The sequence below is a fragment of the Bombina bombina genome, chromosome 3, assembly GCF_027579735.1.
Source record: "Bombina bombina isolate aBomBom1 chromosome 3, aBomBom1.pri, whole genome shotgun sequence".
Lineage (NCBI taxonomy): Eukaryota > Metazoa > Chordata > Amphibia > Anura > Bombinatoridae > Bombina > Bombina bombina.
In genome coordinates, this window is record NC_069501.1 from 354,053,369 (window position 1) to 354,125,457 (window position 72,089).

The window sequence follows — 72,089 nt, forward strand, 5'->3', positions numbered from 1 at the left end:
AGAGTTTTATTAGCATGGTATTGATTCATTAAAGCTCCATTAATTCCTATTGGAGAGGCTGTATACAGTTAACGGGGCACACATTTACATATGTATAGGAAATATGCACATATGTAGATGTGATGACTATGTGAAATCATGTATAGCTATGGGGATATGCAGGAAAAGTCACTAAAAGGGACACTCAAGTCAGTTATGATTCAGATAGAGCACCAGTTTTAAGACACATTCCAATTTACTTCTAATTTAGGATGTACGTATACTAGTCTGGGATTGGCTGATGTCTGTCACATGATGTATGGGCCAGAAAATGGGCAAAAAAATTAATTTGTCAGAAAAAAAATCTAATGCTTATTTGAAATTCAGAGTAGGTGTTAAATCATTGTCTTTTTATTATGCACTTGTTAATTATGTAATTCTACTGCATTGGGTGTTCCTTTAAGGACCCCAACATCTACAGATTTAATAGTAATAGTAATCTATTTCCATCCGCACCACTGCTAACCCATCTAAATGCATCTTTTGTGTTGTCAGGATGGGCAGACTGTGCTCTCTTTTTCTATCACTATATGGTCACTTTGCTGCAACCTCACAAGTATTGTTTTAAACAATATTTATTTATATTGTTTTCAGAGGTCCATTTTCACAATGAATTGAAAACAAAATGGTGGCTATGATTTCTATGCAAATCTGTTACTCACAATCATGACAGTGTGAATGTGATTAAATGAACATAAGGCAGCGCTAAATGAAAGCATGGATTAACGGTCAGAAACAGTATTGAATGTATATACAATAGGCTTTAATATTAATATTAGAAATAGTGTTAGCAAATACTCTTAAAATAAAAACAAAGTACAAGTACCTAGGACGTCTCCCAAGTTCCTATATAAAATGGTACCAAATTGAAGCAAAACACAAATCTAAAAAATATAAAAATTAAAAGTCCAGGAACAGTCTATGGACTTCAGGACTTGTGCACTGTAATAGGTCAGATGCAAACCTAAATGTGGTACTGCTTATAAGAAATGCCAATGAATTGTACCTTCAGCTGTATATCCTCAGACTTAGACGATAACTTTGTAGTGTTTAAATTATCCCCTTTGCGGTCCAGGCCGCGTCCAGAGGGATGCTGACACCTATAAAATAGAGGTTTTACCTTAATGTTCTTAGGTGGATATGGTTTGTAGACCTATGTACTCTCAAGTGATAGACACACGCATTAGTGATGTCCAGTTCATGAACGAATTGTTCATTTGAACTGGTTCTTTTCAGTGAACTGTGTGAATCAGTTCACCAGACTGAACTGATTTGTTTCAAACAGTTCACTTCCTGAAGGCTGTGACACACTGCAAGCGATGCGGCGCGAGGCGATGCAGCTGCTTCGCACCGCGTCGCATCGCTTCTGAAGTTCAATTATTTCATCTCTGAGTGCTCAGCTACGCGACCTGATGCAGCAGAGTGCTCAGAGATGAAAAGGCAGGACACACTGAGCGCGCACAGCTGCATCTACACGCTGCGCACCGCTCCGCTTGCAGTGTGTCACAGCCTTTAGTCTGCAGCAGCACTGGTAATACGATCCTAGAGTGAGTTCTGCTTCTGCTAACTCCTCCTTTGCAATGAATCACACGGCAGAATCAGACAGCATCACTCTAGGATCATATTACCAGTACTGTTACTGATTCAAGAAGTTAACTGTTTGCAAACGAATCAGTGTACTGTTAACTAACTCCTTTGCAATGAATCATTCAGTTAACAGTACACTGATTCAAAGATACCCCTAACTGCACCTAAATTAACCCTTACAAAAGTAGCAGGTCTCAACCTTATATTTATAAACCATACAGAGTTTGGGTCTGATTAAATATTAATACTATTATCTCATTAACTTTAGTAAAAGTGACAATAGAATATGACCTTAGTTTCCTCCATAAAATTGTATTTTAAAAGTATTAATGTTTAAACAGCCCCAAACTCTGTATGGCTTATAAATAAATATAAGGTTGATACCTGCTGCTTCTGTAAGGGTTAAAGGGCCACTAAACCCAAAGTCTTTCTTTCGTGATTCAGATAGAGAATAGAAATTTAAACAACATTACAATTTACTTCTATTATTTATTTTGCTTCATTTTTTAGATATCCTTAGTTGAAGAAAAAGCCATGCACATGGGTGAGCCAATCACACAAGGATTCAATGTTCAGCAACCAATCAGCAGCTACTGAGCATATCTAGATATGCTTTTCTGCAAAGAATATCAAGAGAATAAAACAAATTAGATAATATAAGTAAATTAGAAAGCTGTTTAAAATTGCATTCTCTTTCTAAATCATGAAAGAAAAAATGTGCGTTTCATGTCCCTTTAATTTAAGGTGCAGTTAGAGGTATATTTGAAGCAGTGTACTGTTAACTGAATGATTCATTGCAAAGGAGTCAGTTAACAGTACACTGATTCAAATATACCCCAAACTGCACCTTAAATTAACCCTTAGAGAAGCAGCAGGTCTCACCCTTATATTTATTTATAAGCCATACAGAGTAGATATGCATATCTTAGGAAAATACATACAACACAGTACATAGAACAGAGTATACAGCATGCTCTGTTCTATGTACTGTGTTGTATGTATCTGTGAAGGAGCCAACGCTGCCTGTGAGGACTCAGGAGGAGCTGAACTGTCAGACACTGAATCATGAGTCATGATTCAAACATCGGATCAGCGGGCAGAGAGTCTGCAGTAAGAGAATCTGCAGCTCTGCATCACATGCTCAAGTGAACTGATGAATCGGTTCATGAATCGGTTCAGTTAATCGAACTGTCCGAAATGAACCGATTCATCTAAATGAACCGAACTTCCCATCACTAACACGCATCCAGCGTTTGTGTTCTGTGAGTGTCGGAACTGTGGCAGAGGAGGACACGTGACTCTCTTCCGCATCACCAAAGATCAGAGGTTAGATCCGCGGTATTGTTGACAGCTCCTATAGCGCTGTATTGATGTCCGCTGGCAATAATCTGATTTAGATGCTCCTATCACAGAGCCAGAGTGGCTGTGTAAATTTGATGCACTGTGTATCGGATACCTTCCTCCGTTAATACATGCTTTAATTTAACGCTGCCTCATCTGTTCATTTAGTCTGTATCTAGTTTCACCTGAGGGGTTTAGCTGAGTAGCAGCAGGATTGGTCTTTTCCCTAGGTGCTCCTATCTCTCTTTTCCACTCATGCGAATGTGATTTACAATCAAATATTAAGAATGAAATATAAAAACATTTCATTTGTAGATGTTGTTGTCCTGAAGTAAACTATAGAAGTTTGTCCATCATGGCAAGATACGCATGGCATTCATATGGATACTGAGAATGTATTGTTATGACAGCAGGTTAATGTCACACATGCAAATGATTATTTTACTTGCAAAGTGAACAAATGGGTTACATGAATAGAGTATTTGTTAGTGAGCATGTGCGCTATTTACATGAGCTCTAGTGTGCTGTTTTGGCACGGATGTGCTGTTTGCTGTATACTGGTGCACTATTAAGACATATGCAGGTACACTATTGAATTTCAGAGTGGGCACGCTGTGAGTCTAAGTGCGAGCACACTATTGAAATGCAGGCATGCGGTTTCCCAGCCGTGATATTTTGCGCAGGAGTGTTATTGTTTGTTGTAGCCCACAAGAGTTACTAGTGCAGGTGCTCTCTCAGTACTTCAGTTTAGGCACACTATTATTTGATTGCAGATGCGTTATATTATAAGGCAATATTATTTATTTTACCTAGGCACGCCATATTCAACTTAACCCAGGTGTGCTATTGTTTTTTTGTGCGAGCCATGCCTTGCATTTGTTTGGCACCTTATATCCATTATAAGGCCTTCCTGCTTCTGTTTTAATGCCCATGTATAGGTATTTGCATTCTGCTACCTTGGTTCACTTTACTGGGATTTACTTGGATTACTGGTTGCTGACCTTTGACTTTTCTCTTCACCTGTTCTTGGATTTCCCGCTGGTATCTTTGCTTTCTGATATTGTTGCTGACCTGGCTAGAATTTTGACCTTGATTTTCGTATCCCCTGGTACTGAGATTTATTGCTTTCCTGTTGCTAACCCTGTCTTTGAATCTGACTATGAGTTTGGCTAATACCGATCCTCTGTATCACCTGCCTGTCTGTCATAGACCTTGGCTTTATATAGAATGTTTGTTATCTTTCAATCTCTCTATCTGTGTCCTTGCTCTATTCCTGGATGTGGGATTTCGTACCTATCATTTAACCTAACGCCAGGATAAGATAATGCCAGGCATTTATAGTGATAGGTGGGATCTCAATGCAGGCCTGATAGTATTTCTGTAACCTTAAGAGGTATGAATGAGATACTGTTTGTGTCAGTTTTCAGGAGACCTCACAGTTTCTATTTCGAAAAGAGGTACTTCACACATGAAAAATCCTTTCCGGTAATTTTTTGGTTGAAAACATGTTTGCGGTGATAGGTTTTTAACAAACAAAACAATATAGTATTGTAATCACTAGAGAAACTCTGCTCCCAATTTGGTCAGAAAGCAAAAAATGTTTTCAGCAGCTAATCCCCAATAGATTGTAATTGAGGACTATATTAGTTGTTTAAATATTGAAATTATAAGTGTAAAGGTTTTGTTTCTATAAAGTAATGGGCACTTCCATCTTTGAACTTGTTTTTTTATTTATATCAGTTTGTAAGTTGATACAATAAATAATGAAAGTTTATTGCAAGGCTATTTTTAATATCATACTAATATACCTTTGTCCATTAAGCTACAAGAGATGTTATAGAATATAAAATATTTGAAGAAATAGATGTAAATGTTTTGTAAGATGCATTTGTGATATTTACAATGCATGTATTTTGTGACATGAGATGCTCATAAACTATATGTTGCATGTATTATATAGGTTATGCTGTGATGGTTAATGTAATTGTAAAATATTCACATGTATGTTTTGTTATGGGAAAGGTGTTTTTGAATTGTTGTTCTGTAAAGTTTTAAAGACGTTTTCCTGTTGCCTGTACACTTCACAGTGCAGCTTGATGTATGCTCCAAGAGGTGAACAGTGGGAAGATAGATGTTCCTTCCTTCATTATAATGGTGAGTCAGTAGCAACTCATGGACAGAACTTCCTATTTGAAAGTCACAGTCACTAATTCTGAGCTCTGTCCTGCTGTCCCTCTGAAACAGCCATATGTCCTGAATTTCCCTTAGCCTGGGTCCAGTGACCACACAGACATGCCCATGAACCACCAGAAATACCCAACAATTTCCCAGACACACTCATGAACCACCAGACAAACTCCCGGAATGTCAAGACATTCACATGACCCTGTCCACATCCACCCATGACTCCACCCCACCAGGCACAGCCCCACCCACAAAACATAGATGTTCACCCTTAAACTCCTGAGTCCCTAATACCTAGCCACACATGCTGGTAGGTATGCATGCAGGGGCAGAAATACCATTGGTGCAGCCAGTGCAGTGGCACCAGGGCGCAAGTGCTGAGGGGGCCATAGGAGCCAATCTATACATAGGTGTGTGCCTATGTGGCCATTATCCATCTATTTATCTATCTATCGTGTATAAGTTCTCAAGTACAGCATGCTCATTATCAGTGTGTATATGTGTGTGTATATGTATATATATATATATATATATATATATATATATATGTGTGTGTGTGTGTATATATATAAATGTTGTGACAAGGTTTTTCTGCATGATATTAGTAATGCATAAAAGTTTTATTGAATTTGGGCCAATTTAGGGCCAGATTACGAGTGGAGCGTTATGTAGTGCTTTTGCTCTTGCCCTGTCTCCGCTAGAAGTTTAATTTTTGAGCGCATCGGGTAGTTACAAGTTGAAAATAAAAAAATTATGGCTAGTGCGCTAAACCAATGCGTGCAAAAACCCAACAAGTATATGTACATTTACAGTGGTATGCAAAAGTTGAGGCACCCCTGACAATTTCAATGATTTTCATTTATAAATAATTGGGTGTTTGGATCAGCAATTTAATTTTGATCTATCAAATAACTGAAGGACACAGTAATATTTCAGTAGTGAAATTAGGCTTATTGGATTAACAGAAAATGTACAATATGCATCCAAACCAAATTAGTCAGGTGCATAAATTTAGGCACCCTTGTCATTTTGTTGATATGAATACCTGTAACTACCTAGCACTGATAAATTTGGAACACACACTTGCTTTGGTGAGCCCATTAAGCCTTGAACTTTATAGCTAGGTGCATCCAATCATGAGAAAAAGTATTTAAAGATACACTAAACCCAAAAAAAATATTTCCTGATTCAGGTAGAGAATACAATTTTAAACAACATTCCAATTTACTTGTGTTATCTAATTTGTTTGATTCTTTAGACATCCTTTACTGAAGAAATATCAATGCACATGGGTGAGCTAATCACACGAGGCATCTATGTGCAGTCACCAATCAGCAGCTACTAAGCCTATCTAGATATGCTTTTCAGCAAATGATATCAAAAGAATGAAGCAACATAGATAGCAGAAGTAAATTAGAAAGTTGTTTAAAAGTGCATGCTCTTTCTAAATCATGAAATAAAAAAAATGTGGGTTTCATGTCCCTTTAAGGTGGCCAATTGCAAGTTGTTGTTCTCCTTGACTCTCCTCTGAAGAGTGGCAACATGGGGGCCTCAAAACAACTCTCAAATAAACTGAAAACAAAGATTGTTCAACATTATGGTTTACGGGAAGGGTACAAAAATCTACCACAGAGATTTAAGTTGTCAGTGTCCACTGTGAGAAACATAGTGAGGAAATGGAAGACCACAGGCACAGTTCTTGTTGAGACCAGAAGTGGCAGGACAAGTAAAATATTGGAGAGGCAAAGGTCAAAGGATAGTGAGAATGGTCAAAAACAGCCCACAGACCACCTCCAAAGACTTACAACATTATCTTGCTGCAGATGGTGTCACTGTGCATCATTCAACAATTCAGCGCACTTAGCACAAGGAGAAGCTTTATGGGAGAGTGATGCGGAAGAAGCCTTTTCTGCACACACGCCACAAACAGAGTCGCTTGAGGTATGTAAACTCACATTTGGACAAGCCAGCTTCATTTTAAAAGAAGGTGCTGTGGACTGATGAAACAAAGATTGAGTTATTTGGTCATAACAAGGGGCGTTATTCATGGTGGCAAAAGAACACAGCGTTTCAAGACAAACTCTTGCTACCCACAGTAAAATTTGGTGGATGTTCCATCATGCTGTGGGGCTGTGTGGCCAGTGCCGGTACTGGGAATCTTTTTAAAGTTTAGGGTCGAATGGATTCCACGCAATATCAGCAGATACTTGAGAATAGGCCAATCAGCCAATCAGATCCAATCAGCCAATCAGATTGAGCTCGCATTCTATTGGCTGTTCCGATCAGCCAATAGAATGTGAGCTCTATCTGATTGGCTGATTGGATCAGACAATCGGATTGAACTTGATTCTGATTGGCTGATTCCATCAGCCAATCAGAATATTCCTACCTTAATTCCGATTGGCTGATAGAATCCTATCAGGCAATCGGAATTCGAGGGACGCCATCTTGGATGATGTCCCTTAAAGGAACCGTCATTCGTCGGGAGTCGCCGGAAGAAGAGGATGGATCCGCGTCGGCTGCTTCAAGATGGACCCGCTCCGCACCGGATGGAAGAAGATAGAAGATGCCGCTTGGATGAAGATGTTTGCCGGTCCGGATGTCCTCTTCTTGCCGGATAGGAGGAAGACTTTGGAGCCTCTTCTGGACCTCTTCAGCACCGGATGATGGATCGCCAGCCCCCGCTTGGGTTGGATGAAGATTTTGGAGCCAGGACGGATCGGTGATACCTGGTGAGGTGAAGACAAGGTAGGAAGATCTTCAGGGGCTTAGTGTTAGGTTTATTTAAGGGGGGTTTGGGTTAGATTAGGGGTATGTGGGTGGTGGGTTGTAATGTTGGGGGGGGGGTATTGTATGTTTTTTTTTACAGGCAAAAGAGCTGAATTTCTTGGGGCATGCCCCGCAAAGGGCCCTGTTCAGGGCTGGTAAGGTAAAAGAGCTTTTAACTTTTTTTATTTAGAATAGGGTAGGGCATTTTTTATTTTGGGGGTCTTTGTTATTTTATTAGGGGGCTTAGAGTAGGTGTAATTAGTTTAAAATTGTTGTAATATTTTTCTTATGTTTGTAAATATTTTTTTATTTTTTGTAACTTAGTTCTTTTTTATTTTTTGTACTTTAGTTAGTTTATTTCATTGTAGTTATTTGTAGGAATTGTATTTAATGTATTTATTGATAGTGTAGTGTTAGGTTTTATTGTAGGTAATTGTAGGTATTTTATTTAATTAATTTAATGATAGTGTAGTGTTAGGTTTAATTGTAACTTAGGTTAGGATTTATTTTGCAGGTAATTTTGTTATTATTTGAACTAGGTAACTATTAAATAGTTCTTAACTATTTAATAGCTATTGTACCTGGTTAAAATAATTACAAAGTTGCCTGTAAAATAAATATTAATCCTAAAATAGCTACAATGTAATTGTTATTTATATTGTAGCTATATTAGGATTTATTTTACAGGTAAGTATTTATCTTTAAATAGGAATAATTTATTTAATAAGAGTTAATTAATTTCGTTAGATTTAAATTATATTTAAGTTAGGGGGGTGTTAGGGTTAGACTTAGCTTTAGGGGTTAATACATTTATTATAGTAGCGGTGATCTCCGGTCGGCAGATTAGGGGTTAATGTTTGAAGTTAGGTGTCGGCGATGTTAGGGAGGGCAGATTAGGGTTTAATACTATTTGTGATAGGGTTAGTGAGGCGGATTAGGGGTTAATAACTTTATTATAGTAGCGGTGCGGTCCGCTCGGCAGATTAGGGGTTAATAAGTGTAGGCAGGTGGAGGCGACGTTGAGGGGGGCAGATTAGGGGTTAATAAATATAATATAGGGGTTGGCGGTGTTAGGGGCAGCAGATTAGGGGTACATAGCTATAATGTAGGTGGCGGCGCTTTGCGGTCGGCAGATTAGGGGTTAATTATTGTAAGTAGCTGGCGGCGACGTTGTGGGGGGCAGGTTAGGGGTTAATAAATATAATACAGGGGTCGGCGGGGTTAGGGGCAGCAGATTAGGGGTACATAAGTATAACGTAGGTGGCGGTCGGCAGATTAGGGGTTAAAAAAAAAATTCGAGTGGCGGCGATGTGGGGGGACCTCAGTTTAGGGGTACATAGGTAGTTTATGGGTGTTAGTGTACTTTAGGGTACAGTAGTTAAGAGCTTTATGAACCGGCGTTAGCCCAGAAAGCTCTTAACTCCTGCTTTTTTTCTGCGGCTGGAGTTTTGTCGTTAGAGCTCTAACGCTCACTTCAGAAACGACTCTAAATACCGGCGTTAGGAAGATCCCATTGAAAAGATAGGATACGCAATTGACGTAAGGGGATCTGCGGTATGGAAAAGTCGCGGCTGAAAAGTGAGCGTTAGACCCTATTTTCAGTGACTCCAAATACCGGCAGTAGCCTAAAACCAGTGTTAGGAGCCTCTAACGCTGGTTTTCACGGCTACCGCCAAACTCCAAATCTAGCCGATAGTTTGCACGCCTAATCCTTTTCTTCAGTGATTTATTTTAGAGTGCTCTGTTTATCTTTCATTTGATGTTCTGCTGAGCCAGGAAGCAGCTCTAGGCATGAGCTTCATAATTAATGCAGTGCAGTTTACATATTTTGTATGTGTGTGTCTGAGTTTTTGTGTGTCTCAGTGTTTTTGTGTGTGTGTCTCAGTGTTTTTGTGTGTGTGTGTCTCAGTGTTTGTGTGTGTGTGTGTTTTTGTGTGTGTGTCTGAGTGTGTTTCCGAGTGTTTGTGTGTGCATCTGAGTATGTTTTTAAGTGTGTCTGAGTGTTTGTATGTGTGTTTGCCTGTGTTTTTGTGTGTGTCTGCTTTCTGGGGGGGGGGGTGACACCATGACTTGCCGCACCAGGTGACACCAACCCTAGTGACGCCACTGCTGCTGATTGGTCCTTTGACACCACGTGGTCAATAGAGTGGCACTTATCCAGCGCGTCTTTTGAAGGTACCTTCTTCCTCTCAACTCCCTCCCTTGCTCCCTTCTTTCACTCCTTTCTTTCCCTGCCTTCTTTCCCTCCCCCTTTTCTCCTGTCCCTCCCCACTTTTCTTTTCTCTTTCTCCCTCCCTTCCTTCCTTTCCCTCCCTTTTTTCCCCTCCCTTGTCTCAGGAAGAAAATGGTATGAGATGCATGCAATTCAACCCACCTATATGCAAGTGTTTTGCTAGCCCATTTTCTTTTGAATTGTTATTACAAAAAAAAAAAAAAAACATTTTACACACTAACCCAAAAAAATATTAAGGGGATAGCACAAAACCTAAATACGTCACTGTACACACTGTAACTTACTTTTTAAACGTGACTGTTCTCATTTTCCATAAAAGATGTAAAGTCTTCTAAATCAGGAGTGCTCAAACTTTTTTTTTTTTTTTAATATATGGAAGGCTTTCACTAATGGCGGGAAAGCTTGGGAACCACATACTAAAGTTCATTCCTTAAATTAAAATTAGACTATAATTTATTTATTTTTATTAAACTTGAGTACACAATCAGCTGATAACAATGAATTTTATTTAAAGGGACACTGTACCCAATTTTTTTCTTTTGTTATTCAGATAGAGCATGCAATTTTAAGCAACTTTCTAATTTACTCCTATTATCAATTTTTCTTCATTCTCTTAGTATGTTTATTTGAAAAGCAAGAATGTAAGTTTAGATGCCGGCCCATTTTTGGTGAACAACCTGGTTTGTCCTTGCTGATTGGACAGCACCAATAAACCAGTGCTGTCCATGGTTCTGAAACCAAACATTTGCTTGCTCCTTAGCTTAGATGCCTTCTTTTTCAAATAAAGATAGCAAGAGAAGGAAGAATAATTGATAATAGAAGTAAATTAGAAAGTTGCTTAAAAGTGCATGCTCTATCTGAATCATGAAAGAAACAATTTGGGTTCAGTGTCCCTTTAATTGTTAATACCTCTATTACTCAATATTACAAAATTTGATTGAATTTTTTTTTTTTTTTTTAAATTGTGCACCTATCTGAACCATGAAAGAAAATTGTTTGGTTTTATGTCTCATAATTTAAAGTGTTAAAGGGATATGAAACCCTAAAATTTATTTTGTGATTCAGACAAAGCATACAATTTTTAAAAAGTTTCAATTTACGTCTATTATCAAGTTTGCTTTGTTTTCATGGTATTCTTTGCGATAGCTAGGTAGGTGTCTGCAGCAATACATGGTAGGAAATAGTGCTCACATTTAGTGCTCTTGCAAATGGATACGTTTCTTGCAAAACTGTTGTCATATAGTGCTCTACCCATGTGCATGCTCCTGAGTGTACTGCTTTTCAACAAAGGATACCAACAGAACAAAGAAATTTTGAAAAATAAGTAAACTGGAAACTTGTTTAAGTTGCATGCTCTATATGAATCATGAAAGAAAAACGTTGTGTTTCATGTTTCTAAACAACCACAATGTACCCTGTATGTCACTGGTCCTTAAGGGTTTTTTGGCCTGTAATAGCGCGGGTCTCGCTACCAACAGCAAGGCTGCATTACGATCTCACTCCCTCCTGCAGGCCTCCTGTTATATCAATCCACAAGCCCCATTAAAGATCAGCATAGTCCAGTGTAAGTAGCTGGTCGTTAAGGTGTTAAAGAATTTCTTTTTTATATAAATTACTGATGTCTGTGTTTTCTTAGTGCTCTTGCGGCCACACAAAATCTCTTGCAGGGCCATTTGTGGCTTTTTTGGCCTTTTCTGAATGAACGATCCTTTGTTTTTCTAAAGTGAATATGTTGTCATGACATCTTCAGAAGTTCCTACAACTGGCAAATGGTTTTGAGTTTAAATGCACAAATGTTAAAACTTTGTGATGAGAAGAATTCTTCCTAGAGTGTTCTACTCTCAATCTATAATTTGGGAAGCCAAAGACTGATAAATGCTCTTAAAGAGATATAGTACAATTTTTTTCTATCATGTATATGAAGGACCAGCAGTTAAACATGTCCCAAGTATTTTTTCATGAAAAAAAAAAACTAGTTAAAAATGCTTAATTATAAAGGGAAACTACCAGGATGTGTGTGATTGTGTACAACTGAGTCCTTAGACTCTTTTGTTCAATGGCTGAAAGAGACATCTCGCAATAACACTGTAATACAGATCTAAAATTCTTGTTTAGATGGAACATAAAAACATTTTGAGTATTATGTTGTTTCACTTGTCAAATCAATAATATTTGGCTTCTAATTAAATTACTTATAATTACCAAAATCAGTTTAGCAATCACTGGAGGGGGTAAGTATGTCAGGGTGAGTGTCTCTGTCTCATTCTGAACCTGCAATACTGTGATTACGGATTTCAGATGACAAATAACCAACCACATCATCTCATAAAGGACTAGATTACAAGTGGAGCGCTAATTTATCGAACGCCAGGAAGTTTACGATAAATAACCAGCCATTACAAGTGACTGGTTATTGCTACCGCAAGCTCACGGTAGCAATTAGCGCTCGGAAATTACCCAAAGATCAGATCTCTGGTTAATTTTCTAAATGTTCCCCAATTGCCACCAAATAAAATAAAAAATGTAGCATTTTTCTTTAAATGACTGCACAAAGCAGTTTTTAGGGCTTAAAGTTGGTGTTCATATACATACTGTATAATTTTCAATATATATTCAATTTGCTGCCCATCGATGTGCGACTTACCCCCTTCGCTGCGCTAGGTTCTCATGCAGTGTCTCACGGCATGAGGACGGGGCTCCCATTGGAGCCTATGAAAGCGTGAACTATTAAGTGCAAACCTTCCATGCAATGCAAACACAAGCTCACGTTCACATTGGGCTTAACCTCAAATACCAGCACACATTTGTGCTTGCTGGTATTACAAGTGGAGCACAAATATCACGCTTGCGTTAGCACAATTTTGCGTTCCACTCGTAATCTAGTCCAAAATGTCATTTTCTCTTTGTTAACATGTTTTGTGCTCAGAAATTCCATGTTTTATGTATTACTATGTTTATATATGCAAGGGAAGAATAAATGGTGTTAACATCTAAATTTTCTTAAACAGAAACAAATAATACTAAAATGCTTGTGACATGGGGCGGAGCCAGCCGTCGAGGTGAATGGCTGCACTTTGAGTGAGCTCCTGAGGTTGCCCCAGATTAAGCGCTTAAAACAGCATGAAAAACACAAGCAACACACCCTTACCATGGATGCATATACCTGAAGGCTAGTCCTCACCCTTCAAGCTGCTTTAATTTGCTCAAAAAAGCCGCGACCTCACTTCCGGTTCACAACCGGCCCCGGACATCTACTACAGCCCCCGGCTTCATTTTGGGCCTAACACAAACTTGCTGAAAATTGGAAGAAAAGGGCTGGCATCGGCTTCCCCATGTAACCCAAGGTCACTACGGCTCCTCAAGATGCCTGAGACTGCTTTTCCCTGACCGGATTGTCAGTTTTATTTCCAATCAATTTCATCTAGGCCTATACCGGCCCATCCCGGCATCCATAGGATCAGCTCCTACTATGAGGCATCATTAGAGGAAGTAATCACTTCTGCCAAACAGTGCTATGCTAACATTGAACATGTATTAATCCACATAATCTTGGGAAGCCAACCAGCATGACACCCGCATTTTAAAGCGCTACACCTTCCATCCAGCTGAGGCCTACATAAGATTACCACATCCATGAGGATTAATTGGAGCTGTCTACTACCATGATTAAGGTACTGTTATATATATACTATAACCACAGAACCCATAACATGCTGCTCATTAATATACCTCTCATCTGAGAGCAATACATAGAGACTACTTTCATACTTTCATATGTGGTAATTCAATCCCTCCTGGGCCTACATATCACATCAATCCTAGTTACTAACCACTTAATCTGGTAGTTCTCTAACATTATTTGCAGGATTGATCAAATTTCGAACACTGCTTCATCTGCAACTTTCCTTGCCTAAAATTACCTTACCACACACTGACGCAAGAGAACTTCAGTTACACAGACAAATCAACTTTCTATAGCATAGACATCTCTCCAAGGAGACAGGCAAAGCAAGATAAAGTGACTAAGAGTCATCATAGTATAACAGCTTCTATGAATAAATTCTTCAAACCACTTGAAAACTCTGATTCGCCACCAGAAGCCATGGATTCTGCAATGAAGTACCACAGCTCCAGGCTGCAATGGCCACCTGAAACCCCAAGTCCATGCAAATCACACAGACCTTCCTTGAGATCCTTCCATCTAAACAAGACTTTACTAATCTAATCTCAAAGGTGAAATCCTGTATTAAGGAAGAAATCTCAGAATTACGCAAGGAGATGCATGAGATTGGAGACAGGGTAGAATTTCTCGAAGAGGAATTTGAGTCACAACAATCAAACATTGCAGGCCTTAGTCAGAATGTACAGGCTCAGAATACTGTAATTGCTCAACTCCAGGATAAACTGGAAGATATCGAAAACAGGAGCAGATGCCAAAACATTAGAATCAGAGGCATTCCAGAGACCATCACTGCAGAGAATCTTCACACTTACCTACAAGACCTGTTCAAGGAACTTAAAGGTTCATCTCTCTCAACTCCATTCACTCTGGACAGATACCACAGAGCATTGAGACCTAGGCCTAAGGAGGGTTTACCACCTAGAGACGTAATCACAAAATTTCAAGATTACCAGCAAAAGGAAGACATCATGAAGTAGGCCAGGATTTCTTCACCATTGCGCTTCCAAGGATCCGCACTCTCGATATACACTGACCTTTCTATAAGAACACTGCAAAGGAGAAGGGAATTTGCCCCGCTAACCACTGTGTTAAGAACTCACAACATCTCATACAGATGGGGCTTCCCTTGCCATATACAACTGTCGTGGGAAGGCCAGAGGAAAACTTGCATGAATCCAGGAGACATCAAAGACTTCTGCAAAGAACTAAATCTTGCACCTCCAGCCTGCAACCAGACACCTGCATCCACTACCAAACAGCTGAATAATCTTCCTCCCACAACTTCCAAACCTCAAAGAGTTCCTTGGCAAACATCTGCCTCCAAGAGACAGAAAAAGACCGCAGCATCCACAACAGAAAATGGGTGAGATCAATCCAATGTTCTTGTGATCCTTAGCTTTTACCTAACTTTCAGGGGATTCCAATCCCAATTTAATAATGATATAAGTTCTATGTTTTATAATGTTGTTGCACTATGCCTTTTATTTTCTTAGATAAATTACCGATGTGCCTTCACGGGCTCATTACCTACCAAAATCTGGGGTGCCACTAGCCCCTTGTAGGAACTTTACGCTAAAAGTATGAGCCGTAACACTAGGTTACAAATTTTTTTATCTAATAACCACCCTTGCTATTACAAGCAGGGGCTACCTGTTAGTTTAGCATTTGTTTAAAAATGTTTTGTTGTTATTATGTTTATTGTTATACTGTTCTACCATGCATTGTTATTCCATGTAATATTTCTTCACAAAGCATACAAATTGTGCCACATCTTCTATCATGACTTCTCACTGGGCATCTTATACACTTATCCTATAATACATTGACACAATGACTCAAAAGACTTCCGACCAGTTATTTACCTTACTTACAATTAATGTCAAGGGCTTAAATTCTCCCTTTAAAAAGGTCCAAAATGTTCCACGACCTACATCATAAGAATGGCAGACTACTGTTTCTGCAGGAAACCCATTTTAAACAGGGCAATGAACCTAAATACTTTTCATCATATTACCCAACTCACTTTCATAGCAGTAACACTAAAAAAAAAGTTAATGGAGTTAGTATACTTATACACAAATCGGTTCCATTTGAACTCCTACACAAAGACCAAGATGAGGAAGGGAGATACTTGGGATTATACGGTCTCCTATACGGGAAACCAATTACGCTTGTAAACATTTATGTTCCAAACATGAACCAAGCCCCCTTCTTCCAACGCACTACTAATTCCATACTTATATACTTGCAGGGTCCACTTTTACTAGCAGGTGACTTTAACCTCCCGCTAGATCCAAAACTGGACAGTTCCAACCAAACCTTAAAACTCTCGGGCACTACACTACACTCTGTTTGGAACAACTTATCGCTACTCACCCTACATGACACGTGGTGGCACTTACATCCACAGAAACGTGATTACACATTTTTTTCTAAACCAAACAAATCCTATTCCAGACTCGATTATATTATGGCTGACAACTTGTCCCTACTGAATCTACGCAACTCTCATAGTATCCCCACTAGTTGGACAGACCACTCAGCCATTAGTAGCTCCTTTATCTGGCTCTCAATCCCAAAATGCCCTTTCCAAAGCTCTCCAGGAATACTTCTCCATTAACTCCCCTGGAGCCTCCACCCCAATCATTACTTGGGAAGCACAAATGTTTCATCAGATGTATATAAATTACACGCAAAGCCATCAAAAACAAACAAAACAGAAATATCTTACGCTTACACAAGAAATAAACAAATTAGACTACTTTCACAAATGACACCCTATGGACATTCAAAATAAACTAAACCTGGCCAGACTCCAACTTAATGACCTCCTTGACATTAAAGCTCAAAATACTGCAATCCTCCTACGCCAAAAATATTTTATACAAGGGAACAAACCAGGCAGGCTACTGGCTAGAGCTCTTAAAAGTAAACAATCCTCGACTTATATACAATCACTAACGATTAATTCATCTACAAAGACTACAAACTCTAAAACAATAGCCAATGAGTTTCGTAACTATTATAATAAACTTTATAACCTATGTCCTCCACGTCCCACAGAAGACCACACTCAAAAATGCAATAAATATTTAGACCAGCTCCAATTTCCCCAGATTCAGTCTGAACACCTCCAATTTTTAAGCCAAGCTATTACTCCTCGGGAACTAGATGATGCCATCAAGTCCCTTAGACATAGTAAAAGCCCTGGGCCTGATGGTTTCAGTAACCTTTACTACAAAATCTATAAACAAACCCTCTCCCCCCACATTTTAAATCTCTTTAATTTTATAGGCCCGGAACGTCCATTCCCACCAAGCCTGCCTGAGGCGCTTATCACAGTTCTGCCCAAGCCGGGTAAATCGACAGACTTTCCATCAAACTTCAGACCTATATCTTTGCTGAACGTAGACCTCAAAATTGATTCCAAGATCTTGGCCAATCAACTGAACTTATCACTCTCCTATTTGATTCATAATGACCAAACAGGGTTTGTTCCGCAAAGAGAAGCTAAGGACAACACACTAAAAGCATTACACTTACTCCACTATTCCCACCGACAGAAAACTCCAACCATTTTAATTTCCACAGATGCCGAAAAGATGTACGACCGGTTGGACTGGACATTTTTTACCTGTACCCTCCACAAATTTCACACAGAATTCATATCTAAAATTACTGCCTTATACACTGTCCCCTTGGCTAAAATCAAGGTAAATGGCCTCTTGTCAGACTCCTTCCCAATACAAAATGGTACCCATCAGGGTTGCCCTCTTTCACCCTTGCTGTTTGCTCTCTCCATGGAAGTTTTAGCTACCATCTTACGCACCTCAAATTTAGTAGAAGGCATCAAAATCAAAACTTTGGAGTACAAATTGGCCTTATTTGCAGACAACCTCCTTCTGATGCCCACAAACCCTGTGAGCTCTCTTACAGCTGCCCACTCAGTTCTTAGGGACTATGGCGCTGTGTCCAATTTCTCTATCAACTACGGGAAATCAGTCATTCTCCCAGTTCACATCACTCAGGCAGCTCTAACGTCCCTTCAACATATTGCCCTATTTACGCTCTCAACACTCAATCCCTCAAATACCTAGGCATACATTTATCTCGAATTCAAGCGGTGTTAATCAAACTTAATTACAACACACTAACCTCAAACATACTTTCAAACACTATGACTTGGTCTCCTAAATCTATATCCTGGCTGGGCAGAATCTGGGCAGCTAAAATGACACTACCCTCCAAAATCTTATATGTTTTACAGACCGTCCCCGTCCCTCTCCCAAAATCTATGATTCCAAAACTCCAATCAATCATTAATGCCTACATTTGGAAAACTAAGCCACCTAGGATTGCCAAATCAACCCTATACAGAAATCCCACTCAAGGGGACCTGCGGGTCCCTTTGGAGTACAAATTGGCCTTATTTGCAGACAACCTCCTTCTGATGCCCACAAACCCTGTGTGTTCTCTTAAAGCTGCCCACTCAGTTGTTAGGAACTATGGCGCTGTGTCCAATTTCTCTATCAACTACGGGAAATCAGTCATTCTCCCAGTTCACATCATTTAGGCAGATCCAACGTCCCTTCAACATATTGCCCCATTTACGCTCAACACTCAATCCCTCGAATACCTAGGCATACATTTATCCCCAATTCAAGCGATTTAATCAAACTTAATTACGACAAACTAACCTCAAACATACTTTCAAACACTATGACTTGGTCTCCTAAATCTATATCCTGGCTGGGCAGAATCGGGGCAGCTAAAATGACACTACCCCCCAAAATCTTATATGTTTTACTGACCGTCCCCATCCCTCTCTCCCAAAATCTATGATTCCAAAACTCCAATCAATCAGTAATGCCTACATTTGGAAAACCAAGCCACCTAGGATTGCCAAATCAACCCTATACAGAAATCCCACTCAAGGGGGCCTGGGGGTCCCCAATATACGTGAATATAGAAATGCCATATTCCTTTCAAGAATTATAGACTGGTGCTCTTTCAAAAGAGCATCATCACAAACAATGGGTCGAACACAAAGTCTCTGACTGCACTCAGTTGGGATCCTCCTGTTGAACCGATAAAAATCGATCCAAAATCAAATACCCTAATAACCCAATCATTCATGAGACTTATAACACCTGGATAGAGATGGTTAAAACGCACCCTAACCTATCCACAATACCTTCCCCACTAACGCCCACATTACAGAATGAAAGCTTCCCACCAGGACTTACTTCTATCCCCACAGGTTCCAGGGACATTCACCTTTTGCTGCCGGCTTATATATTGACAGAAGGTGGTATCTTACTACCTAGACAATCTATTGAACCACAACTTTCAGACGACGCACAAACACCATCTGACTAGGCAACGCACACAGTTCGAGATTTTGTGTAGCTCATCCTCACCTAACCTCCACACAATATCACGTACCTATAAATTATTGACTACACCATGTGAAACTGATTTATCGACTTTTACAAATGCTTGGAACAGAGATTTACCATTTTTAATCCCAAACACAGAATGGCACTCAATCTTCAAAGCCATAAAAAAGTCAGCACACTCGGCTAAACTCATAGACAATAACACAAAATTACTAACCATGTGGTATCTTACACCACAGAGACTCAAACACCTCTTCCCTGGCTCCTCTAAACGCTGTTGGAGACAGTGCAGGGAGGAAGGCACCCTGTTTCACATCTGGTGGCCCTGTCCCAAAATTCAAGCAAGCATTCTGGACATCCATTATACCATACATTCAGAACACTATTGGCACTCCGCTACCTCACGACCCAATTATATATCTGTTCTACAAATACCCCAAACTCAATTCAAAACTGCATTCTAGATTGTTACAAATAATGATTAACAGTGCACATCAATTAATTCCGAGACTGTGGAAAAAGGAGTCAGTCCCCACCTTATCACTATGGATCCAAGAGACACAGCTCAACCTCAAGCTAGAAAGATATCATTATCTTTTACTGAGCAAGTTAGACACTCATGCAGAGATAATGTTTCTCTGGGACTCCAGACCCACATAAAGGTCTTAACATGACTCCATTTTATACACTGTTCCATTACATACAGGTTACTCATGACAACTCCTACTTTTTCCCCAGGGTGACGGTGGGCTTCACATGTCACCCTGGACCTTAACACTTTAGACTTGGACGTTAATATCAAATGACACAACGCATAGATACTAGACATATTTGCTTAGCTGAAGCTATATGTATGCACTTATACTTTGATTAGGAAAGAATAGGGAAACATGGAAACTATGACTGTTTAATGTTTATTGTTATTAGTTTCATTTGTTATAAAAGGAAAGAACAATTCTAATGATGTATGGCTCATAATGTTGGGAACTTTATATGTTTATTTGCCAGAAGAACCCTATAATCAGCACTTTATTGAACTTTTATATGGACTTACCTCTATGTGCTGCAAATGGACTCCATATCTCACATGAGGGCTATAATTCTGTTCCTAATTTTGTTATTGTTTACTGCATTTTATTTTCTCCTTTTTTGACTCATGTATGTTGCAAACAGAAATAAACAATTTTTCTTTAAAAAAAAAAAATGCTTGTGACATGGGTCAGTAAATATACCTCTTTTTATTTTGTAATTGAAATATTATTTTTTAATAGCTTTAAAAAGGAACTCATCTTTAAAAAAAAATAATAATAAAAAGTATTTGAAAATATTTATAGTCAGCTGGTATTTGTGTAGTGAAAGTTAATGTATAGTAAATTTACAGGTTTTAAGGTCTGAGATAATTTTTAAAGGAAATTGAAAGAATATAAAAATATATCTTAGAGATGAAGTACTAAGAATAACAACAATTTTAACAATGTTAGGATTTTGAGGGTGAGTCTTGCAATGATTAGAATGCAAGTGGTGATACTTCAGCAGATAGAGAAATATGTATCTGTTAAATAAATAGAAAAACACTCTTTCAAAGTATGCGTGCATAACCAAAATTACTGTAACTGTAAAACTAATACATATGAAGGTATAATTATTACTATAGTCTTGATATATATAATTTCCTGCTAATGCATATATACAAAGATTATAGCTGCTTTTGCCTGTTGAAACTGCCACCTATACTGAAAATATGAATACTTTTTTATTCTCTAAAAAAAAAGCTTTATAAAGAGGTAGCAGCAGCCCAGTGGGAGATTGGAGAGATAGGTACTAAAATGTGTGAATTTTCAATTGCTATCTCTAAGTATTAAGATAAGAAAAGGAGGCCATTGTGTATGTAGAGAGATACAATATGGATGCCTGCTCTTTCTCTAATTCAACCCAGTTAAATGGGTTGCAGTGTCAATGCACAAAACTAGACAATTTATATACAAAATAAACCTAGAGAAGCTAATTCCCACAAGTTTAATACTACACACCTGGTATAAAAAAAAATAAGAAAACAATTCCAAAATACAGTGCCCCTTTAAATTATACACAGTTAAAGGGATCTAAAATCCAAAATATTATTTTGTGATTAAGACAGAGCAAACTATTTAAAACATTTTTTCCAATTTACTTCTATTTTCAAATTTGATTTGTTCCCATGATATTCTGTGTTGAAGAGATACCTAGGTAGACATCTTTCTGCAGCACTACATGGCAGGAAATAGTGCTGCCATCTAGTGTTCTTGTAAATGGATATCATTCTTGCAAAACTGCTGCCATATAGTGCTCCAGAAATGGGCAGGCTCCTAATCATACATCCCTGCTTTTCAACAAAAGCTACCAAGAGAACTAATAAAAATTATAATAGAAGTAAATTAGGAATTTGTTTAAAATTGCACGCTCTATATGAATCATGAAAGAAACATTTTGTGTTTCATATCCATTTAATGAAATACAAGAAAGTTTCCCAAATTTGGACAAACACGGAGCAACGTTTTGACTCCCAATGGAAAAAGACTCCATTGAGAGTATAAACATTGCTGCGTGTTTGTCAAAATAAAACTGCCTATCTTACCTACATAGAGTGGCTGGATCATTCTATTTTGCTATTAAATTCATAGACAGACATCACGCTACTCATGATCTGAAAGATTCTGAATCAAGGTAAGAACTCTAGGGTTCACATGATGAAGGGATTTGTTTGTCTTCTCTACTTTTGTGCCCTGCTCTGGGTTGATGGAAAAAAACACCTTGGGAAATAGAAGAAAACAGATGACTGTCGCCTAGATTACGAGTTTTGCGGTAACAGGGGTGAGGTACTAACTTGCACGTTATTCTCACTGCTCACTTTCCTACAGCGCTGGTATTACAGGCTTTTACAAACCCGGCGTTAAAAGACAAAAAGTGAGCGTAGAGAAAAATTTTGCTCCACACTTCAATCCAATACCAGTGCTGCTTAAGTCAGCGGTGAGCTGGTTATACGTGCTCGTGCACAATTTCCCCATAGGAATCAACGGGGAGAGCGGCTGAGAAAAAGTCTAACACCTTCAAAAAAGCAGTGTATAACTCAGTAACGCAGGCCCATTGATTCCTATGGGGAAACACATTTTATGTTTACACCTAACACCCTAACATGAACCCCGAGTCTAAACACCCCTAATCTTACACTTATTAACCCCTAATCCCCCGCCCCTGACATTGCAGACACCTACATTATTCTTATTAACCCCTAATCTACCGCTCCGCTCATAGGCGCCACCTACATTATACTTAAGAACCCGTAATCTGCTGCCCCCAACATCGCCGACACCTACATTATATTTATTAACCCCTAATCTGCCACTCCCAATGTCACTGCAACCTACCTACACTTATTATCCCCTAATTTGCCACCCTCAATGTCACCGCCACTATAATAAACATATAAACCCCTAAATCGCTGCACTCCCGCCTTGCAAACATTAGTTTATTATTATTAACCCCTAATCTGCCGTCCCTAACACCGCCGCCACCTACATTTATTAACCCCTAATCTGCCGCCCCCAACATCGCCGCCACTATATTAAAGTTATTAACCCCTAAATCTAAGTCTAACCCTAACACCCCCTAACAAATATAATTTAAATAAATCTAACTAAATATTCCTATCATTAACTAAATAATTCCTATTTCAAACTAAATACTTACCTATAAAATAAACCCTAAGCAGCTACAATATAACTAATAGTTACATTGTATCTATCTTAGAATTTATTTTTATTTTACAGGCAAGTTTGTATTTATTTTAACTAGGTAGATTAGCTAGTAAATAGTTATTAACTATTTACTAACTACCTAGCTAAAATAAATACAAAAGTACCTGTAAAATAAAACCTAACCTAAGTTGCACTAACACCTAACACCACACTATAATTAAATATATTAACTAAATTAAATACTATTAAATAAATTAAATGAAATTAGCTAAAGTACAAAAACAAACACTAAATTACAAAAAATAAAAAGCAAATTACAGATATTAAAACTAATTACACCTAATCTAATAGCCCTATCAAAATAAAAAAGCCCCTAGCCTAAACTAAACTACCAATAGCCCTTAAAAGAGCCTTTTGCGAGGCATTGTCCCAAAGTAATCAGATGTTTTACCTGTAAAAAAAATACAAACAACCCCCCAACAGTAAAACCCACACAACCAACCCCCCAAATAAAATACTATCTTAAAAAACCTAAGCTCCCCATTGTCCTGAAAAGGGCATTTGGATGGGCATTGCCCTTAAAAGGTCAGTTAGCTCTTTTGCAGGCCCAAGTCCCTAACCTAAAAATAAAACCCACCCAATACACTGCCCAAGTATAGGTGTTACTTTGTGTGCTCCTGGGTGTGACAGATTATTCTTTCTTGTGCCTCATATCGTTATTTAACCTGCCTGCCTGAGTACTCTACCTGCCTTAACTCTTAAACTGCTGGATTAATTGCTGTTGCTGAACCTGCCTGTCTGACTACTCTACCTGCCTTAACCCTTACTCTGCTGAACTGTTCTACTGTTACCAAACCCTGCCTGCCTTACCATTCTAGTGGTGTGCCCTTGGATTGCTTTACTATTGCCAAACCCTGCCTGCCTGACTATTCTAGTGGTTTATCCTTGGACTGCTTTGCTGTTGCTAGACCCTGCCTGCCTGACCATTCTAGTGGTTCATCCTTGGACTGCTCTGCTGTTGCTGCTGGGGACTGTCCTGCCTGACCATTCTAGTGGTTCATCCTTGGACTGCTCTGCTGTTGCCGCTGGGGACTGTCCTGCCTGTGGTGAGTGCCGCCTTCCTCATCTCATTAACTTTCTCTGCTCTGGGATATTCCCTATCATTCCGGCTCGACGCCGGGATAACAAGACTACTGGCCGAGTTTAGTCTGATAGAGGAGTATCCCACGAGTGTTACAAAGATCATGTGCTTCTTCCACCCTGGAATAGCCAACGGAGTGTCTGGCTAATCCGTGGAAATTCTCAGGGGGAGGACACGTCATGTTGTCGAGTATAATGTTTCGATCTACATACAATATAAGCCATCTTGAAGACCTAAAAAAAAATAAATGAAAAAAATAGTAAAAAAACATAAATTACAGTAAAAAACAAACAAAAAAAACAACACCTTTGTGCAACATATATGTCCAAATGGACAGAAAATAGAGAAAGGAAGATAAATACAAGAGAAAATTAAAAAAGACCAATGTAGGAAATGTATGAAATTGGCGCTGACAAAGCAAAATGATGCATTTAAAATCTGTAACAAAGTCTCTAGCAGTAACAGAGGGTTCATGCACATTGAGAACACAATAGAAATGAGCTTTAAAAGCTGAATATGTACAAAACGTCCGCTTGCATCCAGCGCTAACACTTTTGAAAAAGCAATGGGGTTCATTCCTATGAACCCTACAGTGCAACACATGACCCCTCAACGTCTCAAGTGTTTTGCTGGGGAAAAGAAAAGGTAATCAATTTTAGCAAACAAACAAAATTGCCTGTTTTATAAGTTGTTTTTATAAATTGACAAATAAAATGGGAGCACAAGGTATTGACAGGTCAAGGCAGTTCAATGATTATACAATAGGCTAATTCCTTGTTTCAACAACAACTGTGCGACAATTGGAACTTGCAAGTCAAGTATATACAACATTTCAAGAGATAGCAGGTAAGGGAAGGTCTACAGTAAAGTAAGACAGACACCAATGAAACCTCCTTTTTCTTAATAAGTATAAAAATGAGGTAACTATAGCATAGGCCACTCATGGACCGTGTAGATAGGGAATAAAATGGAGATTGGTAGTTATGTGGCGGTCACTATTGGACCATTTGAAAACGGTAAGGGGAGATCAGCAAGTGAGAGCTGCTTTAAAATTGGGAGGAGGAGGGGGGAGGGGACGTGTCCAGAAAACTTGATGACATGAGAGTTATAATCATATAGCTTATCATGTAAGGAGCCAATTAACATCTAATATGATGTGTAAAATAGATTTGAACATGGGCCAGTATTTTACCTTTCAGCTGTGAAAGTATAATGGTGAGGTTTATAAAAAGGGGAATGGGTATACAGAGTTAAATAGCTGGGAGGAGTAATGTTTTTGCCTCATAATATGAAACGTGAAGATACAGTCAAAGTAAATTGCATAAATAAAAAGAGAGAAGCGCTCAACCTGGGAACGAATAGCTTGTTCTATGGCTAGTTACCACCCTAGAAGCAGCTTCTTTTTGCTCAATATGTGCCTTTCACAGAGAAGAACTTTCCTGCAGCATATCAGTCTGATCCTGACTTCACAGTACAGTCCAGCCCCGAATTACCAGGCAATCCTTCTCTGAACGAGAGAAACAGCAAAACCCCAGACATACGTTTGGCCTAGTGTGGGCCTCGTCAGTGAGGTGCAGCCATATCCCTCTAGGCACACTGAGCAACGGGTCCACGTCTGGATTCCCGCATCACACTTAGGGAGACTTCCCTAATAGTCATAATTTGCATAAATAAAAAGAGAGAAGCGCTCAACCTGGGAACGAACAATAGCATAATAGCTTGTTCTATGGTTAGTTATCATCGTAGAAGCAACCTCTTTTTGCTCAACATGTGCCTTTCACAGAGAAGAACTTTCCTGTAGCATATCAGTCTGATCTTGACTTAACAGTCCAGCCCCAAAATACCAGGCAATCCCTCTCTGAACGAGAGAGACAGCAAAACCCCAGACGTACATTTCGGCCCAGGTTGAGCGCTTCTCTCTTTTTTGTGTGATAGCTTGTGTAGAAAATTTAAATACTAAAAGAATAGAATGGAATTACAATAAGCACATGTGCAGTATGGTGCAGCAACTTTATGCTAAATAAGTCTGACATAAGAAAAAAAAAAATAGGCAGGAATGTAGGACAGATTTAGCAAGTAATCTACTGCTTACAGTTATTAGGTTATGCAAAGAACAGGAGCTGAAGAGCTATGAACAAAATGAATGACAAGAAACACTGACTTGAGCCCTACAGGAAGCTGATTGTACTTCCTGCTCTGTCACTTCCTTTATGGGAGGCTGCATTCATAACAAAAAAAAAAAACTCTACATCGGGGGGCGGGGCCAGCTAACTAAGAGAGCAGACGTGTTTTCATGGAGCTCCTCTGCTCCAACTTATTGAAGAGAGATAGATATACAATTTTCTGACAGCCCATATCTTTAAACTTCCCAGGAACCGAGAGTTATCATGTATGTCAACTCTGCTAGAACCCATCTGCAATCGGTGATTGTTTGGAGCTATGCCGCTGACATTGCAGTTTGAGGCCTAAATATACTAATGAACTGGTGAGGACATCATCTTCCTAATACTTTCGGAGGACTTATTCCCTAAAACCAGCCAAATGGAACTAAATGCAGCGCTGCACCGGTTTGAGGATCGGGTCAATGTGATCCTCGAAAATCACTTTCATGATATGAGCTTACTAATTAAGCAACTTTCTGACCTGTTCCCCACCGCATGTAGCAGACAAGATGGCGGCGAAGCATCAGGAACCTCTGCGGCTACTGATATACAGCCCCCATACACTTCAGATCTCACTGTCCCACTGACAGCAGACAAGGTCCTAGAGGAGACAGACAGGAGCCATCACGACTGGAGCGGAGAGGGATATTGTCACAGCCTGACAGAGCCCAACTCGGGACTTGCTGTGCGCATTTGCCTGGAGGTTCGCATGAGAATCACATCGGCCTTAGGTCCCGGTAGCACCAAGAGAAGCCGTTCTTCCTGGTCACATGTCTATTCCCCTCCAGTGCAGATATCAGAGCCGGGAGCAACTGCGGCCACAGGAGTGGGCTAAGGTCTGGTTGTCGTGAAGGTCCATAACGGTCTGGAACGTCTTTTTGGATCTGTGAGTTGAGACTAACTTGTTTGGGTCGCGGCCTGTCTTGTGATACCTCGCACACTGAGAAGAGACATTGCACTGTTGCGTTATGGGCACCATACAGGGAATCTGCTTTCACACTTTTGATATGATAAATGACGGTCTAAGGACCTGAAACAGAAAGCCTGCACTCCCTCATAAGTGCTATGTCACTGGCCCCAATGCCCCAGTTATTTCCTGTTTATAGGGTTGACTTTTCCTTTGCATATGTTTATAACAGATTTAGATAAGATGGTCTTTATTATAAGACTTGGAACATAGATCAATTAGCTTGACAGTTCTTCTGAGTTATTTCTACTATGACTCTTTAAAATGAGCACCTCTATCTGAGGAAAGTCTCTAGTTCATAATTATTGCTTCTTGTATATCATATACCCTGTTAGCCCTGTATTATTTTTTTTTCTCTTACTTGTATAGTTAATGCTATTGTATATATGTCTTAATTGAGCTGTTGGGTCTAATGTGTCTTGGATTGTAATATTTGTCTGGGATTGTAATATTTGTACAACTTCAAATGTAAATTTCTCTCACATGGCTTTGAGTGAGCTAGAGATACATGGGTAATCTGAGGAGCCAGGACAACTCTGAGCTGCAACCACAGTGAGATGTTAAGCCAAGGGAGAAGTTCTAAATTACTATACATAATTGAATATGACTTCCATTAGTTTTAACCTGACCCCACTTAATTCTCTGTTATATTCATGCTGCCTCAGCTAACCGTTACTATTCTATCAGGTATTCTGTTATGATCCACATTTCCTAATAATTCTATAGCCATATGGGTTCTCACCTTCAACTCTATTGTTAAATAAGGCCACATTAATTCATATAGTATACACAGTTAGCCTATTCACAGCAGTTAGATTAGTTATATAGATTATTCCTTAAATACTAATTGCTTCTGTCACTCAGATATATATACACGTATACATCCCTGCAGTTTTGCACAAAGTTTAGACTTGTAAAATTTGCCGACCCACATTCACAAAAGGGAATGGAGGAAAGGAGACTGAAATTTGCTTTATTGCTCTCTATACCAGATCTCAAAGGGTTAGTTAAATATGTCTGTACTCATCATAGTATAACGCTTAGCTACGATAACCCCTAGAGACATGTTGTTAGAAGATTATCATGTTTTAATTTTTAAGATCCATTTTCAGTTTTCGTGATGTCCATTTTCTCCCCTATCCTAGTACTGGACAATGCGGCTCCTGATATATATCTACTACTTTTTATAACACGCTATGTGCTTACTGTCTCTAATTAACTATGCCATTAGTAGAGAACATTTCACCAACCTTATTGTATTCATACCTCCAATTATATATACTCCATTTATGTAGCCTATTTGAAGATTATTTCTACTAGGCCCCTCTCCTCCCTTTCCCGCTAGTACTGGTTGCCTGCGGGTCATACCCCTATTCACTTTACCTACATTGCCAAGAGATGGCGCTCCCCCAGGAGAGGGGCACTTGCTTAAGTCACCTACATCTCATGTATGTATCTCTATTCTCTTCTCTATACATCTCTAACTAGAGTTACCATTCCTTATAAGGAACCCAAAATTACACAGGACGGACACCCTAACTGGCTCCGCCCCCTCCCCCCCCCTATTCCCCTCTTTTATTTAGAGCGGCTCTTGCCCGCTGAACTTCCTTCCCCTTCCCTAAAACAAAAACCCATCTTGCTAACCCCCCATATTGTGACACTTAGCCTAAAACAGCTCAGCCACTGATAGATTTTTTCTGCAATTGGGGGAATATTCCTATTATTTTCAGGTAACAGGTTAAAAAAACCCGAGGTTTCATTACAATATGTTCTTGACACTAATTTTTGTCATATATTATTACTCCATTCTATGATTATAGCTTCAGATTTAATATGTTTGACCTATCTAAGTCACTCTCTGAATGATGAAAAGTTCTCGCCTTTTAGCTCATAACTTGGTTACAGAGTACTCACTGAACCTGCGATGTTAATGTCTGTATATTAATATCTGAGTTTATGCATATCTTCTTTATGAGCATTGTGTTATTGTTATCACTGACACCACTATATGTCAAGACATATTTACAATGTTGATGTAATTTTTTTTTCTCTTACCTCAATAAAAATTATTTTCAAAAAAAAAAAAAAAAAAAAAAAAAAAAAAAAAAAAAAACTCTACATCTTTTTTTTAAAGTGACCTAACTTCTATTATAGTTTTTTTTCTATTTCTTTTTACAAAAGCTTGGCTCGAGGGATGACTTTCAATAGATCGCAGTGAGGTAGCTGCTCTGCTATGCACAAAACCCCGACCTAGAATCAGGTTGTCTACGAATGATTTAGCACCAGGTTCCCCACAAACGTGCGGTGTGCTCTGGGAGAGAGGAGGCCCCCTTCTGTCCTGAGGCGAGCGGCTCTGCCCACCACCTCTCCTGGGGGGGCGGCTACCTGAGGCCGACCGAGGCTATTATAGTTTTTTTTTTTTTTTTTTTTTTTTTTTTTTTTTTTTTTTTTTTAAAGGCTTTATTGAAGTGAATAGTTACAAACAAGACATATCTATGCGGTAATACAATAGGTACATAAACAAAAAGTTTATAACAGCAGCAAAGATATAAAATAATTTCACTTCGCAGTATATTATGCCCAGTCCGCCGGACTGACCTTTGGAGTGGGCAATCATAGTTTTATATAATTTTTTCAAAACGTAAGGTCACATCATCATAGTACCAGTCTAATGACAATGTAGTCAAAGATATAGAAAGTATTTAAGAAGAAAAGGAATTGGGGGTTAGAAGGGTAATAGAGGGGAGAAAAGAGGGGAGGAAGAAAGAAAAAAAAAAAAAAAAAAAAAAAAAAAAAAAAAAAAAAAAAAGGAAAACAGCCATCAACGACCAATCCGAGTAGGTATAATCCTATTCGATTTAAATTGTGCCCCGCCAGAAAGCTAGTATCATTTCATATGTAACGAGGTTATGGGTTTTCAGGTAATGGTACCTTTCCAGGTGCAAAATTTCCTCCACCTGGGTGTGCCAATCCCCCAGGGTAGGAGGATTTTGAGATTTCCATTTTTTCGGAATTAATTTTTTTGCACTGGTAATCATTATCAGCAGAAGAGAGAGATGTGCAGCACTTTGTGTTTTAGGCAAAGACAGAAATAGCAAAATGTCAGGTGTGTATGGGATGTCTAAATTTAGGATTTCCCCTATCTTTTTCATAACTCCCTTCCAAAAAGACAATATACAGGGGCAATGCCACCAGATGTGTAAAATTGATCCGTCTTCCCCGCACCCCCTCCAACACAATGGGCTAATTGTAGGGAATATCTTATGGAGCCTTACTGGAGTAAGGTACCATCTGCTCAGGTATTTAATGTGTAGTTCCTGAATTGTTGACGATACTGATGATTTCTTAATTAATCTAAAGGCCCTCAACCAGGGGTCAGAGTCGTAATCTAAGCCCAACTCAGCTATCCATTGCTTTGTGTATGTTGGTAATGCCTCAGAGCCCCGGAGAACTAATGACCTATACATTATGGATATCAAGTGCTTGGGAGCAGTATCCATTACGCATATTTTTTCAAAATTCGTGAGTGTTCTCCCTAGTTCCTGTTTATATTTATGACTTAATATAAAGTGGTGCATCTGGCGATAGTGTAACCACGAGGAGAAAATTGTGGGACATGATCTTACTAGATCTGCGTGCGGTGTGATTCTCCCATTTACTGTTATTCCAAAAACGGATCCCTCCTTAATTTTATATGGGGTAAGTTTATATATTCCTCTATTGTGATATGGAAGCTCAGGGTTTTCAAAGATGGGGGATAACGGGGAATGTTTAGTAGAGATATGCGTGGATGTGTTTATGGTCTTGTCCCATATATTAAGTGTCTCCTCTATCAAGTGATATTTAGTGACTGCGAGAGGGCGTTGTGAGGGCGGAATCCAGGCGAGAGTTCCCATATTATTTAATTTAAAGATCTGTCTATCAAGATCGAGCCATGCCTTAGAGGTTAGGTTCTGTGCCCATTCTACAATTCTTTGCAAACCTACTGCTTGTTTATAGGAAGCTATATCTGGAAGCCCTAGCCCCCCCCTATCTCTTGGAAGATACATGGTACGTTTAGGTAATCTGGGTTTGGTGTTGGCCCAAACAAATTGTTCAATCAAATTTTGCAAATGGGTAAGATAGCTTTTAGGGAGTGCAATGGGTAGAGTCTGCAACAGGTACAGTATACGAGGGAGAACATTCATTTTAATAACACCCACTCTGCCCAGCCAAGAAACTGTCCCTGCTCTCCAAGATGAGAGGTCGGCCATAATATCATTCTTCAGGGGAATATAGTTATATTTAAACAAATCCGAGGGGTCAGGAGTTAGGTATATACCCAAGTATTTTAGCTTAGTACTTGCTACAGATATATTATAATTGTGTTGTAAATGAATTACCACTTCAGGATTAGTGTTGATATTCAGCAATTCTGATTTACTAAGGTTAAGAGAAAAATTTGAAACCTCTCCGTATGCCCTAATTTCTTTTAAAAGCTCTGGTACAGACTCTAAAGCATCAGTTAACGTGTAGAGAATATCATCGGCATATAATGCCTGCTTATGCTCTCTGTCTCCTGCTACCATGCCTTTGATTTTTTCATTTAGTCTCACTTTATGCGCCAGCACTTCAATTGTTAGTGCGAACAGCAGTGGCGACAGGGGGCAACCCTGCCTGGTCCCATTACTAATAGTGAAAGATTCCGATAGAGTACCATTGATTCTTATTTTTGCATTCGGATTCGAGTAGAGTGCCAAAACCGTATTTACAAAGGGTGTCCCGAACCCCATTTTCCCTAAAACGCAACGCAGAAAAGGCCAACTGACCCTATCAAAGGCCTTCTCCGCGTCAGTAGCGAAGAGGACTAGTGGGCACCCCGAGACTTTGGCATGGTTAATTAGTTGAGTGACTTTGATGGTATTGTCCCTGGCCTCTCGGCCTGGGACAAAACCCACCTGATCATTGCAAATTAAAGATGGGAGGTACTTGTTGAGTCTATTTGCGAGGATCTTTGCCAATATTTTCATATCGGAATTAATTAAAGATATGGGTCTGAAATGGCTCGGGGAGTCTGCCGTTTTTCCCGGCTTAGGTAGTACCGTTATATGAGCTTCCAGAAGAACGCGGGATAAATTGGGGTCATCACGGATATCATTAAATAGGTTTAAGAGAGGGCCTGCAAGGATGTCTTTAAACTTTTTATAATACACTGATGAGAACCCATCAGGTCCTGGGCTTTTGCCTCCTGGGCTTCCCTTGATGGCCTCGAATAGTTCTTCTTCGGATATTGGGGCGTCCAGTGCATTGGATTCCTCTCTAGTTAAGGAGGGGAGATCAATATCTCCCAGATATGAGTTAATTAGATTTTCTGGAGCAGAAGCCCCTGCGCTTTGAGAGGTCGCTAAGGTAGGGTCTTGTATGTTATATAAAGAATGGTAATAATCGTGAAATTCCTTCGCAATTTGATCGCTGCTGCGAAGTATATGGCCATCTTTGGATCTGATAGTATGTATGTATGAGCGAAGCTGTCTTCTCCTAAGGGTTCTCGCCAAGATTCTGCCCGGCTTATTGCCCCCCTCATAATAATACTGTTTTAGGTATAAAGCTTTTTTTTGGTGGGACTCTGCTAGGTGCTTTTGAAAATCTAGTTTCGCTTGTCTTAGTTGGTTTGTTATGTCTGTACATGTTGGGGTTTCTTTATGTTTGGTTTCCAGAGAGTGTAATTTATGCTGTAGGTCTATGTATCTAGCCCTATACTGTCTGTTGGTAAATGCTTTTTGTTTGATCAGGGCCCCCCTAATTACCGTTTTATGGGCTTCCCAGATGATGGCTTTAGAGGAAGATGGAAATGTGTTAGTTGCAAAGTATTCTCGAATTATTTTCTGCAGGTCGGATAGAAATATTGGATCGTCTAATAGAGTTTCATCCAGTCTCCAAATGTTTTGGGTGATAGGGATGTCTGGCCATAAGATTGCACAGGAGACTGGAGCGTGATCAGACCATGATATGTGACCAATGTTGCTGCGATGTGTAATTGATAGACCGCAAGAGTCAGTATATATATGGTCAATCCTGGAGTAGCTATTATGTGGTATGGAGTAGAAAGAATAATCCCTGGCTGTGGGATGTAGTGTGCGCCAGACGTCATGTAAAGCTAAATTTATTAAGGTACTGTTGACCTGAGTTATTATGGTGGAGGATGTACAGGAAACCCCTTTAGAGGTGTCAACCAAAGGGTCTGCAACAATGTTAAAATCTCCCGCTAAATAAGTGATACCTCTAGTATGTTCTAGTAACAAGTCTCGGACTCTATAAAAGAAGGAGTCCTGTTTCTGGCTAGGTGAGTAGACCGAGGCTAGTGTGATATAATGCCCAAACAAAGTGCCTACCAAAATGATATAGCGCCCTTCTGGGTCCTTTTCTATGTGTGTCAAAATGAATGGTAACGATCTGTGGAAGACTATACCCACCCCTCCTTTTTTATTTTGTCCCGAGGCGAAGTAAGCGGTAGGGAACTGGATATTATGCCATTTAGGTTCTTTACCTCTCCTAAAATGAGTCTCCTGTAGGAGAATTATATGGCTATGTAGTTTATGCAATTCTTTAAAAGCAATAGAGCGTTTACCCGGGTCGTTAAGGCCCTTCGCATTAATCGTGGTAAGATTAATGGAGTGGTCCCCAAATATGCTGGATTTATGCTGCATGGCAAAAAAAAAAAAAAAAAAAAAAAAAAAAAAAAAAAAAAAAAAAAAAAGCGAGATTGATAAGGGATTGGAGATTTACAGAAAGGGAGGGAAAGTTACAGAGAAACAGAGAATAGTATGCAGATGAGACAAGAGTAAGTACCTTATTAGATATGTAGCCTCAAAACAGTATACTCAAGTGATATTAGGGTACTCAAGAGACCCCAATAGCACTCGTCTATATAATTATCTAACAAACAACAAACACTTAACAAGGGGAAAAGCCCCTATACTGACGTAAGTTATAAACAAAAACTTATATATATTCGTAGTACATTTCAGTTTTCAACCTGGTGTAAGTTGCCATTTAACATAACTTTTTATTTAATGGGACAGTGTTACCCTAATAATCTTAACGTAGGTGGAGATCACTACTATATACTGGTATACCTTACAAAATCATAATATACATCTTTCATAACAAGTTATATAGTCTATCTTCTTTATATATCTAGCCATTGCCTTGCTTAAAATACAACATGATAAAATATATATCGGTCTGGAGTTTTAATTATCTCTTGATTCAGAAAACATAACTTAAATAATAGATCTATGACTAGTATGTGCCAATCCAGACTAAAGTGGGTGGTATTTTTATTATTTGAGGTGATTGTAAACTTAAGATTGAGCTAGAGGTAGCATTTACTGGTAAGCCTAAAAATATTATGACATAGATCAATAGAATAATTGAGATAGTAATGTGTAGCAATTAACTGTCAAAAAAAAAACGGGTAACATTAAAATAAATTATACATTCAAAAGTGGCAGTCCAGTATTGTGAGCAACAATTACAATAGTCCTGAGAGGTCTAGTGGAAGCAAGTACATCAACATCAGGGATCAGCTCATACTTTACCCATTTCTCTCCTCTGCAGGATGTTGTCTAGCATGGCTAGTGGATGGTGAGATGTCCCTTGCAAGAGTCCTGCCCAAGGCAGGAACCTGTATTGATAAGTTTTCAAAAAAAGTCTTTTCGTCCATGCCGGGCCTGAAAATGGCCGTTTTGTTGTTATTTGAGGCAATTATAGACACTGGAAAACCCCATCTGTAGATAACCTTGTTGCTCCTCAGCACAGAGGTGATGTGATTTAATTCTCTACGCTTTTGAAGAGTTATGGGTGATAGGTCTGTGAAGACCTGGATTTCTTCTCCTACATGGGTGAGTGGGTGCTTTCTCCTAGCTCCCTGAAGAATTTCCTCTTTGTCCTTGAAACTGAGAAATCTGACGATTATATCCCTTGGGGGGGCTTTGTTGGGTGGTTTAGGCCTAAGGGCTCTATGCGCCCTTTCAATTGGGATATCCGGTGATGAGGGAGAGTCCTTAATGATTCTAAAAAGCGCTTGAAGATAGCCTTCGATGTGTTGTGGGGCAACCGCCTCTGTGACTCCCCTAAAGCGCAAGTTGTTTCTACGTCCCCTGTTGTCAATGTCCTCTAACTTGTCGTTGAGATATTGCAAATTATCCGCTTGATTTTGGATATCTGTTGATTGTTGTTGTAAAGAGGATGTATTATCTTTGGAAGTTTTTTCAATTGCTGAAACTCTTGACTCCAATGCAGAAAAATCTTTTCTCAGATCGTTAAATAAGCTCCTCATCTCATTCATGACTCCTTGAATATCAGTCTTAGATGATAGATGTGAAATGTCCTCCTTAGTAATAAACTGGGGTTGCGGCATTTTATCCATTGGAATAGGGCTAGCTGAATTATCTTGGGAGCACGCCATATCTCCTGCAGCTGTACCTTTAGTTGAATCTATGGGCTTAAGGTAATGGCTCATAGATTTAGGAGCATTTATTTTATCTGTTCTACTTGCTCTTTTATTAGGCATGCCCTGAGATAAACTTTCCCAGTGGGGCTTTGGAAGGGGTTGCAAATATGTAAACTGTTTCTTTGCTCTTTACCTATGGAGTGTCCACACCATACAACTAGATTCAGAGTTTCAGTATGGTTTTGCAGGGGCTTGAGAGTCTATAATCAGAATGTATCTTTAGGCAGAAAGTCTCTGATGCCCAGTAAGGGCGATATGCTTAAAAGGCTATAACCTGTCTTAAGTGATGCCTCACAAAATATACTTCTACAGGATTTATAGGTCTTTTTTTTTTTTTTTTTTACCTACAATGGTACTGCTTAAGCAGATCTGTGCCCCAGAGAATGTGGAAAACTTATTGCCCCAAGCTAATAATAGGAAATAGAAAAAACACTGACAGGCCATGCAGCTTGAGCACTTCTGCGTTAATAGCAATGCGATCCACTGTAAGTCAATAAAGTACCGGCTCCTCTTGCTTACCCCTTCCTATGCCTCCGATATAACTGAGGTCCGAGGTTAGGTCAGATGGAAGCAGTTAGTGTGATGTGTAGACCTCCTTGTCTTTACTGCGGCAGGTCCCCTGAGAGGAAATCGAGCAAACGCCGATCAGGCCTTAAGGCGCTTTGCAGAGTAGAAGCTCTCCGTGAGGTCCGGTATTCTCCCGACACTTATCTAACTCACCGGAACAACGGTGATCCGTCCATAGGAGCTGGCCTTTAGGTGTCAGGAGGATCGTAGCTCAGCGGTAAGTGAGGCCTGCAAGGTCAGATGAGTCCTCCACGTGGGGGCCCGGCACTGAGTAGTGTATAACAGCAGCTCCCACTATAAAGCTGATCTTGCAGCCATATAGCAATTACAGTCCCATATGAGTACCAGGCTGTTTAGGATTAGTAATTAAGGTATAAATACTACATAAAAAGCTTTTTGTCAGATTAGGATGCAGGAGCCCTCCTAATGTGCGACCATCTTCCTGCGTGGTCAGGCTCCGCCCCTCGAGGCTATTATAGTTTTATTATAGTTTACTAATATATTGTTAGGCCTGCTCAATTCTAAACAGAAAAATCTGCCTAACAAAAATATTATTTTAACACTGTCAGCTTGTAATTTGAACTGTATTGTTTTGCTTTAGGTATTAGAGTGTTTTCTCTGTTTAAACTACTGCATTCTGTAAACTCTACAAATAAATATGATTCTTTTAACAAATTTTTACTGTACAATTAACAGTTGTGTTTGGTTCTGGATTTACAATTGTATTTTTTAGTATTTTCAGAATATTTCTGTAAATTTAACACAGTTTTATTGTTTTTCAATTTACACAATTTTGATGTCATGATTTTACAGCATTTTACAGTTAATTTCACAGACATTTTTTACAGTGTATTAGAAATATTTATTCTGGAGGCAAGACAGATTTTTTTGCTATGGATCCATTTATACTTCATTTCAATACAAGAAACCAACAGAGAAAGAATGTATTGAGCACTAATAAGTTAATAAGATATCAAATAAAAACACAACTTACTTTTAACCCCTTCATGCTGGGGGCAATTGCTTAGATCAGAATGATGTTCCGATGTAAACGCTTGCTGGGAAAAAGAAATCACGTGACCGTCAAAGCGATCACATGATTTCAAGGCTGGTACTGGATCATGGAGGACTGTCTACGCTTCTAGACACGCCGCCAGTCTGACTTTTCATTACCTAAATGGAGAAGGCTGCAGTACATCATATAATGTAGGACGATCAATGACGCAAAACATCCCCCTGATGAGGCAAATAGTGAAACGTGTTGGGGCTTTTTCCTTTTTTAAACTCCCGCTGGCTTTGCTACCTTATGATTATTTGACAATGGACCTTATTTATCTTTTCTTTTTGTGGAAACTCGTCAAGTGAAAAATGGATAAGTGAGATATGGATAAATAAGCCAGACAGAAAGCTCAGCATGCTAAGGCACTGTGGGTGAGCTCTGTAGCAACCCAAGGGTTGCAGGTTTAATCCCCGGCGAGGTCCACTCAGCCTTTCATCCTTCCGAGATTGATAAAATGAGCATCGCCTTGAGACTCTTACGGGTGATTAGCCGTGCCTTACAAGTACCCAATACATACAGAGATGGATTATTTACATGGGGAAGCCGTTTGGCAATAAATATTTTTCTATCACCGCTTATGCTAGTATATATTCCTACCAAAAGATAGTTGCACAAGCTTTTTTGACATATATATTTTTACAAGTAAGGGCAGAGCTAAGTGATGTGCTTTTAAAGTACCAGTAAATACAGTAGATTTTCATAATCAACAAATGCATGATAACAAGACAATGCAATTGCACTTAGGGGCCGAATTATCAAGCTCCGAACTTTGTATCTGAGATTTTTAATGTATTTTTGTCTATTGATAAATATTATACGCAAGACATGCTCTGGGGTTTTCATTATTTAATACTGAAGTATTTATTTTCTCTTCAATACTAAAGTGCATTCCAATACAATCTGTATATAAGAGGCATATCATAGTCTTATGTAAGAACAGGATGAAACAAAAAAAATGCTTTCTTTTAGTTATCAAAGCGTAAAGCCCCCCACACCAAATGTTACCCTATACATTTATAAATCACCTATATGGAGAATTTATACATCAGGCTATATGGAGAATTAAATTCTAAGCCCCCATGCAAGGAAATACTTGTCGGAGAATTGGCTTCAAATATCAGTCCTCCTTGTTACATAATAATTATACCACTTGTAGTCTAAGTGCATAGATACCAAAAATGTTTTTTAATAACATGGATAGCACAATAATTTATGTCATAGGCTTGCACAAGCATTGCATTTTCATGAAAGAGCTACATACAGTATATATATATATATATATATATATATATATATATATATATATATATATATACATATATATATATATATATATATATATATATACAGGGAGTGCAGAATTATTAGGCAAGTTGTATTTTTTGTATTTTTGAGGATTAATTTTATTATTGAACAACAACCATGTTCTCAATGAACCCAAAAAACTCATTAATATCAAAGCTGAATATTTTTGGAAGTAGTTTTTAGTTTGTTTTTAGTTTTAGCTATTTTAGGGGGATATCTGTGTGTGCAGGTGACTATTACTGTGCATAATTATTAGGCAACTTAACAAAAAACAAATATATACCCATTTCAATTATTTATTTTTACCAGTGAAACCAATATAACATCTCAACATTCACAAATATACATTTCTGACATTCAAAAACAAAACAAAAACAAATCAGTGACCAATATAGCCACCTATCTTTGCAAGGACACTCAAAAGCCTGCCATCCATGGATTCTGTCAGTGTTTTGATCTGTTCACCATCAACATTGCGTGCAGCAGCAACCACAGCCTCCCAGACACTGTTCAGAGAGGTGTACTGTTTTCCCTCCTTGTAAATCTCACATTTGATGATGGACCACAGGTTCTCAATGGGGTTCAGATCAGGTGAACAAGGAGGCCATGTCATTAGATTTTCTTCTTTTATACCCTTTCTTGCCAGCCACGCTGTGGAGTACTTGGACGCGTGTGATGGAGCATTGTCCTGCATGAAAATCATGTTTTTCTTGAAGGATGCAGACTTCTTCCTGTACCACTGCTTGAAGAAGGTGTCTTCCAGAAACTGGCAGTAGGACTGGGAGTTGAGCTTGACTCCATCCTCAACCCGAAAAGGCCCCACAAGCTCATCTTTGATGATACCAGCCCAAACCAGTACTCCACCTCCACCTTGCTGGCGTCTGAGTCGGACTGGAGCTCTCTGCCCTTTACCAATCCAGCCACGGGCCCATCCATCTGGCCCATCAAGACTCACTCTCATTTCATCAGTCCATAAAACCTTAGAAAAATCAGTCTTGAGATATTTCTTGGCCCAGTCTTGACGTTTCAGCTTGTGTGTCTTGTTCAGTGGTGGTCGTCTTTCAGCCTTTCTTACCTTGGCCATGTCTCTGAGTATTGCACACCTTGTGCTTTTGGGCACTCCAGTGATGTTGCAGCTCTGAAATATGGCCAAACTGGTGGCAAGTGGCATCTTGGCAGCTGCACGCTTGACTTTTCTCAGTTCATAGGCAGTTATTTTGCGCCTTGGTTTTTCCACACGCTTCTTGCGACCCTGTTGACTATTTTGAATGAAACGCTTGATTGTTCGATGATCACGCTTCAGAAGCTTTGCAATTTTAAGAGTGCTGCATCCCTCTGCAAGATATTTCACTATTTTTGACTTTTCTGAGCCTGTCAAGTCCTTCTTTTGACCCATTTTGCCAAAGGAAAGGAAGTTGCCTAATAATTATGCACACCTGATATAGGGTGTGGATGTCATTAGACCACATCCCTTCTCATTACAGAGATGCACATCACCTAATATGCTTAATTGGTAGTAGGCTTTCGAGCCTATACAGCTTGGAGTAAGACAACATGCATAAAGAGGATGATGTGGTCAAAATACTCATTTGCCTAATAATTCTGCACTCCCTGTATATATATATATATATATATATATATATATATATATATATATATATATATAAAAGTTTGTTTTATACTATAAGGTTACTAATGTAATGCACTAATTATATATATATATATATATATATATATATATATATATATATATATATATATATATATATATATATACACACACACACACACAGTATATTAATATTTTACACACAGATTAACATACGGATATATTAAAAAAAATCCCTATCGGTTTTAAGGTCTTAATAATTCATGTAGTTTTAGATGTACCAACATATTTTAAATGTATTTATTGTATTTTATGCACTGTGTTTAACACTTCCTATATATATATATATATATATATATATATATATATATATATATATATATATATATATATATATATATATATATAGCAGAAAATTAATTCTCCCTCCATGATCAGCCACCTGGGTGCAAATATGCAAATAATAGTTCCAGCAAAGAATGCACTCTCAGGATTTAAAAAAAAAAAGTCAACTTTATTAAAAAAACTAAGCTTAAACTATTAACATTACTATTTTAAAAAAATAAAATATACCAAAAATAAAAAGCCTAAATTACAAAATTAAATTTTTTTTGAACACTACTAAAAAAACAAAAACATCCAACCTAACATTACAAAAAATAACAGTCTAAAATTACGAAAAAATAAATAAAAATCTACAAAAAAGCCACCCCAAATTAAAAACACCCCTAATCTAACACTAAACTACCAATAGCTCTTAAAGGGACAGTCAACCCAAAATAGCTTCTGAGTGATACATATTAAGTTTCAAACGATTATTATTTCCCAATGTAGCCCAATTTTCTCCTATAAATCATTGTAAAGTAAAATGACTTACAATTTGCTCCTGTGTTGTTTGCAAATGTCTGCCTGCCCCCTTCCCTATTTCGTCAGAAGCACGTCATTAGTGCGTGCCGAGAGCCTGTAGGATTGCTTGTTGCTGTGAGGTTTTCAAATGTTTGTTTGCAGAAAGGCTGTGGGATCTTTAAATGTATGTTTGCAGAGAGCCTGTAGGATTGCTTGTTGTTGTGAGGTCTGTGTGGGAAAGACAGTTGATAAAGGGTAGGTGTATGGGGGGAGGTGTAGCTTGGAGAGGGGACATCATGGAACATTTTGGAAATTGCATTTCAATGTAGGAATCTGTCCAGTTTCAAACAATATTATTTTTTATGATAATATGTAGCATAACCAGTTACATTGTGATGTATTGTAAAGAAAGAAAACTGTTTTGTGCATATACACAACTTTATTAGAAACATGGATGAGCAAAAGAAGATACTCAGTCTCATGTTTTGCCCTAAACCAATAATTTAAAGGGACACGGAGCCCTAATTTTTTCTTTTGTGATTCAGATAGAGCATGCAATTTTAAGCAACTTTCTAATTTACTCCAATTATCAAATTTTCTTCATTCTCTTGGTATCTTTATTTGAAATGCAAGAATGTAAGTTTAGATGCCGGCCCATTTTTAGCGAATAACCTGGGTTATTCTTGCTGATTGGTGGATACATTCATCCACCAATAAAAAAGTGCTGTCCAGAGGTCTGAACCAAAAAAGAAGCTTTGATGCCTTCTTTTTCAAATAAAGATAGCAAGTGAACGAAGAAAAATTGATAATAGGAGTAAATTAGAAAGTTGCTTAAAATTGCATGCTCTATCTGAATAACGAAAGAAAAAATTTGGGTTCAGTGTCCCTTTAATTACAGATAAAACTGTGTGACTGTTAACCTGGGGATTTACTTTTCTATATTCATAAATTGGTTTGTGGCCAGAATTGTTTGGATTTGAACTCTTCTTTGCTGGATTTATACTGCTTAAGCTGATCAGGCATTTTAATAAAACTGCTTGGAAACTGTAGCAGCATTTATTTTTATATGAGCACTTGCAGCCAGTGTTTGTAATCAAGTTTGTGCTGCATTCAGATTTATTAATCTGATTTTTTTAGATTATTGAGCTTCCTAAATGTTTTGTACCATTTATTCACTCTTTTTTTTTCATAACAGTGCTATTTTAATGTAATGTATCAATCAGTCAATCAACCAACAGTATAATTATTTTAAAAATGGAAGGACAACATTAAAAATGTTGAAATTGAAATGCATGTTAAAGGGCCAGGCATCCAATGATCAGGCTCTCACTTGTAAAATTGATGACGAGCACCGTAGTTTTGCGCATGCGCGATGTGTCTGACCGAGTGTTTCATGTAATCTAGTCCAGTTACGCAAACTTCTGGGAGCGATTTCTACAAAAACCCACAAGGAGGAGGAAGAAGGAGGGAGGAGTAATTTGGCGGCCAATCGGCCAAGTAAAGAAAGTTTCCCTGGCAAACTCTATTCACTTTTGTCCTGCATGAGGTGGGGCCGGGTGGTGTGGGGTGTACACAGTGCAGCAGTTGGATATGGGTGCGTGTATGTGTTTTTGCTGTGTGGGCTGCCCCTTTAATAATTTAAAAGTAACTAAAAAGCAACATTAACATAACTCTGCTATCCTTAAAGGGACACTGAACCCATTTTTTTTCTTTCGTGATTCAGATAGAGCATGCAATTTTAAGCAACTTTCTAATGTACTCCTATTATCAAATTTTCTTCATTCTCTTGGTATCTTTATTTGAAATGCAAGAATGTAAGTTTAGATGCCGGCCCATTTTTGGTGAACAACCAGGGTTGTTCTTGCTGATTGGTGGATACATTCATCCACCACTTAAAAAGTGCTGTCCAGAGTGCAGAACCAAAAAACCCACAAAGCTTAGATGCCTTCTTTTTCAAATAAAGATAGCAAGAGAACGAAGAAAAATTGATAATAGGAGTAAATTAGAAAGTTGCTTAAAATTACATGCTCTATCTGAATCATGAAAGAAAAAAATTGGGTTCAGTTTTCCTTTAAAGGGGATATTAAAGTAATTTTCAATACATTTATGCACAAGTAATTAATCACTGCATTGGAAAATAATAGCAGGCAAAATACATGTTTTTAAACTACTTAGCATTGTCTTTTTGTTAACAAAATTGGTATTGTTTTGTAGTCCAGGGTTATACCACTTTTATCATCAGTTGATGTTTTTTTTTCATCTTTATCTTACCTCCTTTGCTCTGCTCAAGTCAAGTGATTACTGTGAAGTATGTAGGATGTTCAGCGTCTTACAATGCATAGTTAAATTTGATAATTCCACTATGAGCTTAAAGTGACTTGAAACCCAATTTTTTTTCTTTCATGATTCAGATAGAGTATACAATTTTAAACAACTTTCCTATTGACTTCTACTATCAAAATTGTTTAATAAGCTTGGCGTCCCATTTTGAAGAAGCAGCAGTTCATTACTGGGAGCTAGCTGAACACATAGGGTGAGTCAATTAGAAGAGGCATAAATATTTAGCCACCAATAAACAGCTAGATCCCAGTAGTGCATTGCTGTTCCTGAGCATACCTAGGTATAATTTCAACAAAGAATACCAAGAGAATGAAGCAAATAAGATAGCAGAAGTAAATTGGAAAGTTGTATAAAAGTATATGCTCTGGCTTAACCATGAGATATTTTGGGCGGTTTCACGTCCCTTTAATGTCTCTTTAATCCTAAAGGTAAATATTAAACTGTCCAATGTCATCATTACATCAGCAACATTTAAAATCTCATGGAATTTCAACCACAACATATTATTTCTAGGAGCTCTGTGAATGTTTTTATGCTCTACCTAGAAAAACGTATTTAAATAGATTTTCCCTCATTTGAAAATAAATAATAATTTCTTGAATATCCGCTTCAATATAAAATGGCCTATCAAAATGATGCTAGATGATGTGCTTTAGGCTATCTACATTTACATGTGAAGTTTATCAAATAAGAGGTCTACAGAGAACAACTGCTGTATATTGCTTAGCAAAGCCATTTTTAATGTTAAGTACATTTGTTCACTGTGGTTAGTCACAAACAATTTTAAATGAGGAAAAAATTGAATACACTTAAAAAACAGCAACAAAAGGTGAATGAGGAAAAGTGTTTTGAAGAAACAACCTAAAAGCTTAAGGTTAAACTGTCTCATCAACCTATAATGGACAATTATCCTGAGTATGGGCAAATTTAGCACATAAAGGAAGGCTTTAGTATTTTTTGAGCATTAAGTAATTGCTTTCTAAATCAGTAGAAAGAAATGAAGCACGTTGATTAGGTAAATGGTAGCAAATGTGCTAACCTTTCATGTGTAATCAAGCAAGGGAAAATTAGCTTCATTCTGGCTGGCAACTTCTCTGTTAGGTTCCTGTTACTATTTAAAAAAAAGATTATGTACTGAAATTTTTTTTTTATTTCATATTTTTACCTTTTGCAGATGATTTACTTTGGTAGCACAATAGCCTGAATCCTAAAATATTTTTAAAGCCAAGGCCCCCAAGCTACTGTGCAAGAAGGGTCACCAAGGGTGGAATTGACCTGAAGATATATTACAGTACATTATACTCACCTCTGAATAATATGGCCTCTAGTTATCAACGTGTCTACTTACCTGCCATCGCCTAAGCTCGCCTACCATCGCCACCGCGGACCTGAATACGCTCGCCAAAGTTATCAATAAAGCTGTCAAAAAGCCGCGCACCAAGTACGGGGCGATGAGCAGCGGACTGTGATAGTTATCACTCATCCGATCTCGCTGCTCTTCGGCTTTTTCCCAGCTTTATTGATAAGCTGTCACTAAGCACCCACACTAAACTACACTGTTCTACCCCCTATACCAGCACCCCCGGAGCCCCCCGCCACTAAATAAAGTTATTAACCCCTAAACCGCCGCTCCTAGACTCCGCTGCAACTATAATAAATGTATTAACTCCTAAACCGCCGCTCCCGGAGCCCACCGCCACTCTAATAAACTGATTAACCCCTAAACTGCCGCTCCTGAACCCCGCCGCCACCTACATAATACCTATTAACCCCTATCCTGCCCCCCATACCGCCGCCACCCATAATAAATTTATTAACCCCTATCCTGCCAATCCCGTACCCCGCCGCAACTAAATAAATTGTTTAACCCCTAAACCGCCGCTCCCGGACCCCGCCGCCACCTATATTAAACTTATTAACCCCTAATCTGCCCCTTCTACACCGTCACCACCTATAATAAAATTATTAACCCCTAAACCTAAGTCTAACCCTAACCCTAACAACCCCCTAACTTAAACATTAATTAAATAAATCTAAATAAATATCACTCTTATTAAATTAGTTATTCCTATTTAAAACTAAATACTTACCTATAAAATAAACCCTAATATAGCTACAATATTAATAATAATTATATTGTAGCTATTTTAGGATTTATTTTAATTTATTTTAACTAGGCACAATAGCTATTAAATAGTTATTAACTATTTAATAGCTACCTAGTTAAAATAAAGTCAAATTTACCTGTAAAATAAAAACTAACCTAAGTTACAATTACACCTAACACTACACTATCATTAACTAAATTATTCCTATTTAAAAATAAATACTTACCTGTAAAATAAACCCTAAGATATCTACAATGTAATTAATAATTACATTGTAGCTATTTTAGGATTTATATTTATTTTACAGGTAACTTTGTATTTATTTTAACTAGGTAGAATAGTTATTAAATAGTTATTAACTATTTAATAACTACCTAGCTAAAAGAAATACAAAATTACCTGTAAAATAAATCCTAACCTAAGTTACAATTAAACCTAACACTACACTATCATTAAATAAATTAAATTAATTATCTACAAATACCTACAATTAAATAAACTAACTAAAGTACAAAAAATAAAAAAAACTAAGTTACAAAAAATAAAAAAATATTACAAGATTTTTAAGCTAATTACACCTAATCTAAGTCCCCTAATAAAATTACAAAGCCCCCAAAATAAAAAAATGCCCTACCCTATTCTAAATTACGAAAGTTAACAGCTCTATTACCTTACCAGCCCTTAAAAGGGCCTTTTGCGGGGCATGCCCCAAAGTATTCAGCTCTTTTGCATGTTAAAAAAATACAACCCCCCTCAACATTAAAACCCACCACCCACATACCCCTACTCTAACCCAAACCCCCCTTAAATAAACCTAACACTACCCCCCTGAAGATCATCCTACCTTTAGCCTTCTTCAGCCAGCCGACCACCGATGGAACAGAAGAGGACATCTGCAGCGGCCGAAGTCTTCATCCAAGGGGCGCTGAAGAGGTCTTCCATCCGATAGAAGTCTTCATCCAGGCGGCGTCTTCAATCTTCATCCATCCGGAGCGGAGCGGAGCCATCTTCAAAGCAGCCGATGCGGAGCCATCTTCATCCACCGACGCCTTATCGCCGAATGAATATTCCTTTAAGTGACGTCATCCAAGATGGCGTCCCTCGAATTCCGATTGGCTGATAGGATTCTATCAGCCAATCGGAATTAAGGTAGGAAAAATCTGATTGGCTGGTCGGCTGGCTGAAGACGGCTAAAGGTAGGATGATCTTCAGGGGAGTAGTGTTAGGTTTATTTAAGGGGGGTTTGGGTTAGAGTAGGGGTATGTGGGTGGTGGGTTTTAATGTTGGGGGGGGTTGTATTTTTTTTAACATGCAAAAGAGCTGAATACTTTGGGGCATGCCCCACAAAAGGCCCTTTTAAGGGCTGGTAAGGTAATAGAGCTGTTAAATTTCGTAATTTAGAATAGGGTAGGGCATTTTTTTATTTTGGGGGGCTTTGTTATTTTATTAGGGGGCTTAGATTAGGTGTAATTAGCTTAAAAATCTTGTAATATTTTTTTATTTTTTGTAACTTATTTTTTTTTATTTTTTGTACTTTAGTTTGTTTATTTAATTGTAGGTATTTGTAGTTAATTAATTTAATTTATTTAATGATAGTGTAGTGTTAGGTTTAATTGTAACTTAGGTTAGGATTTATTTTACAGGTAATTTTGTGTTTCTTTTAGCTAGGTAGTTATTAAATAGTTAATAACTATTTAATAACTATTCTACCTAGTTAAAATAAATACAAAGTTACCTGTAAAATAAATATAAATCCTAAGATAGCTACAATGTAATTATTAATTACATTGTAGCTATCTTAGGGTTTATTTTACAGGTAAGTATTTAGTTTTAAATAGGAATAATTTATTTCATGATAGTGTAGTGTTAGGTGTAATTGTAACTTAGGTTAGTTTTTATTTTACAGGTAAATTTGTCTTTATTTTAACTAGGTAGCTATTAAATAGTTAATAACTATTTAATAGCTATTGTGCCTAGTTAAAATAAATTGAAATTTCCCTGTAAAATAAAAATAAATCCTAAAATAGCTACAATATAATTATTAGTTATATTGTAGCTATATTAGGGTTTATTTTATAGGTAAGTATTTGGTTTTAAATAGGATTAATTTAGTTAATAATATTAATTTTATTTAGATTTATTAAAATAATATTTAAGTTAGGGTTAGGGTTAGACTTAGGTTTAGGGGTTAATTAGTTTAATATAGATGGCGGCCGTATAGGGGGGGCAGGAAAGGGGTTAATAAATTTATTATAGGTGGCGACGGTGTAGGGGGGCAGATTAGGGGTTAATAAGTTTAATATAGGTTGCGGCGGGGTCCGGGAGCGGCGGTTTAGGGGTTAAACAATTTATTTAGTTGCTGCGGGGTACGGGATCGGCAGGATAGGGGTTAATAAATTTATTATAGGTGGCGGCGGTATAGGGGGGCAGGATAGGGGTTAATAGGTATTATGTAGGTGGCGGCGGGATCCGGGAGTGGTGGTTTAGGGGTTAATAAGTTTATTAGAGTGGCGGTGGGCTCCGGAAGTGGCGGTTTAGGGGTTAATAAGTTTATTAGAGTGGCGGTGGGCTCCGGGAGCGGCGGTTTAGGGGGTAATACATTTATTTAGTTGCGGCGGTGTAGGGGGGGCAGATTAGGGGTGTTTAGACTCGGGGTACATGTTAGGGTGTTAGGTGTACACACTTCCCATAGGAATCAATGGGATGTCGCGCAGTTGCGAACATGAGCTTTCGCTATGGTCAGACTCCCATTGATTCCTATGGGATCCGCCGTCTCCAGGTCGGCGGATTGAAAACCAGGTAGGCTGGGCCGGAAAAGTGCCGAGCGTACCTGCTAGTCATTTGATAACTAGCAAAAGTAGTCAGATTGTGCCGAACTTGCGTTCGGAACATCTGGAGTGACGTAAGAATCGATCTGTGTCGGACTGAGTCCGGCGGATCGAAGCTTACGTCACTATATTCTACTTTTGCCGGGCAGCAGGGCTTGATAACTTAGGCGAATGAGCCTCGCCACAAATACGCTGCGGAATTCCAGCGTATTTGAGGTTGACGGCGTGATAACTAGAGGCCTATGTCTCAAAAGTAAATTAGATTATAATCCCATTTGTTTATCTTAGAATTACACAGGGAATGTGTTACTATTAATAGATTTAATTTAACTATGTAAACTATTCAAATTTACATGGCTTGGAACTGCTTTTTGGATAACAAATAACATGTCTGTTTATAAAAAAAATGTGTATGTATGGGTGTGTATATATAAAGAAAAACAGAAAAAAAACCTATACCAGCACCAATCCTTAATTTAATTTTAACCCAGATTTTTCTTACATAAATTTTGATATGATACTACAGTAATTTGTGTGTCTTCTGGTGTATACTGTTATTTTTTTTTAATTTATTGATAACCCAGTGATGGATAAGGTAGTCTGTTGGTTCTTTGTTGAACCTTGTTTATTCTTTTTGGTGTTACATTGAACTATTATTTATTAAAGTATTAAAGCACAGTACAAAATAGCAATATTTCTTGCCCTTAAAGGGATATGAAGCCCAAACATTTTCTTTTGTGATTCAGATAGAGCATACCATTTTAAAAACCTTTCCAGTTGTCTTCAGTTATCAATTTGTTTTTGTTCCCATGGTATTCTTTGTTGAAGAGATACATAGGTAAGTGTCTGGAGCCTCAAGGCTTCCAAGGATATGTGATCAAAGAAACAATAGATAGGTAAAGAAAGTGCTGGGTAGCTAATACCAAATGGTAGAAAGATTCTATGTAAGGCCTATAGAAAATAATTCATGAGTAGGTGATCAAAAATGGTAAGTGCCCAAGTGTATGTATAGCAGGATGCTTTTATGGGATGATAAAATGTAGAGAAAGGTCTCTCAAAACTCTTTTTCCTCCCAAAGGACCACTAATAGTGAGTCAGAGTGAATTAGTATGAATACTGTGCTGTAGCTTTGGTAGTAAAGTCTAAATAGAATCGTCTAAACATTCAAAGCAGTGAGGATATAAATCACACTATTGTGTCTCTAAAAAATGACAGATTTATTATATTGTAAAATATATATAGTTGTATATCAATTAAAACCGTTATTTATATATTCTTTTAAAATGCACAATTCAGATAAATATAAAAACGCATAAATCCTAACAATTCGAAGAAACGGTTGGCCAACCTAAAAAACAAATAAGCAAAATATAAAGCACATAACTTGTCATGAGCAGTGTCTCCCAATAAAAACTGTGTGTATCACTTTTGTAAACAACGTTCTAACCTTGATACTCTCTATTGGGGGAATGATGTTGGGTCAGTCGCGCCTAGTATCCTTTGTAATCTGTGAGGGTCTCTTAGGGCTTCTAATCCGCCCGCTGCCCTTGTCTTTTTATTGGTCCTCTCCGAAACTGTGCCGTTCCTGGAGCTGCTTATCTTCAGTGTGTAATCGTAGGTATCTGGAGTACTACATTGCAGGAAATAGTGCTGCCATCTTGCAAATATTCTTGCAAAACTGCTGCCATATAGTGCTCCAGACAGGTGCACACTCCTGAGCTTATATCTCTGCTTTTTGACAAAAGATAACAAAAGAACAAATAAAATAGGATTACCAAAGTAAATTAGAAAGTAGTTTAAAATTGCATGCTCTATCAGAATCATGAAAGAAAAATTTGGTGCTTCATGTCCCTTTAATCAAGCATGATAAAGGGCAAATGTGACTGAAACGTTGCTATTTGTGCTGTGCCTTGATGGTCATATAAAAAAGATATTTTACTGAATTTGTGCTGTGGACACTGAACTTTATTACATAAACAGAGGTAAGCAAAACCCCTTGGGTGAATGTGCACCATTTGAAAAAGAAACACTGTTGCTGGACTTTGTAATTTTATTGTTGTATTAGTCAAAACTAGAAAAGAATTTGCACTAATGTCTAATATTCTTTTAATATTAATAAGTGAAACTGCAAATACATCTGACCTATGTATGCATATTACTTACAGACAAGATAACAACCAAGTAATCATTCTTATCACACAGCCTTTTCTGCCTTAGAGAGAATTTGTCCATTGTCCATCAATTTATCTTACGTACAATTATTTAATAGGGCCAACATTAGTTGGTTTCTGGAGACAAATAAAAATTCTTCAGACATACACACTCATTCAGTCAACTACAGAGATCAGCCAGTCTTGTGGAAGGCAGCCAGTTTAGTAACAAGACCCTATATTATGAAAAAAAGAACAAATGGTTAAAAAGAGGTTACGCCATCCTTATACAACATTCTATAGAAAAATCTACAGAGCTATATGAGTTATCCATCTCCATACCATACGTTTGTGCTCTCTAGTACTTTTATCCTGGTTCTGACTGTTTTTCCAGTTAATGAAGTCTGAACTGCTACTGACCTTTTTATTCCTTCTACCTATGTACATCATCTAGATCACTGTTTTCCTGGATTACCTTAGATGAGAGCAGGTAAAATAACCATGTTTATTATTTAGCTTATTATTTCACCTGTGTATGTCTTAAGAATCAAATGTTTGGTACAATATTTATCAGACTTACTTCCTACAGTCCTGTATCATAAGAAAATAAAAACAAAATATGATGATCTAACAGGGGGGACTGAGACCAATCAGGGCCCTGTGCAAAAATTAAGGAAGGGCCCCCCAATGTATCAGACTCACCGAAATGTATGCAAAGGAACATGGTAGCCTCCCTGCCCTGCCCCCACCTGGCTTCCCAAATGCTGCAGCTGGCGGCACGTCTAAGGGTGCCTTTAGCTAGTGAGAAGACAGAGGGTCTTTGTACCTGTTTGGTATTCCTGGGTATCAAAATAGACACTTTGGCTAAAGAATGTAGGTTACCTGATCAAAAGGCGTTTGCAGCGATTTAAGCTATTTTGGAGTCAGGTCAGGGCACTTTGAGGCATTTCTAATCCCTGCTGGTTTATTGAATTTTGCATCTAGAGTGATACCAATGGGTGCGATCTTCTATTGGAGGATGGAGGCAGCCACTAGAGGGCTACAGTTACCTTGAGCACCAATGAGGATTTACCAAGACATCAGGGATGACATGAGGGAATGGCTTCATTTTTTGCACAAATTTAATGGGGCCAGTATCTGGTTACCTAAGCCAATTATTAGCCAGCAGTTACATCTTTTTACAGACACAGCAGGAAGTCATGGCCTAGGGACTTATTTTGATGGTTCGTGGTGCACAGCTTCTTTGCCTGCTGAGTGGGGTGGCACAGGCTTATTAAAGAATCTAACTTTACTCAAGCTATTCTGGTGGCAGTAGAGTTATGATAGGAATGCTTGCAGAATTGGGCAGTCCATTTTTGGTCTGACAATTTAAGTGTAGTCCATGCCATTAATGGGCTGTCCGCTTTTTCCCCCCTGTGGTTAAAGTTCTGCGACAATTGGTTCTGCTTTGTCTGGGCTACAACATAGGGTTTATAATAATTATTATAATAATAATAATGTTATCCCTGATTAGCTGCCTATGGGTCAGTGGTCCAGATTAAGGGAGGCAGCGCATGCCACTCTAGCAAGGGGGCAGGTGGTGAGTTCTGTGTTAAGCCTACTTCAGGGTTCGCTGGTGCCCAGGATTTGGCAGTGTTACCACAAGGTACTGGGGCAAATGGGAATCATTTTTGTCTTTAGATCTGTCGAGGAGGTCCCCAACAATACACAGTTCTTGCAATGGATAGACTGCTTACATGAAGAAGGCCTTTCACCTGGGGCAATTGGCAGCCATGCATCGGCCAGCTCTTTGTTTTCAAAATTGTACGGGGGGTAGAGGATGGTTCTAAATCCTTTCTGGCTAGGGAGGAATTGATAGGAGCGCATAGGCTAAAATAGGGAAAGAGAGGACATTAAAGAGCCAGTCACTAGGAGAAGGTTAAGGCATATGGTTGGGGCATTGCCTGCTTTATGTTGTTCAGAGTATGAGGAGATCCTTTTTGCTACTGCTTTTTAATTGGCATATTTTACCGCTCTGAGCATTAGCGATTTAGTAGTGGTGTCACGAAGCTCAGCAGGGTCAGCACTGCTAAAGAGCATGTTAGGATAGAGGGGAGTCCATCGTGGTGCTGGTAGTGCATTCTAAAAGTGACCAATTAGGTAAGGGTAGATGACTAAATTTGCTTTTGCAGGTGGAGCCATCTTTATGTCCGGTCAGCCTTTGCCAGTGATTTTTGGATCTTAGACTGTAAGTGGCATATATCTAGTACACCAAGATGGGTCCCTCCTTTCTAAATTTCAGTTTAGTTCAGTTTTGGGAAGGGTTGTCGTGAGTTTAGGGTGGAACCCTTTAGTGGTAGCACCTCAATCGTTTAGAATTGGAGCCGCCAGGGATGCAGCTTTTTCAGGGTTGTCTGGGGAGGAGATTAAGGCTTTGGGCAAGTGGTCTTCCGCCAGGTTTAAGAAATATATTAAGCCTTAAGAAGAAGACTGAGTTAGCAGAGTTTGTGTTGGGTTTCTTGCAGGTTTTTACTTTTTGGGGAAGCCAGGGTTGATTTCTTTTGTTGTTGCAGGTGTGTTTCAGCTGTGAAAGAGGGCATGGGTATTGGGACATTCTTATGTTCATTGAGCTGCACTGCAACTAAGACAGAAGGCTTGCAGTTGGGATTGCTGGTGTTAAGGCTATGCATTCGGTGGCTGAGGAATGAGATAGTCGGACTTGCTGACTCAGGTTGCGGAGACCAGGAGGAGATGGGGGCATCACCACATGATAGTTCTTCACCTTGGTGGCAATGATGTTGGGATTTTGCCCATGGGGGATCTTGCCAGTATTATGTTATCTGATGTCACTGATATGATTTAATGATTTGTGCACAATAAAGCACATAAAAAAATCTAGTGAGTGCAAGCCTTTTTGTGAAATATTTAGGACTTTTGCATGCAACATGGTTGCTGTTTGGATGGTGACAGTGCGCTCTGTTGGAATATATATATATATATATATATATATATATATATATATATATATATATATATAATCATCAGTATAGAGGTGATAGTTGAAGCCAAGCTACTGATACGTTTACCCAGTTTTTAAAATAAAGAGTTCTTTGAATATTTAGTAGTTCACACTGCTGTAATAACAAAGACAAATTGAAATCAGAAATCCAACTTCTCCAGGCTATAATAAAAAAAACAATATACCGTCATTTCATGCACAACACATGCCAACTTCTTATTCTAATGCTTTTCATGTTTAAGACATTTGAACTTTGAACAATTTGCATCCAACGACTGGTAATATTCACTGAACTTTCTTTTTGCTTGTTCTTTATTTTATTTTTACAATATACAAAAGACGCCATTCAACTGCATGACATTTGTGCATGAGAATATAGTTGTTCAATAGGAACAACAGACTGACTGTGAGCTGGAGAACAATGCAGATATGCAGCTAGACTTAAGAACCTGATATATCACTAGTGAAGCAAAGTTTCTAAAAATAACAGCCAGCAAAAATCTTACATTACATAAGCATCGCTTAGGGTGATCTACATGATAAATGGATTCCTTACATTAAATACGTTGTATAATTAAACTTGAAGTGTATTTAATGTAGCGACAATTATTTTTAATGCATTTTTAAAAAGTAATTGTATAATCCTTGTATCATGCTACTGGAATAAACAAAGGGTCAGCCAGTGTTAAAAATTAATAGAAAACAAGCTTACCATATACATATAGATAGATAGCTATATAGAGGTCTATCTATCTGTCTATCTAAATATAGATATATAGATATAAATGAGAAATAGTCTAGTTAATAATTTAACAAATATGCCATGTGGATATGCTTTGTATTGTTATATGCCCACAACTGATGACAAAGACTGCCATAGAATAGTGATTCCTGGTGGATTCCTAGTTTAAAGGGTGAAGGTCGTACAGTAAACATAAAGTTTTCTTTATAACTATATAATATGGTTGTAATACATTTTTAATATATGAATAAATCAAGAATTATTAGGGACAGAGGAATGTTTTAGGAACATTTAAATATACTTGTTGAATGTCATATATAAATAGTTGTTTTTTTTTTTTTTTTAAACGAATGTCAAATGATCTGCAAATTTATTTCTGAAAACAAGTTATTTTTCCCATTATTGAAGAGTACATGTGAATATTGGAAATACTAATTATATATATATATATATATATATATATATATATATATATATATATATATATATATATATATATATAAACAAAAGCAGAGACCGCACTCATAGGTCTTATATTTCACCACAGATGTGGACTTTATTCAATCTGTAACGTTTCGGGGTTTCCCCCTTTGTCAAACATAACAAATAACATAGTGCAAGCCCTTTATATACATAAATAAAACCTCTCTTACCCCAGGTGCAAACCATCCAGCTCTGCCTGCGACGGGCTTCCGGCAGCGTTTATTCCGCGCAACTGCGCATGCGCGAGGCAGCACTACGGAACCCCCAGCAGGCCAACTGAAACAAAAGGCGAAATAAAAATTACCGTAACTTGGCAACGGTAATACTTAAACAAATATAATGGAACAGCGCTGTAAGAATGACCTCTACATAATACAGAGACACCCCATTTCTATTCTTAACATCTCCTCATCAGTAATCTACACATTAGGTATCAACATAACAAATATATGTATAACATAACATTATCGTTATACATTGGCATTTTAGCCCGTTATCAGAGGAGGGGGTGGGGGGCTGAGTATTGACAGCAATATGCTGGCAAGTATTAAATCTGTGTAGAGAGACTTTTAAATATATTCAAAACTTTCACAATTGAAACAAATGTAATTCAGATTGAAAACATAAAGCTAATTCTATTTTTGTGACAACCCTGAATTATAAATACAGAATGTATAACAGTATTGGAGTAGTCATGTTATTAGATGTGTGGACCTATCAGGATCTAGTATCAATAGACTCCCTTCTATGCCCAGATGTTAATTCACATATTGTTATTAGATATCATTATCACTTTACAGGAAACAGTGTAAATCGAAATTGGTATTCAATCCCTTTGGAGTTAAAGTGTCCAGTGTGTGAATCCATCTAGACTCCTTTTGTAGCAGTAACTTGCCTCTGTCACCAACCCTGGGCAAGGGGGGGACGTGGTCAATGATCACATATCTCAGGTCCTTGACCGTATGTCCATGTTTGGCAAAATGCCTGGCCACTGGCTGTTCAGAGTCTCCATTTTTTATTGCTGTTCTAACGGCCGCCCTGTGATTCGCCATTCGTGTACGCAAATCATCTGTGGTTTTTCCAACGTAAAATCTGCCACAAATACAATGTAACAGATATACGATGAAGACTGTATATCTGTTACATTGTATTTGTGGCAGATTTTACGTTGGAAAAACCACAGATGATTTGCGTACACGAATGGCGAATCACAGGGCGGCCATTAGAACAGCAATAAAAAATGGAGACTCTGAACAGCCAGTGGCCAGGCATTTTGCCAAACATGGACATACGGTCAAGGACCTGAGATATGTGATCATTGACCACGTCCCCCCCTTGCCCAGGGGTGGTGACAGAGGCAAGTTACTGCTACAAAAGGAGTCTAGATGGATTCACACACTGGACACTTTAACTCCAAAGGGATTGAATACCAATTTCGATTTACACTGTTTCCTGTAAAGTGATAATGATATCTAATAACAATATGTGAATTAACATCTGGGCATAGAAGGGAGTCTATTGATACTAGATCCTGATAGGTCCACACATCTAATAACATGACTACTCCAATACTGTTATACATTCTGTATTTATAATTCAGGGTTGTCACAAAAATAGAATTAGCTTTATGTTTTCAATCTGAATTACATTTGTTTCAATTGTGAAAGTTTTGAATATATTTAAAAGTCTCTCTACACAGATTTAATACTTGCCAGCATATTGCTGTCAATACTCAGCCCCCCACCCCCTCCTCTGATAACGGGCTAAAATGCCAATGTATAACGATAATGTTATGTTATACATATATTTGTTATGTTGATACCTAATGTGTAGATTACTGATGAGGAGATGTTAAGAATAGAAATGGGGTGTCTCTGTATTATGTAGAGGTCATTCTTACAGCGCTGTTCCATTATATTTGTTTAAGTATTACCGTTGCCAAGTTACGGTAATTTTTATTTCGCCTTTTGTTTCAGTTGGCCTGCTGGGGGTTCCGTAGTGCTGCCTCGCGCATGCGCAGTTGCGCGGAGTAAACGCTGCCGGAAGCCCGTCGCAGGCAGAGCTGGATGGTTTGCACCTGGGGTAAGAGAGGTTTTATTTATGTATATAAAGGGCTTGCACTATGTTATTTGTTATGTTTGACAAAGGGGGAAACCCCGAAACGTTACAGATTGAATAAAGTCCACATCTGTGGTGAAATATAAGACCTATGAGTGCGGTCTCTGCTTTTGTTTATATTATCTCTATGCACTGCACCTAGGCATCATATGTATAACGTGAGTGCTTGGTGACCACAATCTGCTTATATATATATATATATATATATATATATATATATATAGATGTGAATATGAATGGATATATAAGGTTGTATTTAAATGTATGTTGTTAGCGATTTTCTACTTTGGAAACATGTTTGTCCTATATTGGTGATGTTAGCAGAACATTTGACAAAGATGTCATAACGACATCGAAACGTTATGGATGTAATTGCTTTTTAAATCTATGAATTAAAAGTTGTTTTTTACTAAAGACCAGTGAGTGCCTTCTTGCAAACGAGGAATGGATACAATTTATATGAAGTGCACCCTGGCAGTTGTGGTAATGTAAGACTGTGCTTATCTCTCTTTGGAGGATATATATATATATATATATATATATATATATACACACAACACAAGTGCTCAGCTAAGATTAAAAGCAAAACTGAAAGAGTTAGTTACTGCATCTGGCCAAATTGGACAGGCCCAGGTACCACGTCAAGTTCTCTCCCAAAATTTGGGTCCCTAATACAGCAATACAATGCAAGCTCTCAATCAAACAAACTGGGAACAAGTCAAGGATTCACAGACTTAGGTAATCAACCTAGACATATACAAAACTTGGAAAGGGACTGCACTCTCAGACCGGACTGGGTACACATCCTATGACCCTGCAACATGCACAGCCCTGGGTGCTCAATAGCACTCACATGTAGCTGTACCATCCCCAGAGTTAACCCCAGGCAAGTCTGGGTGCAAGGTACATAGGGAAATTAAAAACAATTGAATACAACACACAGAGGAGGTCTAGCACTCACTTGCAAGTAGAGTTAGTTACTGCATCTGGCCAAATGGGACAAGCCCAGGTACCACGTCAAGGTCTCTCCCAAAAACCCTAATACAGCCATGCAATGCAAGCTCTCAACCAAACAAATCGAAACAAGTCAGGGATTGCAGGGTCATACAATGTGTACCCAGTCCAGTCTGAGAGTGCAGTCCCCTTCAGTGTTTTGTATATATATATAGTTAGTGCCGGGACTAACCAGGATTTGAATATACAGATTTATTTAAACATGTAACATTTTGGGGTTACCCCGTCCTTAGACATGAATACAGTGAAAAAAGCAACTCACTATTTAAATGTAACCCAAATATTTCCTCCATGCCACTGTTGGCGGCATTCTGGAAGCCCTTGACATCACATTGCAACCGGCGTCATGTGACCCCAATCCATGATTAAGGGTACATTGTGACCCAAAACGTCGCTGTTTTTTGGGGGATGTCACCCTAATAAAGAGCATTTGGTTGTCAAGAATACAGAAGTGCTGTGTCTTCATTCTTCTCTGTGTGGATTTCAAGAGGGGTGAGCAGAGACCCTATCCTATGACTACGCTTGCACTCTGGTAAACCTACTTTAAGCTGGTGCTTAAAAAAAAACTCAATCCCGCCAGTTGTCATGGGTACCTGATTCAGCCACACAGTGCACTAGTGAAAAACACACCATAAGTAATATTAAAATCAGCTAAAAACCATTGGCTTTTGCAATAAAGCAGCCTAAAATGTGAGCACATATAATGGATAAAAACTGACCTGCGGGACTGTTGTAGTCCTACCACTTGGATAAAACGAAAAGTGGGCTGTGACATGTGCTTGGGTTGTGTGACATGTAATGGTTATCAGAAGGCAAATGCTTCTGTTATTCGTACCAAAAAAAAGTTCTATTTCATACAAATGGTCACATGCACTACGAGATATAATGTATATCTTTGGCACTGCCCGTGAGGACCCTCTTATGTTAGAAAGATGGTTGATGACCTGAGAACCCGCATGGCCAATCACAAAGCAATGATTTGTGCTGCCATTGATAAGGGAACATCAGAGCAACCATTAGTGCATCATTTCACTGCAGTGAAACATGGGGTAGATGATTTAAAATATAACATCTTTAACCATGAACCTCCACCTTTATGGGGTGATGATAGTGCTAAATCCTTATTACAATGTGAAGCTAGGGGGATCTTCACCTTTAGCACATTGGTATCGAGGGGATTAAACACCTATTTGGAATGGCACTGTTTCCTATAAAATAAAATGGCTACCATTTATCACCACGGTGCAAAATTGATTTTAGTCACTTTTTCAATCATATATGACCTAACCTTGCAAACTTGCTAGTTAGTGTAATGCCAGATTGGATCTCACTTCTTTGTATTGTCTATTTTGCCATCTATTACCTTGCTCATTATTTTTCTATTTATCATCTTGTCATCTATTGCCACCTAGTATCTAACTATTCATTGGGTCATTCATTGCAACTAGATGAAGTATAGTTTATTTGGTAAAAGAGCCATAAGAAGGGCTAATATTTAGATATTTTTCTATAGTGACACTGTGTGTACTATGTAATATAAGATTGTGCTCACATATGTCACCTTTTTATTGCAAATGTCAATTGTTTTTAACTGATTTTAATGTCACTCATGGTGTGTTTATCACTTTTTCCGTAATGTTGGGGCATCTGCTAGTCATGACAACTGGCTGGATTGGGTCAGATCATGTGACGTCTGGAGAAAGGGCTTCCGGAATGCCCCTGACAGCGGCATGCAGGGGATATGTGAGTTACATTGAAATGGTAATTTGCTTTTTTCACTGTATTCATGTCTGAGGACGGGGGTAACCCCAAAACATTACATGCTTAAATAAATCTGTATATTTAAGTCCCGATGGGTGCCTTCCATGCTTGGATGTTTGTATATTTAACTGAAGTGGACCCGGCTCTCAGAAGCAATAGTATTATTACGTGAGTGCTCAGCCCTACTTTGGAACTATATATATTTGAATATCAAAAGTAACATATTAGCTTTTGTATGTTGGTTCTCTTAGACTTCATTGTATGCTATTAGAATTATATTGAATATTAATAAATATATATATATATATATATATATATATATATATACACATACATACATTTAACATTTGCTCTATACAAACATTTACCAGAACACTGGGGACATTTGAATGTCACATTTCTGACATACACTTTACCCCACTAATCAAAATGTATTCACATTTAAAATATAAAGTTAATATAAAATGCAAAGGTCCAGTGATTTCTTTACAAATATTTGTTTATTGTATCTAATTTCAGTTTCTTTATATTGATTTAAAGGGACACTGAACCAAATTTTTTCTTTTGTGATTCAAATAGAGCATGACATTTTAAGCAACTTTCTAATTTACTCCTATTATCAAATTTTCTTCATTCTCTTGGTATCTTTATTTGAAATGCAAGAATGTAAGTTTAGATACCGGCCCATTTTTGGTAAACAGCCTGGGTTGTCCTTGCTGATTGGTGGATAAATTCATCCACCAATAAAAAAGTGCTATCCAGAGTTCTGAACCCCCAAAAAAGCTTAGATGCCTTCTTTTTCAAATAAAGATAGCAAGAGAACGAAGAAAAAATTGATAATAGGAGTAAATTAGAAAGTTGCTTAAAATTGCACACTCTATCTGAATCATGAAAGAAAAAAATTGGGTTCTGTGTCCCTTTAACAACATCGTATAGGCTTTAGTTTTTATATATTTGTCTCTGTAGTCTTTGTGTTTAATATTTTAAAGGCGTTGAACCCTTTATTAATTTTTAAAAATCTGGCTAAAAGTAATTTAAGAACTTATTTAGATCTGCCATATCTGTACATACGTATATATGGCGACCTAGTGGAAAAGCAATGTTCTAGTACAAAAGTTGCAGTGTCACACATAACTACATCACGTAAACTGCACTGACACAAGTACAGTGAGTATGCATAAAGAACAAATGCTCTTTTCAAGTTTCACAGGCTAGGCTTTTGGATTGCACAAACCAGTTGGTCTTGTTCAGGAATGATGGGATAAAATTTAGATTCTTATAACCTTGGTGAATAAATAATCTTGATTTTATTAAAGACGGGAGGCGAATGTATTGCATTTGTATCAAATCTGCACCAATCAGCACACAGCAGCATAATAAACTGTCCCAAACATTTGCCTGATGAAACGGTCCTGTGCTGACCAAGAAACGCGTTGCAAATAGAAATAAAGACTACCTGCCTTTTAAACCTCGACCCGTTTTTTTCTGTGGCACTTTTTATCTGTTTTTTCCTTCAGGACTTTGGCTGAGTATCTGTGCGCTGACACAGCTAGGTTCCCAATACGGATTTATACCAAGAGCAGACTTTGGGGAGAACACTCCTGCTTCCTGAGCACAGATCTGGTTGTTGGCTTCGGAAGGACTATCACTGCTATTGTTCACCATTCCATCCGGATTCCACGGGTCTCACGGTTGAGACCCCCAGCGTACTGACTGCTGATTTTGAACGTCAGCCTGCCTGTTTGCACCTTATTCGCTTAAGGTGCCACTTCTTTTAGCATATTGCACACTGTTTTTATCTCACCTGTTTTGTACGATTCACACTATGTTGGCGCCCCATGTTTATGTTTCATCCTGTCCCAAACATATCCAGAACTTCCTCTTTTCTTTAAAGACTAGACACAGGAAACCAAACAGGAACAATATGAACTCCAATGAACAGCCATCAACAAACAATGCGGGTCCAAAGACAGGGGAGTAACAATCAAACTAGACTGTTACAGTGAAAAGAGAAAAATAACAGAAAGTAACAACTGACCCAAGAAGTTGAAAAACATATAAAACATTGTGTGAATGCTTTTGTTGGCTGTTTTTTTTTATATAGATCGGGGGGGCAAGAAGGGAGGGAAAATATTTGCCTCCAGTCTTTAATAAAATCAAGATTATAATAATCTGAATTTTTTTGCAAGACAGGAGGCATCATATTTTGCATATTTAATGCACAGAAAGAATCTGCAGCATGCTGGATAAGTTTAAAATAAAAGCGAGAGAAGGTAACAGCTGAAGACCAATCAGTAGCCTTCAGAATATCCTTAAGCTGAACACCAGCCAAAAATGCTGCCCCTCTCACAGAGTGGGCTCCAAAAGTCAAATCAATTCCAGCCAAGGAAATAAGCCTACAAAACCACATGTGGGAGAGGAAACTGGCCTAAAAGGAGGAACATAGGAAATGTTCTAGCTAAGTAGGAATCATGAGGGACCTTCAAATGAATAGCTTTCGAAATACATCACAATAAAGGGTGTCTACACACGGTTATACCCTCTGTCAAGCTTTCCCCTGCAAAAAAATCTCTGCCAGAAAATTGACAATCAAAGAGGGAGGAGCTGAAGAGGGGTCTGCCTCTCTGATATCATGCCAACGAACCCCTGATTACCAGGCTGAAGAGTAACATTTTCTGGTGTCAGGGGCATAAGACTCTCTAAGGAATAACTGAGCATCTCTTGAAAGACCCTTTGCCGTCAAGCTTCCCCGCTGGCAGCATCTCCAACAGAAGAGGAAACCAGGATTGCACCAGCCAAAAGGGGGTAAGTATCATCAGACAAAACCTGGTTCTCCGGACCATCCAAATGGTCTTCATTATGAGAGCAAATGGAGGAAAAGCATAAACTTTGAGAATATATTCACTAATCCAAATTGAGATATGACAAATCATGTTTTCATTTTCCGTGTTTCCTTATATCCAGAAATAATTATTAAAATGATATGAAACCAACATGCTCAGAATCTTAAAGGATTTTTAGCAAGATAAGATGATTTTTTTGTACTATGTGATTAACCCATCTCTGCTTAGTTATTTCACAGTCCTGTGATGTTGCCTTTTTGTTACACTTTTGCAGTGAATTGAACATCAGTTTCTTTGTTTTTCATGTGAGTCACCTACACAAATATCTTTTTTGCACTGTAAAATATCTTTCGCTTACATATAAACCCAAAATGACAAAACTTGTTTAATGTCTATATCCATAGCATACTTGATAAACTATAGCATGTAAATTCCAATTTCACATATTTTGAAGCCATATACTTTAGGATTCCACATTTCGCATCATTTCACCTTCCCCGATTTCAGCGAAGGTGACAACTCATTTTGACAATGTATGAATGCTCTTACACCTGCCAAACTCACTTAGAATAGTAAAAATAACAAACAAAAAAATCCCCACCATATATATAGTTTGGATCTATTGAGCTATGAACCTTAACACCAAAAAAAAGGTTTTGAGTATTTATAAGGATATGAAACCCTTTATCACAATGATGGGCCCTGTTATTTAAAATGTGGGTCATATATAAATACTAGTGCCTTCCTCTAAGGTTCCAGACTTATCAAAATAGGTCAAGTGTAGTGAGGTATTTGCATTGTTCTGAAAATAACCAGGAAGCTGGTGGATGCAGCTTTTAAAATAGTGGTCTTATATGGTGGATGCAGCTTTTAAAATAGTGGTCTTATATCCCTGTATATATGTTGGGGAAGAGAAAAGGGCTACCTACCACTTATTTTATGTTATATGCTTGTGGTAATCACAAGACGGTCACCAGAGCATTTGAACCCTCAACTGAAAGAGGACTCCACCCTTAAAAGAGCAGCCCAGTTGAGTGAATATATTGGAGTATTAGTCTCTCTTTTAGATCAAAGAAAACCATAAGATACCCATAGAGGGCATGCAACTCTTTATTTAGCGCCTTGAGACCCTCACGGGTGATTAGTTTGCGCTCTATAAATACCCAATAGATAGATAGATAGATAGATAGATAGATAGATAGATAGATAGATTTATTTGAAAGAGGGGAACCCACTATTTCATAACATGGCTTGTGCTGTGTGTGATTTATGCAGTTTTATTGGGTACAGACTTCAGTGTCTATTCTCTTGTAAATAAATATATTAGGTGGGTGAAACATACTCTCCTTATTTAAATAAGGGTGTTACATGTTCCAAAAGAACCTAGGGCGTCACAAGGCCAGAAATAAGGGACTAAGTATGCCACACCAGTTGTACAATCACTAGGGCCACACACCACAGATATAGAGCAGGTTTTTCCCATGGATCCAGCATTATCCACAATTCCAGAGACACAAAACAAAGCACAAGACAGATACCCTCTTAGAGGACAGAGGACAGTAAGCAAATACAAGTAGGCAATGTAATTAACTTGTCAAGTAAAGTCCTAAATAATGAACAAATAAAAATTCTCAGTTATGGTTTGTCTTTTGCTCCCTCTGAAGACTTTAACATCTTTCAGACTATGATTGATGTAAATAGGCTGATTAGAAATATCACCTTAAAAAAACATTTTTCAGAAAAGGAAGTTACACAACCGGTAGTAGCTTAGTAACATATAGTCATAATACACAGGCAAATTTTCAGGAGAAATGTGATGTGACAACACTAGACAACCTAAGGAATGACTCCCTTAGGGAGGAGGGAGATATAGCAAAGAGTGTAACCATGAAAACCCAAATCCAAATTTTATCCTATTCAGTCCAGGGGCGATATAATTGAAACTTTCCATTCTAGGATAGAAAAAGATTTGATAGATTTGAAACTTAAGAGTAACTCCAGTAAGTCTAATCTATACTTTAAGGAAAAACAAGCCCTTAAGTCCTTGCAACAAGATAAGGACTTAATAATTAAAAATGTGGACAAGGGAGGGACAGTGGTTGTCATGGACAAGTCACATTATGTACAGGAGGCCCTCAGACAATTAAACAATATTAAGAATTACAGAACTTTAACCAGAGATCCCACTAAACAGTTTATTGAAGAATTTACTCACCTTTTGGATGATGGTGTGGAGCAAGGGTGTATAGACTCTGTTACAGCGCAATGTCTATTTGTTGAGCATCCCAGAACACCCCTGTTCCACCACCTTCCAAAGGTTCATAAATCCCTCGACTCAGTAAAGGGACGCCCTATTGTTAGAGGGGTAGGCTCCATGTTCGAACGCCTATCGGAATGGCTTGACTCAATTCTCAATCCTTTTGTCCAGTCTTTACCCTCTTATATCAGGGATACAAAGTCAGTGCTTAATCTAATGGAAAAAAAACGTTTGGGAAAAGGAATACTGTTGGGTCACTGTTGATGCAGTGGCCCTCTATTCCTCTATACCACATGACCAAGGTATAAAGGCCATTGAGTATTACTTGGAATATCATTCTGATTTTACAGCTTGTTTTCAGAAATATGTGGTTAGAGTGACCAGGTTCCTGCTGACTCATAACTTTTTCCAGTTTCAGGACATTTTCTATCTCCAGAGATGTGGAACCGCTATGGGGGCGAAATTCGCCCCCTCCTACGCCAACCTTTTTTTAGGTTGGTGGGAGCAGTTCTACATCTTTGGAAATAGAAACATTTACCAAGATGATATCTTCCTTTATGGAAGATATATTGATGACCTCCTCTTCATTTGGAAGGGGAGGTCTAACTGTATTCCTAAATTCATACAACTCCTGAACAGCAATGAAGTGGGGCTTAGTTTTACTTATGAAACTAACCCAAATACTGTAAACTTTTTGGACATTACCCTAAGGGGTGAAGTAGGTAGAACTGTCATTACCAAAATCTTTAGGAAACCTATATCAGACAACTCATTGCTCCACGGAAAAAGCTGCCATCCCAGGCATATCATGGGAGCAGTAGCAAAAGGTGAGTTTACTCGCCTTAAGAGAAATTGTACACTAGAGAGCGACTTTGTCCGTGAGGCAATAGAGTTGGACAAGAGATTAAAAGAAAGAGGCTATACAAACAAAGATATCAAACAAGCTAGGAAACAGGTAGAGGGTCAGCAAAGGTCTGCCCTTTTAAAAGACAGAAATAAAAATGAAGAACAATATCAAGGAGTCAACTTCATTACCAATTACAGTAGCCAATTCCCTGAAATTTCTAAAATAGTAAAGAAACACTTTCATATTTTAGAGGCAGATGATAAACTTGTGGATATGGTAAAAGCAGGAGTGAGATGTATTCCCAAAAAATGTCCTACTCTGGGAAGTAAATTATCCCATACACTATTGAGAACAGAAACAGAAAGATCCTCCTCTTGGTTAACTAATCTAGGTATGTACCCATGTGGACACCACAAATGTAAACCCTGTGAACACCTGGTAAAAACTAAACAGTTCATCTCACATAGCACAGGAGAAACATTCAAAATAATGTCTTGCTTAAACTGTATGTCTACTGAGGTTATTTACCTATTATACTGCAGCACATGTGGGCTGCAGTATATAGGTCTCACCTCAAGAAATATAAATCTAGAATAAGGGAACATCTGTCCACCATTAGTAGAGGTAAGTCAAATACCCCCTTGGTATGGCACTTCAAGGATAAGCACAAAAGTGACATTAGCACGCTACGTTGGTGTGCTATAGAAATATTCAAAATACCCAAGAGAGGAGGTGATGTTAACAAATTGTTAGCAAAGAGAGAGGCCTTCTTCATGTTTAGTCTTAAAACTAGACATCCAGATGGCATGAACTCAAGATACGATTTGATAAATTACTGGGAATAATCTTGATATTTATTTTCCCGATTCTTCTATCAAACCCATTAGATGGATAATTCCACAGTAAGATTTCTTTACCACATTATAAACAATACTGTTTCACTTAATGGTGCAAGGAGTAACCGTCTCTGTTTGTTTAGTATAAGAATCAAATTACATTATATCCATCATAGTGATGACCAATGCGGTTAGCAGCTGTGAGCATAAGCCGGGTTGGTTTCTCCCCCCTATTTACAAGTAGGCAAAGGATATCATTTGTTTTTATGGATTTGTACTTTCTATGTTTTGATATAGGGGAGTGGTTATGATTCCACCCATTATAGATACAATGAATCCTACGCGGTTATAATGTCTGATGGCTATTATGAGGCAGTTGTGAATTGCATATAAATTGCTAATATATTTAGCCGCAAATGGTGTTAGCTATATCAAAAACATATATTTATCTTAGTGAGGTATACTTATCCATTTCATGTATCCTTTAATATACCAACCCATGTACACTATGCTTAAATGAAGTATACCTATACAAAACATTTTGTGGAGTTGCTTAATATGGTAATTCAAACTTCTAACAGTCTAGGAATAATAACTATTTCACATAAATAGAATACGCAAAGAGATACATTCCTGACATATTTTCAATATAGCGAAGACATATTGTGAAAGGGTTAAAGAGAAGTTTCTTGTGATACCCAATCAGCTTTTAGTTAGTCCTTTTTAAACTGCAGGGTGTCAGCATAGTATCAGGCTATGAATACGGCTTTATGCTGAAACGCGTAAGCCTTTATATGCATCTCCTTTTTTGACCCTACTTTTCAGATACTGCTGTCCTGTATTCAATTTTTTAAGAATTTGGAATAAATATTTTTGTTTTCATACAAGAGTGGTGCTTAACTTTTTTCACTTTGCTACTGTTACATGTTCCACCTGAGATATCTGCTCTGCAACAGTCTGCACAGCCAAAGTAACGATGAACTGCTTCAATGGTTGCCTGTTTCCCTACTGCATAGGAGAATGCCATACACATGCAAAATGATGTTGTTTTATGCTGTTGTGTCATGACCTTTCATCCCTTATCCTTATGCTTTAGCAATAAGCAAATGAAAGGCAAACCTCCTGTGTTCTCCTCACTGAAAAGATTAATAATAACACAGAATTTTTTTTTAAAATGTATTAAAAGTCAACAAGGCTTGACTATTGTGCATTTATTTTATTACTGTATTTTTGAATTACTGCTCATAATCCATATCCAGAGAAGACTGTACAAAAGAACTATTATGCTGTTTCACATTGTGAGGGCAGTAGCAAGCAAGTTTATCACAGTGAATGTAGCAGCAAGCAAGTATAACATCATTGTGAAGGAAGCAGCAAGCAAGTGCAATATGATCATTATGAAGGAAGCAGCAAGCAAGTATAATATCATTGTGAAGGAAGCAGTAAGCAAGTGCAATATGATCATTATGAAGGAAGCAGCAAGCAAGTATAACATCAGCACTTTACAAATAAATTATAGTAACAAAAATGATAGCAATAATATCAGTGCCTTTCTTGTGAGAATACTATAATGCCCGCTAGAAGAGTTCAAAGATGAAATTAAACCCCTCTTACTTGTCCAGCCTTAGGAAAATAGACATTTAGCATTTTTTACAGTATCTGTCATTTTTAATAATTATACTTTTTTACAAATATTTTATATTTAAAATTTCAGTAACATGATGTAAGATTAGTAATTAGTATATTATAGTATTTATAATATTTTCGAATAATTAATATTCCTTTTTTTAAATAATTTTATATTTAATATTTCAATAATGCAATGTAAGATTATTCTTATTCTTCATTTTTATTAATATTTTTTAATATTTTATATGTAATATTTCATTACCACTCATTAAGGTTAGTAATTCTTCATGTGCGCTAACCCGACAGCGTGTTACCACAAAACGCGAAAGTGATACACATATTTTACATTCATATGTTCTTCAGATAGAATTTTTTTTTAATTTTATTATTAAATATATTTTTCTATATATCTGATAATGTTAATGTAAAATAGATATCTATACCTATACAGTATATCTTTAGGAATAGATATACAGGTATAGGTATATACCGATTTATATAGAAATATGTATTTACAAGACAAATTACATTGTTCTGTATGGGAAGAACATTGGAATGTGAAATATGAATATCTCCAATCGGGTTTGTGCACGAGAGATAGGTGTTTTCTTCTGCGCTCTCCATTGACCTCTATGGGGAGAATAAGTTAAGGTGGTTGTGATATTTGTTTAGTGCACGTTGAGTTGTGCTTGCGTACAAACTTTTTAGTTTCAATTTGTAATACGCGTGCAACCCGCCGCGCAAAAAAGGTTACTTGTGGCAAAGTTTACATTTTAGCAAAAGTTCTAAGTATTGCTCCACTTGTAATCTGGCCCATAATCTGGTGTTCATTTTGCAGGATTATATATGGGGCCCATTTATCAAGCTCTGAACGGAGCTTGTGGGCCCCTGTTTCTAAAGACCGCTGCTCCATAACCCTGTCCGGCTGCTCTGAGCAGGTGGACAGGAATCGCCGGAAATCAACCCGATCAAGTACGATCGGGTTGATTGACACCCCCCTGCTGGCAGCCGATTGGCCACGAGTCAGCAGGGGGCGGCGTTGCACCAGCAGCTCTTGTGAGCTGCTGGTGCAATGTTAAATGCGGAGAGTGTATTGCTTTCCGAATTTAGCGAGGTGTTGCGGACCTGATCCGCACTGTCGGATCAGGTCCGCAACACCTTTGATAAATAGGGGCCATGGGGGTCTTCTATAGTGTTTTTTGTTATCTTTCAATATCCTTTAATAAGCCAAAAACAGGAATCTGAGTTTAAGAGTTTTCTTTGACCTTTTTTTAACTTAGACTTTAAAATACATGCTGGACTTTTCCTTACAATTTGAAAGGTTAATAATGTTTTAGTGCCTGAAATTTGCCAGATAATGTTCTCTGATACATTTTGTCTTTTCCAAAGCAATGATAATTTTAATAGAACAATTCCACTTAATTTCAAAAGAAATTAAGCTATTAAGCATAAAATATTTCCTAATGTGTGTTTTTTTTTTTACTTTTTAAAGACTATTAATTATATTTTTGGCATTAGATTAACTTTTATCTTTTGTTAATAACATTTACTTAATTTCATTTATTATTATATTCTACATTAGGGTTAGTCTTAAAAAAATACATTTAGTGAACTGCTCAAGAATTGTCTCTTCTTTTTTTGCTTGACCTACAAAGTAAGGACCCTACCAGCTCTTAAAGGGACATTTTTTCCTTTTATGATTCAGATAGAGCATAACTTTAAATCAACTTCCCAATTTTCTTCTATCATCACATTGACTTTATTCTCTTGATATCCTTTGTTGAAGAAACAGCAATGTACCACTGGAACACATTAGGTAAGCCAACGAAAAAGAAATATATGTGCAGCCATCAATCAGCAGATAACTCACAGTAGATAATTGCTGCTACTGAGCATACATAGGAATACTTTTCAAGACGGTATACCAAGAGGACAAAGCAAATTAGATAACATAAGTAAAATTGAAAGTTGGTTAAAATTTTTCTATCTGAATCATAAAAATATGCATGCTTCATATCCCTTTAAAGCAGTGCTTTCCAAACTGTGTATCGTGACACATTAGTGTGTCGGCGGCAGTGTGTAAGTGTGTCCCTGCTTCAGCACAAATTTTATTGAATTTAAAATACTTTTTACATTTTTTTTTGGTTTCGGACTTTCCGCCTGCCTGCTACGCATATCACGTGGTTGACACGTGATTGATACCTAGTGGGTCACAGATCATCTTAACCTATTGGCGCAGCTCAGTGGGAACTGAAACTATTGCCATTGGCGGCACATTGGCTTCTGTCTGCACGTGTAGTCTCCTCAATCGGCTCGTGACTGTACGTGTAGTCTCCTCAATCGGCTCGTGACTGTACGCGTAGTCTCCTCAATCGGCTCGTGACTACACGTGTAGTCAGTGAGTGGGATAGCAGTGTGTTTGCAGCGCGGACAGTAGTCAGTCGGACTCGCAGAGCTCTGAGGGCAGCAGCTTAAACGTTGAGCTGAAGTCAGAAGTTAAAGTGTTTTGGGGGTTTTTGCAGCTAGCTCCCAGTAGTGCAAGTGGAAGCTGAAAAATGCTTGATGAAGTGCGAGTGTCTTTATCAAATATTCCACTAAATATTCAGAAACTGTGTTCATCCCATCAACCTCATACATCCCATTAAAATAGTAAGTAGCTATTGGTGTTATTAATCTTTTTTTTAATTCTTGCACATACATACTGTTACTTGTAAATACATTCCGTTATTATATCATTTATGTATGTGTCCGTATCTCTTAAAACAAGTTAGTTTAACCTCCTGTTTGCTAGTACAACTGAATTACTGTGTCGTGAAATGATGAAGGTCTAAAAAGTGTGTCACCAACATGAAAAGTTTGGAAAGCTCTGCTTTAAAGGGACATGAAACTCAAACATTTTTTTTCATGATTCAGATACAGCTAGATTACGAGTTTTGAGCGCTATAGGGAAATTAACGACCACCACAAAAGCGTCGTTATTTCACCTCCCTATAGAGCTGCTATTACAGGTTTTGTAAAACCCGGCTTGTGCGGGCGATATGGTGGCATTGAGCTCCATACCTCACCCAAATACAAGCAGTGTTTTGACGTGTTCGTGCATGATTTCCCCATAGACATCAATGGGGAGAGTTGGCTAAAAAAAAGCCTAACACCTGCGATTGCAGAATAAAAAGCTCCGTAACGCAGCCCCATTGATGTCTATGGGGAAAGAAAAAGTTATGTTTAAACCTAACACCCTAACATAAAAAAACACGTCTAAACACCACTAATCTGCTGCCCCTAACATCGCCGCCACCTACATAATGTTATTAACCCCTAATCTGCCACCCCCGATATTGCCACCACCTACATAATGTTATTAACCCCCAATCTGCCGCCCTTAACATCACCGCCACCTACATTAGTTATTAACCCCTAATCTGCTGGCCCGAACATCGCCGCCCCTAAATGCACTTATTAACCCCTAATATGCAACCCTTAACATCCCCGCCACCTACATTACAGTTATTAACCCCTAATCTGCTGGCCCGAACATCGCCGCCACCTACCTACACTTATAGCCCCTAATCTGCTGCCCCCAATGTCGACGCCACTATACTAACGTTATTAACCCCTAAACCTCTGGCCTCCCACATCACTAACACTACATAAATATAATAACCCCTAAACCTAACCCTAACGTAACCCTAACCCTAAGCATAAGTCTAACCCTAACGTAACCCTGAACCTAACCCTAACACCCCCTAACTTAAATATAATTAAAATAAATCTCAATACATCTAAGTTCATTAAAATGTGAAATATGCTTTGCTGTATTCACAAAGGGCTATCTCACATAGATGCTCCTTTTTCTTGACATGTCCTGTATGTGTACTTATATAAGGTATTTCCTGCAGGTTCATTGTGTCTAATTGTTCTGCTTAAAGCGATATGAACCGGAAAAAAAAAGGTTCCAATTTTCATCTGTTATCAGATTTGCTTTGTCTACTTGGTATTGTTTGTGGAAGAGATACCTA